A 67723-nucleotide genomic window follows, 5' to 3' on the forward strand; every position below is an offset into this window, starting at 1 on the left:
GTGCATGCTGCTGTAGTGCGCTGTCAGTTTCCGGTTTTTACATCACCATAGCAACAAATTCAGGCATTAGGAAACTTATTTTATTCTTTGGTTTTATATATATATCTCGTTCTGACAAAACTTCGTTACGATCAACATCTCTCTAGATGCACACAATTCTTGATAGTAATTAATACTTCTTCAACAAGATCTTTGCTGGTAGTTAATAACTTTCTGTTTGTATAACTTTTATATTTTTCCCTGTATAGTTTCTGTTCTCTAACAATTACAGCAATATTTACTTATTCTTTCACCATCACCAATCCTTTTGGCGTTATCCATGTCGGAGTACATTCTGTTCTCTAACAATTACAGCAATATGTACTTATTCTTTCACCATCACCAATCCATTTGGCGTTATCCACGTCGGAGTACATAGGTATCGGTGTCTTTCTACTAATTACAGGTAATCAAACTTGAACTTTTTTGGCATTGCAGGACATGCTGTTTTGTTTCTAAATCTCAGCAATAGCCTGTTCATAATAATTTTTCTAATTGTTCTGTTTCTAAAATAAATATATTTTTCTTTTATATTACTTTCTTTCTTTAGCTTTAAATGAAACATAGGAACTTGTTTTACCCCCTACACCGTCATCAGTGAATATCATTGATCAGGACTTGGAGGTCCGCATTGGAGGTATTATCAATATAATCAAAATTGTAACTGAGCTCATTCTCAGGTTGGCATCCAGTCCTTTCAATTATACATGAAGAGTGGTGGGATTTTACGAGACGGGCGGTGTCCATATTGTAACAATACATTATTAATGGTAGTTATCTTCCCAAACGTCAATGTATTAACTAGAGTCATTATACCGTTGAGATCGCTGCATCTGTCTGCGTGCAACCAGGGACCAGTCGAGTTCCAACAATATCCTGGTGTCAGTGTGTTAACCTTGTACCCACAGCAAGCTCATTACCCCTCCGTATACAACGGTAAAACGCCCGAGCGTGTGTTCTCTCGTACATTCTTCATGTCATGTTTTGTCCGCTTAATAGCTACCACCGATGTCACACACACACAGAGAGAGAGAGAGAGAGAGAGAGAGAGAGAGAGAGAGAGAGAGAGAGAGAGAGAGAGAGAGAGAGAGAGAGAGAGAGAGAGAGAGAGTTGGTCATACAAATATACATATATACAATTAAGAGCAATTTTCATAAAATACTTTCACGTTCATCTAAAATAGGTTTGCAGGCTTTGGCAGTAAAACATCGCAATCAGTGCTTGAAAAAATAAAACCTAACTTATCACAGTCATTTGCATTATTAAAATCTTGCCATAAAGAATTGCACTTTTCAAATATATATCATCCCTTCACATACAGGCAAAACGGAGGTTGCAGCATGTATTGTATCGTACGTCGAAGAACGTGTCCTAATTCTGAATTGTCATTGGTGGGGTGGTGGACTAATGGATGCAGCATCCGCTCGCCAAGTCTGGAGGTAATAGCCTTCTTTGGCCAAGCCTAATGGTTGCAGGCTCGTCAATAGCTCGCCAGTAGGTTTACACACTTAAGTCCACTCACTCATTTAAACCCGTTGAACCAGGTCACCTAAATCCGTTGGCCCTTACTTGGCTCAGGTTTTAATAACGACTGTTTTTAGTGAACAAGTCATGCTGATTGTAGTAAAGCGGATGGAGATTTTAACCTGCGTAAGATAAAGCCTTGATTTCCATTCCTTGAACGACGAACAACGGTACAGTCTTTGGAGGTACAAGAGAATGTACCCGATCAACAAAGAGGGTTCCGATCAACAAAGAGGTCGTAATGTTAAGAGCTAACGTAACTATATCGTTTATCCTAGGCTTACGAATGACGTAGCTATAGTGCTGCGAACAGCAGTAGCTCATCCCATGCGCGTAAGATGATATGTGAGAAACAAAGGAACATGCCTAATATTAACAACGACCTTGGCTGTTGTGTTGGAGGTCTTATCTTACTCCTGTTGCTCGTTAGGAGAAAGAGTTCGTAAAATATGGTAAAGATGTTGAATGCCCAAAATATGAAATGCTAGAAATATCAGCTTATATCTCTCGAAATATCAGCTTATATGTGGGAATCGAACCCGGGTCTTGAAACGCTTTAACCATATACCCCACCGCCCCTCTCTCGAAATATATATAGTGATAGTTTGTTTACACTCAGCAATATTCCAGCTATATGGCGGCGGTCCTTGGGAAAATCTGTAACATGAGATAACAATATTTCATGGCAATCTACAGATAAATGTAAGGGAATCTTCATTGAAATGAAGGCTCCAGATACGTAGTCGGAAGTCTTAAACCTGTTACAGCTTGCTTCAAAATATAGGAGGTGCCATAAAGACGTTCATAATATACACACAGAAAAATGTATCGCAACACCTGTGATGTTTAACCCCCATATAGTCATCGATATCAATGGAATTTGACGCTGTGGGAAAGGGTACACTTGACGGACGAAAGGCGATTTCCTTTGTTGATTGATGATTGACGAAGCAGAAACACTGCATGTGCACAATAGAATATGTTGGAGCAAGTACTGTTTGGCGGCGGTTCATTGATGGAGACCGTAAACCTGACATTGTGACGATCAGACAAAATCTGAATTGACCTGGGCAGGGTTGTTGTACCACATTCCAATGACCATCCTCTGAACCTCAACGCAAGACCGCCAAGAGACGGTAGCAACTGTACATTGGCCCGCCAGGAGTCCAGATCTCAGTCCCAGAGAGCATGTCTGGGACAGTTATGGTTGCAGAATACACAGACAGATCCTCCAGTACACACTCTTGATCTATTGGAACAAACCCTCCCTCAAGAGAGGTACGCGGATTCCGGAAAGTATTCAGGAACCTAATTTCACCAAAACTTTGATTTGGTTTGGCATTTTAGGTAAGAACCCATTAGATATATTTACACTTGCTCTTTGAAAAACATTTTTACTCCAAAAGTTGATATTTACTTAAAGATATTGAAAAACATATTCACCACTGAAAAGTTCATTTCAAGAAGAAATAATAATTTTGAAAGCTTCTCAACCAAATGGTTTCCTCTGATCCCAGTATTTATTCCTGAATAACTATTTAACCAAAACATAAAGCTGTTGATACTGATATCAAATGTATTATCTCTGTTGAGCCCACAAGCTGTTATGTACACATATTCTTCTGTATGCTTGCATTCAACGTATTGGGAACAATAAAAAAAAAAGGAAACAAAGAGTGGAACACAATACGACAAGGTCATATTCAACGTCTTGATACAGTCAAGGAGGACGAGGGTCAGGGGGTGTTATTGCAGTTGGCAGAGGTTCTACCAGATATTGACATTAAACTCGGTTATTGATACACATGCGATGTCATGAAGATTGTATGCCCAAATCGTGAAAATGACCACATCTGTTAACGTCATACGACCATAGTTATCAGCACTGCAAAAATGAGTCATATTAGGATAGGTTCTTCCACTAAGGATTATGGTAACAATGGCACTATGAAAAATACGGGTCTTGCGACACTTTTTTCCATGTGTATATGTGGTTCATAAGACAAGAGTATATTTTGACTGAGCTCCAGGAGAGTGCATGAATACCATTTAAAGAAGTACAAATGGAACTGAACTTTCAACACCCAGTTTCTAATTTAGAGCGGAGAAGCATTTCATTTCATTTCGATCACTGATAAAATACGCCGTGTAAGAGTCTGAAATAATCAAACAAGAATGTCTGCTGCAATGCTTAGATGTAATAAGTTAGACACTATCTTACCAAAGTACAGGCTGCAATATCTAAAATGAATATGCTAGTGATAACCTCCAAAACACGTAATGCCTTATAAAGTTTGGAGTGAATCGATCTGTATCCACCCAGCTGCTCTCAGTTCCAATCATTTTAATCTGTAGAACATAAAGATAAAAAGATGTTCATCCTCTATACCATGATCACATAAAACAGTTATGAGAGCTGAACAAAACCAAACAAATGAACAGCTAAATTACAGAAATAATAGATATGTTATATCTGAAGGCCATTTCTGTACCGCCAATGGTCACAATAACTTAATTACGTTTGTACTATTTAACAACGTTATTAAATCTGTTGAATTATATCTAAACAATGTGTTTAATGCCAGGTCCCACCCGTGGGCAAATTGTATTCTGTCGTGTAATTGTACAATAGGCCATGTGGCCAAAGTACTGAATAAATAAATGAATGAATAAATAAAATAAGTATAAATAATTTAGGATGTAGTACGCCTTTTATGGGAGGCGGCTTTCAGGCCATGATAACATTTTACAGTAATATCCAAGAGTACAAACAAGTGAGTTCCTGTACATAGTAAGGCGGCTACATTCGCCATGAGCCATAGCATAAGGTGTGCGTGGCCAAATCAAATAACGTAATAAATACCTCTAGGAGAGTAATGCATGTGTTTCCACTTTACGTCAGTATCTTACATATTTCCTTAGTTGTATATAATGGTGACACGCTCAAACCAACTATCTCTTTAAAATAGTAGAGATTTGTCGGGTAGTTCAATACTCTTAGCCTATAACCTTTGCACAAGTTTCTTTGGCGTGAACTGTCTATTTTCTCAAGGTACTTTTGTACTTGGTTGTCGATCTGCAAATTATTTTCGTCTTGTAACCCGTGAAGATCCGGGTTAGAATTGGTCTTCAGTAACCCTTGCTTGTCATAAGAGGTGACTAACGGGATCGGGTGGAAAGGCTCGCTGACTTGGCTGACAAATTTCATCGTATCCCAATTGCGTAGATCGATGCTCATTCTGTTGATCACTAGATTGTCTGGCCCAAACTAGATTATTTACATACCGCCCCCAAACAGCTGGAATATTGCTGAGTGTTGCGTTAAACAACAAACTAGCTAGAAGTTCCTTGAAATGTAATACTACAGGCATATGCTTACTCTCAATACGGTTGTCTCCCGTTATGTATTTGTGACTGCCAACACGTTCAAAAGGGGAAATGGAAGGTGAGGTGAGGTGAATTTGGGTTTAACGTCGTGCTTGACAATATTTCGCTCATGTGACGATGTGCATGCGTGTGTATGTGTATGTGCGACTGCTTGTACTAGCCCAGACTGAAGCTGTTTTTATAGTGCTAGCCCACTGAGATACCATGCCGCAGTGAAGCATGAATACCCCACTCAGACACATTATACTGACTCCGAGCCGACCAGTCCTTGTTGTACCCATTAATGCCGAGCGCCAGGCAGGGACCAACAAGTACCATATTTTAACGTCTTTTGGTATGACGCGGCCGGGGATCGAACCCGCGACCTTCCGCTCTTGGGCGTACGCCCTAACCACTACACCACGGAGGCGGTCCAGGAAATGGAAAGGGAAAAGGAGTTCTAAGTAGTGAAATTAATCGATGACATTGCATCCTTGTTCAGAGATGTAAGTGAACAAACCATCACTGTCTCCGGCAATACGCCCGTTGAATACTAGTATATACAATAACTAACAAAGGTCGAAGTAACTTTACAAGACTATTTATACATCGATGACTTGAATATCAGTTACTTACATGTACAGGCTAACCTTCCTGAAAAACATCTCGGAATATTTCATTATGTACGGAAACAAGGGGGTGATTATCTCGCATAATTACATGATTGCAAAGTAGCTAGGGCTATCATGTAACCACAGCCCTAACCCTTCTATGAACACTGGTTGTCATGTTGCACTATCATATCGACCAACAGGGAGAGGCATATGCGACTAACAGTACTGAAGAGATCTTTATCTGTATTCACAATGCACTCTGTACACCTTTGGCAAACCATATTTGAATATTAGAATATTTGAACACACACACACACACACACACACACACACACACACACACACACACACACACACACACACACACACACACACACACACACACACACACACACACACACACACACACACACAAGACAAAAGTCTGAAGAACCTTGGTACAGATATCATTCTTCAATTCTAACCGGTTTCACACTGTCAATGTGAAACAGTATATATATAGGACCACGCGTACAGTGGGACATAATGGGCTTCTGGACACAAACAAATATGTCAATCGAAAGTCGACCATGACAAGTTAGATATCATTACTGTAAAAGAATACAAAGTCATGTTGGATAGGTATAGCTAATACATCTGTCTTTAGGCATTTCTAATATAAAAGTAATGTCTTGGGACCTAATATAGTATAGTCAAGAAAATCAATGAAATATAGTTCACTTCCTAGACATACACACATATTGATGACAAAAGACTGACCGTATTCCAATTTGGATGCATCGCTCTGACATTTCTCACAACTCGATGGAGCGCTACATGTGGTAAATGCTAACCGGAACTAGAATTAAAAGAAGGCCAGTGAGACAACCTCATCTGTTTGACGTTCAGATTTTTGCATTAACTTTTTATCAAGTGACAAACGTATTCACAAAGCTTTAGGAAGAGAGGTGTATCTTCAACGTTTCAATGGTCAACACTTATTTCCGAGCAATATGCCAGCAGTTCAAGCATTTGGTGATGTCATGTCACACTGTTGAAGTACACTCGAATATGCTCTTTTACCAAGATTTATCAACCGTCATACGAACACTTCTAAAATGCTTTTATTATGGCTACAACATGTCAGGTATCTTTAACCTGTCAAATGTTTTATTGCATACGTGTGAAGGACATTTCAAAATTTAATGTGTCAGTTACAAAAATGATGTCCCATACAATTCCCTATTTCGACTTCTTTCATATGTTCCCGTGTATGTTCAGGTGAAAAACGTACTTGTGTTTGTATGTATTTGTGACGTATGCCTCTTTTGGGGCAGGATATGCTCACCAACTAGTATCATTTCTTTCTCATAGTTTTTCAGTAGCAGTTGCTCATGTTGTATTCGGAACAGTAAAATTGGGACTCGGAAAGGTTTTATGATGGAGCTTATTATGGAGATGGAATTGTGATGTACTTCGGGTACATCTCCCTATCTATAGGGAGTGATTAGCTACTCGTCTATTATTGCACCATCGTCCTTCATCTGATATGATTTGGCCATTGAGAGTCATTAAGACTACTTAAGAGTACTACAATAGTGTATGCTGAAATGCACAGCTAAAAACAAAGTATTTTTTCACTTCATTCTTTTCGATAATTTCTTATTTTTAGGAGTGGTCGGGAATCGTTGTTTGTATGCAGAATATGTTTTATCTCAGCTTCAGTATTTTTTCCCATGACATCCAGATGGCTGAGCGTACATTTCTGTTATACTTTTGTAAAACTCAAGGTTATATATTTTCCAGTATTCCAACTGAATGATTGATGTGTATACACATTGTTCTTGCACAAATCTGATAACACAGTACTGGTCCATTATTGTCATATATATTGTTGTTCCCGGGGGACATATGCCCTGCCTTTGAATGTGTTTGTTAAGGCTAACATCGGTTGGACAGGATACGCTCATATTTTAGCGAATAGTATAATCAGATACGTTCAGTAGACTATGATATTTGCAGAAATGTCTTATGAACATGGAAAGCACTTTGTCGCTTTATTATAGCAAAACATGTGGGAATGTTGGTTTTTTGTAGTATTTGAATATTGAAAGGGTTTTGCCATTACTATTGTTGTTAAAATGGAAAGTCTTTTGTTGCTTTTACATGAGTTCGTATTCAGGTGTGTTTTAAACCAGTCCTCTTTCCTACTTACGTCATGAACCCATGAAGATCCGGGTTAGAATTGGTCTTCAGCAACCCATGCTTGTCGTAAGAGGCGACTAACGGGATCGGGTGGTCAGGCTCGCTGACTGGGTTGACACATGTCATGGTATCCCAATTGCGTAGATCGATGTTCATGCTGTTGATCCCTGGATTGTCTGGTCCAGACTCGACTATGTACAGACTAACACCATATAGCTGGAATATTGCTGAATGCGGCGTAAAACTAAACATACTCACTCACTTACGTCATGAACATATTTCTTGATGTCAGGTGTGTTTTAAACCACTCACTATTCCTTCTTACGTGATGAACATATTTCTTGATGTCAGGTGTGTTTGGTATCAGTGCTAACGTGGTATCAGTGGTGATGTTTCTGACAGAGAAGAAGTTGCGCTCCTCCGTCGACATCCTATTGCTCAACCTCGCCATCGCCGACATCGGCATGACAGGCGTTTGCTTCCCCTTCACTGTGTCTTCAAACGTTGCCCAGGTAGGTCTCCGGCGTATTTAGGTGAGATAAACATGATATATACCCTCATGAAATAATAATTGATGACGTGTCATAAAACAATATTTCATCACATGCGATAAAACAATATTTCATCACAAACCATATTAAGATAATATCTCCTCACATTCCATGAGACAACATTTCCCTACATTCCATGAAACAATATTTCCTCACATGCCTTATCAATCCATAAAACTCTGAGTGTCATCAGAATACTGCCCTACACGGTGTACCATATTGTGTTGTGTCTCACCATTCAACCTTATATGTCGACTAAAATGAGAAATAGGTAGTGTGATAGCAGGTATCCCTGTCGACATCCTATTTCTAACATAAAACAAATGTGGAAGACGTCCATTAAGTTTATCACATGCTGTTCTACTGGCAGTAGAAACTTTATCCAATTTAGTATATTTGATCCAAATCGATATTTTCCAAAAAACTATTCTATACATCGTTTAGGGAAACTGTCAAAAGCTGTATTTTCAAAATCAGAAAATAAGGGTAATATCACAGAGTATTACCGTAAAAACAGTCAAACATCTTCAGGGATTAAAACTGTTTTATTACTTCGTCTGTAATGGCATTCAATGTTGATTTTAGTCTATTTGCAAAGTACATATAATTCTATAAAAGGGAATGACACAATGTAATTACCTTTTACATTGATAAATAAATGGACCCAACTTCATAAAATTCACTTAACCAATTCAGTGTACCCATTACTACTCTTCATTACCATTTAAGGTTATAATAAATAGCGGGGCGGTTGGGTAGCCCAGTGGTTAAAGCGTTGGCTCGTCACGCCGAAGACCCGGGTTCGAATCCCCACATGGGTACAATTTGTGAAGCCCATTTATGGTGTCCCCCGCCGTGATGTTGCTGGAATATCTCATGTACCGCCGTTGGCGGTTTGTAGAGCATAAAGAGTTTGAGTTTGAGTTTGAGTTTGAGTAGTAGTTTCTTGAAGAACTGTTATTTTTTTGCGCAAAGTTGATTCAGGAAGTGGTGACCATTAGGCGTCTTCATTAACAAGACTCGTTAAATCAAGATCAAAGGGTAAATGGTAGGCTTATGTTTAATGGTGGTCTTTAAACAGTGGTCCTTATCACGGCACGAAACTGAGATATTTCGCCGTGAGATAACAGAGTCGTGTCCCTTTAGTTGAAAGGATCTGAGGTTGAACATTTGCATGGCAGGACCTGGACGTGTAAGAACAAAACACGAATTAATACTTCGATTCAGGAAATCAGTTTCTAACCCTCTTACATTGTTAATTCGTTTCATTTTATCTATTTATATGAGCATGAAATTTTACGATATGATTTGTTGATTTGTTTCCACATCAACAGAAAGTCAATAATGATTATTTTCCCATTTATCCTGCAATTTGGCTATAGATGTGTGAATGACTCGCATCACAGTCTGTATTGATATGGTCCTATGCAATGGGCAGGTAACTCGGGTATGTTTCCGTTTCAGCAATGGCTGTATGGAGATGTTGGATGTACAATCTACGGCTTCCTCGGCTTCATTTTCGGCAACGCCACCATTTCTACGCTGTCTGCCGTCAGTCTTGAACGCTACTTCATCATCTGCAGGAAATCGCCCTGTAAATACTGCTACCGAATTTCTTCATGCTTATAATACATCAAGGATTATATATCAAGGAATCAATACATAATGTCTTTGAGAAAGTGGTCAAATGTAATTTTGTTATATTTGGGATGTTTCATTCCAGAGATGGTGTGTTGGGATCAATCTGCAGTGTACTGAGAAAGTGTAACCCTCAGTTTGACATATGTTACATATATCAAGAACACTGTCTTAATGATGCAAGAACGGTTTGTACTTTAACACCAGGTCTAGTTGTTAATTGCTACATTGGAATAATGCTTCTACGCTATAAATTATTTCAAACTATGTACTTTCGCAACGCTTCACTCACTCAGACACACACACACACACGTGTCGCAGTTCCATTGTTTTGGGTCACGTGTTAATCATGTTTTGTTCATTTGTCTAAACGGAAAAGACGACTTTTTTATACGTCAGTCCTCAGATAAAAATACTTATGATTGCTTATTTAGAAACAATATTGAAACCACAAGGACAGCTCAAAGAAGCTAAGAAGTCTTTAAGAACAGTAATGGCTTATGGCGTATCAACAAAACCTAATATAACAAAGTTAATGGTTTTCACTGGATTGATTCCTTAATAAAACGTGTTCTTCTTCAGACATAACGAGAAAACACGATTGGCGGTAGGCTGAAATAACCATCATGTCGTTGTATGCGTCAGGAATAGGGACTAGGCGTATCGGCTGCTAACAGCCAAGACCTTGTTGGTCACACCTGGCGGGGGTCATGTATTTCCCCGATAATTGATCTATTTGCCAGCTTGAAATAGACATGGGTGATTATCCTTCAGTTAGACCACGCACAGTAAATGGTTTGTTTGTTATTGAGAGTTGCGGATTTGTATAGATTAAACCCATAGCATAGTTACATAATTCATAGTGAGTTACGCCGCTTTTAGCAATATTCCAGCAATATCACGGCGGGGGACACCAGAAATGGACTTTACACATTGTACCCATGTTAGAACTCGAACCCGGTTCTTCTGCGGGACGAGCGAACTTTGCAACAACTAGGCTTCCAAACCGCCTATTGGTGAGTGAGTGAGTGAGTTTGGTTTTACGCCGTTCTTAGCAATATTCTAGCAATATCACGGCGGGGGACACCAGAAATGGGCTTCACACATTGTACCCATGTTAGAACTCGAACCCTGTTCTTCTGCGGGACGAGCGAACTTTGCAACAACTAGGCTACCAAACCGCCTATTGGTGAGTGAGAGTGAGTTTGGTTTCACGCCGCTTTTAGCAATATTCCAGCAATATCACGGCGGGGGACACCAGCAATGGGCATCACCTAATTCATATGAAGAGAGAAAGGCAACCGCTATTGTATTTTAGAAAAACACATAACTCAATGATTTATTTGGGTTTTTTTCGAATTGTTTGCTTTATATTGAAATCAACCCAGAGCATATTTACACACGTATTATAATATGAGAAAGGCAACTGAATGAAGATTAACTCCAGTTCATATTTAAGACCGCATTGTAAGCGTATCTTGTAGCAATGCTGTAGGGAGTAAATAAACTACTCAAAGTTTGATAAGGATCATATAGTTCTTACATTATAAAATCAATATATGAATTGATATGACACGCAAATTTCATCACAATGTTGGACTGACCCCTCTTGAGCCTCAAAACACAGGTTAGGTAGGGAAATGCATGCTGCAATGATCATGAGTAGCACGTGAAGCATGGTACCCACATTTTTCACATTTCTGAGTGCTTGTCGTTGATTTGAATTTGGGCATTGTCTTTACATCTGACATCGTTTAAGTCACTGTTACTCTATGAAAATGCCTCCACAACGTCAAAGACGTCGTTTGACTGTTGAAGAATTGGCCAGATGCATAGGAATGCTCGAAAATGGTGCAAGACAACGTCACGTTGCAGAGCTATTGGGTGTCAGTCAGAGCGTTGTTTGCAGAGCTTGGAACCGGTATCAATCTCATGGTTCAGCTTCTCATCGACATGGAGGCGGCAGAGAAAGGTCCACCACGCAGCAAGGTGACCGTTTTCTCTTGATTTCAGCACGACGTCATCGGTTTGCAACGGCGACTGCGCTTAGAAATGATCTTCTGAATGCAACTGGAGTTAACATTTCCACGCAAACTGTGCGTAATCGTCTTCATGAAGCTGGTCTTCGTTCCCGGAGAGCCTGTATTCGCATCCCTCTTACTCAGCGACACAGACAAGATCGTTTGAATTGGGCCAGGGCTCATGTGAATTGGAGGGTTGTTGATTGGGCCCCTGTACTTTTCACAGACGAGTCGAGGTTTTGTGTTGACTTCACAGATCGTCGTGCACGAGTGTGGAGAAGGGCAGGAGAACGATATCAGGACGCTAATGTTGCTGAACACGACAGATATGGTGGTGGGTCGTTGATGATTTGGGGAGGAATCAGTCGAGCTGGACGAACTGATCTCCATGTCCTAAGGCGAGGCACGATGACCGGAGTGCGCTACAGGGATGAAGTCCTGGATGTGTACGTGAGACCATATGCTGGTGCTGTTGGTCCTGACTTCATCCTCATGGACGATAATGCACGTCCACATCGTGCTAGGGTGGTGGACGAGTACCTGGAACGTGAGACAATTGTTCGTATGGACTGGCCAGCTCGTTCTCCAGACCTCAACCCTATCGAGCATGTCTGGAATATGCTTCAGGTAGCGATTTCACGTCGTCCTGTACAACCAACCACCCTCCAGGAACTTGAAAATGTTCTGATCCAAGAATGGAACAATCTCTCTCTTGCGTCCATTCAAAACCTCGTTGGAAGCATGAGACGACGTTGCCAAGCTGTCATTGGAGCTAACGGAGGCCATACCCGCTATTGACACTTGTTTGTGCAGTGTGAAATGGAATGTGCAGAGTTTAAACAATTTCGTGATCATGAAATTACCATGCTTTTTATGGTACTCTCCCTTTACCTTAGGAGTACGCGATGAAATGTCATGTTTGCCAAATTTTTCTGTCACAATTTCTTGAAGTAAACATTTCTGAACATAAATCACTCTGTGTTGGTTGTCATTCACCTTTGTTGACAGTTTTACTAGTGCTGAAAAATATGATCCTTATCAAACTTTGAGTAGTATATTATCGCGATATGTAACATCTACTTATGTTTACGTCACACAGCAGGCGCGTAGCAAGCCATTTTGTTTTCCGTGTCAGCCCGATAGGTTGCAAAGTTTTATATTTAGATAGTATTGAGGGCTTGCCCACCCTTTTAGCAACAATCATGTGTAAGCCCGGGCTTTTTCTTATAATGGTAGCTACGCCCCTGCACAGTACAATACATCCTCTATTATCTTGAGCATTACACCTAGGCACCCACTCATGGTATTGTTGTTTTCGTTTCTTAGACCTAATAAGGATGATGCGATATCTACCTTTCCAGCCACTCTTCTTCAGAGACGAAGTTTTCTGGTGAAAATGCTGATAGGAATCTGGATGTACGCGGTTTTTTGGGCGGTGATGCCCTTGCTTATTGGCGTCGATTATAGTGAGGAACCGTTTGGGGTACGTCAAAAATAATTCTTTACCCATGTGAAAATGTGATGGGGCCACCCCCTTCTCAACAAAATCTCGGATGCCATAAGTTTTGTCACCGGAGCGCCATTGCATATTCTGAATAACAAATAATATTTTACATCAGCTGAAAGCATTGAAAAATTGGAGTTGAAGTTAAATTACTGACACAAATATCGAAAAATTACAATATTTGTAGGCCTTTTTTAATTTACCATGATTTGTTTATTGATAAATCAGAATACCGCATTGATTATTTTGCATTCCCCGTACCACACTGCGGAGTTGCGAATGTCCTGTACGTTCGTAGACCCCGCTACTAATAATGAGGTTAGCAGCCGCAGAGAGCTTCTCGGGGCGGTGGGGTAGTCTAGTGGTTAAAGCGTTGGCCCGTCACGCCGAAGACGGGTTCGAATCCCCACATGGGTACAATGAGTGAAGCCCATTTCTGGTGTCCCCCGCCGTGATGTTGCTGGAATATTGCTAAAAGCGGCGTAAAACCAAACTCAGTCAGTCAGAGAGCTTCTCACAGAGAACCTTTACTTGGTCCAGGAGGGCAGATGAACTCGGGTTAAACGTTACGTTCAAGAATTGCACGTGTGTTTGTATGTGTGGCTGCTTTTACCAGTGCCACTTTGAAAGTGATAGGTCCTTGTCTACTGAAATACAGCGTTGTAGTTTAACATTAACATTAATACCCACGCCATTAACCACTCCGAGCCGACCATTCCATGTTTCATCTCATTAATGTCGAGCTGACGATCGTTTTCTTGGCGGCGCGACAAATTAATGGCAGCATAGGCCAGTCAGTATAGGTCTGCAGGTGGCAGGCATCTCAGGAAGTATGGACATGTTGTTTACCAATTAAAACAAATAAAAATACACCCACGATAACACATGTGATATATTTATATTCTTGCGGAGAAAGATGCCGTGAAATCGGTACAATTTTTTCTCGATATTTCATTACCTTGTTTATATCCCTTATAAACTTTAAATGAAGGCTACAGAAATATGTTTTCGGTTCTTACAGATATAATTGCACGTTCTCAAAATGAATGAATGAGTGAGAGAAAATCAGATGGATGTCAACTATTCGGTGTGTTTTTTCCTGCTCCTAGACATCGTGTACCGTGAATTGGGCAGGAGATCGGATCACAGACAAAATATTCATCGCATCCCTCGTCCTGCTCGTCGTCATACTTAACATCATCATCATGACCTACTGCTACATCAACATCCTTCGGGTGAAAAGAGGGACATGCAGATTCGACGTGATCGACAGGAGACCAACCTCACTAAGGTACGATTAAAGTCCATATCACCAGGATATCTCCTCTGTAAGCGTAATTAACATCAAGGTACCCTCTCACAACGGTAACAGTCGGGGTAACAACATCATCGGGTCACCTCCTCACCTTGCCAGCATTTGTATCATCAGGGTACCTCCTATAAGCTAACAGTAATGCCAGTATCATCAGGGTATCTCCTTACTTTGTTAGAGCAAAACCCGTACCATCAGGTTACCTCATCAATACAGTTACAGCACAGGTCCAATAGGATACATCCTGATTGAGGTATCAGAAATGTCTTTATTATCACTGTACCTCCGGAGAAAGATAACAGCAGCTTTAGGAAAAACATCCGACATATTCCTAATTGTTTGTAGAAATACGGGACACCATTATTCACATTTAGTGACACGGACAGGCGATACTCCATTTTGATAAAATATCATTTGGCAAATTGTGCAAGAAACAATACACATGTCGTCTAGAGTAGCGTCCCTTGGACACACAAGAACATATAATTGCTTCGAAGTGTCCCGTTATGTATCTAAATCTGCAGGACCAAACCCGTGCTATTGGGTTTCACGAAATACGGTAATGACAAAACCTGCATCACTGGCTTTACTTCCACATTTAGCTGACACGTGGTGATATAACTCGAATACTCGAATTAAGTTGATGTAACCTCTCTACGTGTCAAAGGCCCTGACAAATAAACTCACAACTGCTTTTCTTTCCAGATGTGTTTCACTCTGGTGTTGGTGTTCTTGATTTGCTGGCTGCCTTACGCCATCATGTCGCTGTTGGCGACGTTCGGACAGGCGGAGTCCATACCTATCTGGCTGACTGTGATCCCCGTCATGTCCGCCAAACTCTCCTCGTGCCTCAACCCCCTCATATACGTCGTGGTCAGCAACAAGTTCCGACAACGATATTTGGCATTGTTAAAATGCCCCCCAACTAACAGAGTGAATAACAGTGGAGTCAGCGTTATTCCTATGCCCGAGAGGTATTTATTTGTTGCATGGTTCATGTGGTTACTCACTTACTTACCGTTTCATTGTTATAATGTATTTTTATCTCGAAGTAGAGGAAAATGGATTAGATGGGATGGATGGGTGAATATTTCATGCACTGACTTTCCTCATTTTTTAAAGTATTAATATGTTTCCTTTATCTCAGAATATGAATGGCTTGGAAAGACGTACATTCACGAAGATATTATTATTAAAAGTTATCATTCCCCACGTCCTATGAATCCATGAAGATCTGGGTTACAATTGATCCTCAGCAACCCATGCTTGTCGTAAGAGGCGACTAACGGGATCAGGTGGTCAGACTCGCTGACTTGGTTGACACGTTTTATTGTATCCAAGTTGCATAGCTCTATGCTCATGCTGTTGATCACTGGATGGTTTTGTCTAAAACATATATATATATATATATATATACTGAACAACATTAGAAACGCACCACGCTAAAATGCACCAACGATGCTCAGATATCATGGGTACATTTCAGTCTGACGGGGATATTTCGTATTATATGGGTGGTGCGTTTCTAATGTTGTTCAGTATATATTTATGCTACCATTATTGTTGAGTGCGGTGTTAAAAACAAACCCAAAGTCCTATGCCTGTCTTTAGAGGCGACTTAAAGGGTCGGGTGATCACAATTTCAATAATATCTTATCTGTCACAGGACCGACTATTCCCCTATTACTGAAGTGTCCGACATGAAAATATGAGCAGAAACCAGACGTCTCCACAACCGCCAGGCGATACAACGAGGAGGACAGCCGTTCCGATGTCTAAAATTCTACTAACGAAGACATGGCAGACATGTTTTCAGAGTGCGTTAGCACAGGTTATGAATATAGTACATACCAAAGGACCAAATATCAGAGGGATATGTATGGCCTTGTACTCAATCTTCCACTGTGCCACTGTGTACGACTACATCGTGTATAGTATCTCACGCAACAATCTACAACATCCACAACATCGTGTAAAGTATCTCACTCAACAAATTACAGCATCTCACAACACCATATACAATATCTCTCCTCCTCAAATAGAATATCTCACCACATTATATACAATATCTCACCACATCATATGCAATATCTCTGCACATAATATATCCAATATCTCACCACATCATACAAAATATCTCTCCACATACACAATATCTCACCACATCATATGACGCTATCTACACAACTTGATGAAGCCAACTTCCTCTGCCCATGTACATAATGCCACTTCACTTCACATTGACTGACATTACTCCATGATGCCATCTTCAATAATCTATGATGCCTCCTCAAATATTCCATTCTTCAATAGTCCATGATGTCATCTTCAATAATCTATGATGCCTCCTCAAATATTCCATGATGCCATTCTTCAATAGTCCATGATGTCATCTTCAATAATCTATGATGCCTCCTCAAATATTCCATTCTTCAATAGTCCATCCTTCATGATGCCTCATCTGATGCCATTCTTCAATAGTCCATGATGTCATCTTCAATAATCTATGATGCCTCCTCAAATATTCCATGATGCCATTCTTCAATAGTCCATGATGTCATCTTCAATAATCTATGATGCCTCCTCAAATATTCCATGATGCCATTCTTCAATAGTCCATGATGCCATTCTTCAATACTCCGTGCTGTCATCTTCAATATTCCATGATGCCATTCTTCAATAGTCCATGATGCCATCTTCAATATTCCATGAAGCCATTATTTACTTGTGCATGATGACACCTTCACTTACCCATGCAGCCCCTTGGAATATCCGATTTACCATCTTTATCATAACATAATACCTCAATATCCGGAGAAAACTGAAGAAGACTACAGTTTCCCACAACGACGTCCAAGTTAATTTACAAAACGCCATGTTTCAGATGTACACATGGAATCCTTCGAATGAGTTTTTCGTGTATGCCTGAGTCCGTCCATTTCCTACATCGGTATACCTTGTCCACTTGGTAACCTAGTGCCTTCTTTTAAAACACACTTCGGTTTTTCATTTTGCCTATGAACAGTAAAAGTGAGAACAAGATTAGGCTATATTGAAAGGCAATTTTAGCGATACAGTCATGGAGGATTTATGTTAAAGTGTGGGTGTTGTGCTAGTGGTAGCTCTAAGATATGTTTAGCATGTTGGTCCTGGATAGTGACATCATCTGCATGTTAAGTGCCCAATGGTGCTGATTCTGTTACTATTGTAACGGTGGAGAGAATATGTTATATTTGCCTTAGCTCTCTTCAAAGCTCATGATTCCAATATCTGAAGAAGATAAATGTTTCATGGTGATAACTCCAATGTTTAAAACCCTTGAGAACGCCCTAAGCAGTTTGTTAAGTCAAGCATGTGAAAAGGAATAATGTAATTGTTATTAACTATGTACATGTGATTATTTAATACCACCAGTTGCAATGAATATTATTGACAAGATAGTGTTCAGTTTGTTTTCTGTTGTGTTTCTGTTGCGAATCAAACTCCAGCTTGGCATGAAGGAGTGAGTGAGTGAGTGAGTTTTATACCGCTTTTAGCAATATTCCAGCAATATCACGGCGAGTGACACCGGAAATGGGCTTCACACATTGTACCCATGTGGGCAATCGAACCCGGGTCTTTGGTGTCACGAGCGAACGCTTTAACCACTAGGCTACCCCACCGCCTTATTGGCATGAAGGAAGAGACAAATAGTCTCCATATGACCAAATGAAATGTTTAAGAGGAAGGCTGAACCATTGCTCTCCACAGACAATGACATGACACTTCCCTTACACCTATCGCTGTTTGTGTCCATGGTAACGGGTGATCCAGTCCATTTAGGTGGCACTACGAGGTGATGACGTAATAGCATACGGTCGCCGTGGGGTAACAAAAGGCATAGTTATGTCCCAAACCTTGACAAGGTATTACATCGCAAAATGAAATCGTTTATATCACGTTAAGGATACATAATTAATATTCATTTGGATACATGTATACGTTGAACATTCATGACGGGTAAAAGAAACGACATCAGAATAACTCGGCTTCATAATATGGATTATCACCTGAGTAGACACTTTCATTTCGGAAATATTAAATACTCATTAAAAGAAGAAGATCAAGAAGACAGCATGTTAAAATGATTACAAATCATAATACGTGATCTGTTTAAGCCGTTTGAGAGCCCATCTATATAACACCATATTGTACAAAACTGCCTTTTGAAGGGATACATACATGATGTTGGGGCCAAAAACTGATGAAAATGTATCATCAACTTCAAGCACATCCTTTCTTAGGTTTTGTTTTACGTCATTATGCCAAGGGCATTTGAGAAGAAATTGCAACGACCACATTTGGAACAATTACAAGTATTGTTAGTAATTGTTAGTAAACTTACCTCTGGATTATGGTTGCCTTATGCCCGTGGTTACCACAGACACATACAGAAAAAGGGAAAAACAACGATCCCCAAATCATAGTTCCCCTGGTGGTATGCCCTCACCCCGTGCAGTTATCTCCCCTAAACTCGTGACGTCAGAGCGCGCCCTTTGAAACCTCACATTGTTTATGAATAACAGAATCTTCTGCCATGATTAGCGGGGAGGATAAGAAGAAAGGGAGGGAGCTAAACCCCATAATCTAGAGGTTACTAACAATTACTAACAAAACATGACATTGTTCCTAATTATACATTCCCTCTTGATTATGGTTGCCTGAATTCCACATAAGGAAAGGAGGGCATGAGCAAAAGCTTAACTTAGGGCATACTCCACGAATACTAAAAAAAAATTATACTCAGATAGCGTTGGAACTATGACAATTTATATAAGGAAAATGTCTTTATGACTGTAAGTTATAAGACTACTGGCCTAGGATCATTCACTCTAAAGTTAATAGATTAACCCGTAACCAAGGGAAGGACCCAACCGTGAGGGATAAGGGTAAAATGGGCCAACGGGATTCCGGTGACATGACGACACTTCCGGTACCTGACGTCATATTCTCCCTTCAGGTTACGTAATCGGTGTGAACAACTAACGTTAGTGGTATACCAATCCACTGAATAACACGTGACCCAAAAACTAGGTTTTATTGCAGCGTTAGATCGAACTCTACCTCAGCGACCACAAAAGTGGTGTTTGTGGCCTAGAAGCATTCGTAAAGATACATGCAGGAGACGTCTCTTTGTTCATGTTCGTTGTGAGTGAATGGGTGACTGATTTGTAAGGATTTTGATTGTCAGGGAGTTGACCAGCTGGCAGGAACTGTTTAATCGTTTGCTATTGCATGAAGTGATCAAATACCTGCAGAAAGAGGGCTCAACACCAAAAGCTATCCTTGAACATGAGTCCAACAGTTGGGAAGGATGCTCAGGAGTGCCTTGTAGACAGTCCAATCACTGAAAGGCCTGTCAGTCAACAACACTTGGAATTATCCAGAGAATGAACGATGTGCGAACGACTGAGACCTCATGTTGGCAGTTGTGTGAGCAATCTCCAGGAGAGAGTGCATTCCATTCCAAAATATACTTTATAAATGACGAATATATCAGCTAGGAGAGTTCCGAGGCTGATATTTGTTAAAAATAACGCGCCAGACATAAAACGTCTCGTGATAATCGAGCTGTTTGAAGCTGGTCAAGAAAGTGAGTGAGTGAGTTTAGTTTTACGCCGCTTTTAGCAATATTCCAGCAATATCACGGTAGGGGGACACCAGAAATGTACATTGTACCCATGTGGGGAATCGAACCCGGGTCTTCGGCGTGACGAACGAACGCTTTAACCACTAGGCTACCCCAAGAGATACTACGAAATTTCATTCTCTCTGTATCAGTGTGGAAGGGGAAAATGTTGGAAAATATATGTCTTTACGTCCACCTAGGTGAGGTTCGGGACTTATCAGTGACCCCTAGCACACCACTGTCAGTAACATTACAAAACCAAAGGAACACAACGAATACTTACATGGGGAACTGAACCTTTCGTTGCGACGATCAGATGATTTAAACCATCAGCCTACCCCATCGCAGACGACATTTCATTCTGGACCTCCTCCACGTCTGTAAAAAAATAATCAGTAAAACCCCAACTATGCTAAGTCATATCCAAAAATGGGCTCAAAAATGGGGTTTCCATACTAACGTAAAAAAACGAGGGCATTCTATTAAACACAGCGAATGCAAAATTATACCCCCAAACTGCACCTAAATAACCAAGAAATTGAATTCAAAGAGGAAGCTAAGTTCTTAAGACTAACTTTCGACCACAACATGACATGGACACACCACATTCATAATTTGGTCAACTCATGCCAAAAGGATTTAAACTTACAGAGCGGCGACATCGGATTAATGGGCTACATTGATTGTGTTGGACACTTGCTCGGAGTATGGTGATCGTGAAAACGTGTCAATGAAATAATGTTTCATTGTATTGAATGCAAATATAGATAAAATGTCCTTGTATATATTTCTTCGTATGGATGCATTTTATTTAATGCATCGGTTTCAATTTTGTACAAAAGTACAAAAATAAAGAGAGTCAAAACATATATTTAATGCATCAATTTCTCATTGTATCGACTGAGTAATCAAAGTTAAGTACATACGTACAAAAATAAAGAGAGTCAAACCATCCAACTTCCCTTGCGTCTTTTTTTTTGTATGATCCAATGTTTTGATAACTAATTAATAGCTAAGATCACAGTGCTCATCTGTCGAATGCAGTTTACTACTCTGAAATCAGAAATTCGACGGATCGGTACGCGACCGTCCATAATTTATCAAAGACTTCAATGAGATACGTAACCTCGCCGATATTATTGATCAAAGATCCTTTATATTTGTGTCGTTCAAATCGTCGTTTATATCACCTTTTACTGCCACTTCAGATACATGCAATTGCCTTCGATTTTATAATGCTCCTTTATTTGGTTGTTTAACGCACACGCAGAAATATTTTACCTATATGACGGTGGTCTGTAAACAAACGAGTCAGGACTTTAACCTCCCAAAACCCCTACATCCCATAAACCCCTATAGCTTATAACAACAAAGTTCACAGTCCAGTGCACTGCTAATCTCCTGCCTGTTACCTATTTCATACAATGACCAGCCCAAACACTTATGGGATGTAAGGGTTTACTGAAAGAGCTTGTTTTGGAGACACTACCCACCCCCTTTCAGATAACGTAATCATAAGGATATAACTTATTCTCATGTTTTCACTTATTCATACATAGGGGTGGGTATTGCAGAGAATTTTCATATTGCAATATATTACGATGCGAAAGCATATATTGCGACATGTATTGCAATATATTGCAAGATGTTTTTTTAACAAAAAACTACATATAATCGAGTTAATCCTTGATTAATAAAGCAAAATCACAACAAAATCACTGTGCTTGATTAACCTTGACAAAATCTTTTAATCATGACAAAGTAAAAATGTAAATAATATTTGGCACAAATGAAACAAGGAAAAGGACTAGACGATCAGGACTAGACGATCAGGACTAGACGATCCAGTAACTGGCATCATGAGCATCCACCTGAAAACATCTCATTACATCAGTTCATGCCAATTACGTGAAAACCTAATTTGATTTTTCACCAAAAGGGATGTTTTTACCAAACCTTAGAGTCAAAGGACATGAATGATATTAAACTAAAACTGCATACACATCTACAACAGAAACTTCAACACGATTCACAGAGAGGTCACATGCAAATAATGATTTCGAGTTGTCCCCATTTGCGGAAATGTCCCCCAAGCTTTGTTGTTTTTTTAGTATGGTTTTATGCCGCTTTTAATAATATTGCAGCAATATCACAACGGGGACACCAAAAATGGGCTTCACACATTGTACCCATGATGGAAATCTAACTGTTTGATGTGAGAACTCTTTAAGTAATTGCGCTACCCCACTGCCGTTGTTGTTTTATAGCAGCAGTCATCAATGACTTAACACGGTAGTATAGAATGACATACAATGGTAATTATTAGGTAAGGCTACTCTCTGGATCAGTGTTCTTCAGGGTCTAAATACATGATAAGGGTAAATGTGACTCGCACTAATCGACTGTAGGTCATCATGTCCTGAGCCAATAGATCTTTTGGAACTTGTGTTGTTGTCATACCAACTTCATTCATACCAAGCCTTAGATTATGAGTTAGTAGTGAAGGGATTGGGGGTTCTGGACCACCCCGGCCTGGACAAGGACCAGATCCTTGTAATGCTTCACTGGACGTCTTGTTTTCATCACAGTTTTCCAATCTGGCTATGTCTACTCCTTGATACTCCAGGAGCTAACATTTGTTGTCATGTTTTGCATTTATTGATACCTTAAACACTGAACAGTCCATAGTCTGCATTAAAACCATGCATGTTGTTTATACCACATGCTCAGAAAGTCATGCTCTGGTCCCAAAACGATTCCTGGAATGTATCAAAACATGCTGCTTTGTGACTTGTGTCTCTTGAGGTGTTTTTGTTTCTAACTAAAGAGGGAATGAAACTGTTGTGGTGATTGAGTTTAGTTGTGGTGAAGTGTGTGCCTTTACAAGTTTACTGGCTTGCACTTGTCCTGAATAATGAATTTTTATAGACAAACAGAAGTAGTTTATTAATTACTGGTAATAAGTCAAACATTTACATAAGCAAGACATTATAAAAAAGTAAAATATGTTTCACAACCAGCCACATTTTGCTTTACTTTTTACATATATACCATCCATAAAAAGAAAAATATAATTTTCTGAATAAAATTGATATTTTATACTTATCCTGACTCATGCTATTTGCTTGTCTTCTTCTTGCGAACACAGTGGAACACTTGTATCTCCCAATTGAAGTTCCCCTTCAATGTAAAATCACTAATTAGTACTCACCACGAGTTATCTTTCCCCTCGCAAGCGTGGGAACGAGGGCGCCACCTCCCACCATGTGCCTCACTCTCTCCTTTTATAGCGAGCCCAACACTTGAACTTACAGGGAAATCCAAAGTGTTATGTGGGGAGGACGGGAGGGCTTACCTCATGAGTCAGGATAAGTATAAAATATCAATTCTATTTGCTTGTAGAATCCGACGGCTATGGAGGTGGGAATATATAATACTTTGGATTTGGATAATTAGTGATTTTGAACTGTAATGACTGTAATAACCCTATGGGAACTTCATAAAGGCACTGAACTGATGAATTCCTGCTGCTAACTTATCAGCTGCCATATATGGGTTATTACAATATAAATATTATGATAAAAGTATATACAACATTAATACAAAGCTTAAGACTAGTAGACTTAAGTTGCTAATATGATAGCATAAACTCCTTTGAGTTTATTAGCTAATATACTTTTATGAAGTAACCAAAGTACTAAGCTTAAGATATGAATAAACTTAAGCTATATGAGTATAGTACTGTGCTTAAGATATAATTTAACTTAAGCTATATAATAGCAAAAACTCCGTAGAGTTTGTTAGCTAATACATTTTAAAATGTGACCATAATATTGAGCTTAAGATATGATGAAACTTAAGCTAAATATATATAATAGCAAAACTCCTTAGAGTTGTTAGCTAATATACTGTATGACATAACAACCATAGTACTGAGCTTAAGATAATAAAATGAACTTAAGCAAAATATATATATGGCATGTAGCTATTTAGTACTGATATAAGATAAGTATAAAATCTGTAAGATTGACTTATCTTTTCCGAGCAACTGTCAACTGTTGAGCGAAAATGGTGGATACCTGGGACGTCCTCGGTGGTGATATCTCTCAGATAGTGGTTGGCAAACACCATCTCGGATCTCCAGAAACAACCCTCCATTATGGTATTCAAAGAGCAGTTGCCGTGTAGAGCAAGTGTAGATGCTAGCGCTCTAATTTCATGAGGATTAGATGCTCTTGGAGCGTCGAGTCCTGCAGCCTTGTAGGCACGTAGTATGACAGTTCTGATCCAAATGGAGATAGTAGCACGTGAGACTTCTTCCGTCTGCGTAGCTGTAGATAGAGGGATAAATAATCTCTTGAATTTTGCTCTCCTCTGTTTGGATCGGTGGAGATATATTTTCAGTGCTCTTACTGGGCATAGTGATAGATCCATCGTGATCATGAGGTCCAAGTATAGATGAGAGAGCTGGGGCGTGGAATAATCTGTCTGGTTGACCTGGCAATTGGTTCTTAGCTATAAAATCCCAGCGTAGTCCCAGATGAACGATGTTATGAATATCATCAAAGCGTGTTCTCTCGTAATCCAATGCGTGAATCTCTGACATCCTGGCAGCCGTAGCTAGTGATAACAGGAACAAAGTTTTCTGAGTCAGTGATTCAAACGATGTAGATTCTAATGGTTCATAAGCCTCACTTGTGAGGTGTTGGAGCACTATATTTAGATCCCAAGCTGGAGCGTGAAACTTCCGTTTTTGATCCTCCAATCGGAATGCTCGTAGCAAAGCGAGTAACTCTGGGTTTTTTGTTAACTTGACGCCCGTTCTCATAGTTATGACAGAGCTTATTGCAGCAAGATAAGTGGACAAAGTTGAGCCTTTCAGATTCTTAGTCTGATGTGATAACATAAGTAGTCCGCCACTTGAGGATGAGTAGCATATCTGGCTGTAAATCCTTTCTTTGCAGCATAATTGACAAAACTGTGCCATTTGTCATCGTATAAGTTGCGAGTTGAGTCAGCAGGGCAAGCGTGACTGCTTTTGCCGCTCTGGCTGAATAACCTCTCTTATTCAGACATGCCTTGATACAATCCATACGTGAAGTTGGAATACTTCTGGTTTTCCGTGCGCTAGTTTGGTGTGCGGATGTATCAACAGATTCGAGCATTCTGGAAGTTGTAGAATTGGTTGTCCGATTTCTTGAATAAGAGTTGGAAACCTCTTTCTCGCTGGCCAGTAGGGTGCGACTAAAATCAGATGGACGCTCTGCGTTTGACTGATTTTCCGCAAGACTTGTGGGATTAACGCTGGTGGTGGGAAAGCGTACACGTTGAGTCCCTCCCACGATATGCTTAGTGCGTCCGTTGCCCATGCTAGTGGGTCTGGAACTGGCCATACGAACGTTGTCAGTTGTTTGTTGAATCGAATGGCGAATAGGTCTACTAGAGGAGATCCTATTTCCTTGATTATTTGAGTGAATATCTCTGTGCGGAGCATCCATTCTGTCGGCGAAGGTAGGTGTGGCCGAGAGAGAGCGTCTGCTAATACATTCTTTGCTCCTGGAATGTGGCAAGCTCTGACATGTATGTTTAGATTGTCGATTAGATCGAATAATCGGAAACATAGAGACAGTAGGTTCGGTGACCTTGTTGAGCCTTGTTTGTGCACATAAAACGCCACTGTCGAATTGTCTGTGTGAATCATCAACTGAGCGTTCTGTAGTAGGTTGCTCCAGTGACTTATGGCGTTTATGACTGCTTGCATCTCTAGCAGATTTATGTGTAACTTGCTCTCTTGATTGCTCCATAGGCCTCACGCTGTCCTGTTGGCAAGGTGGGCTCCCCAACCTTGTAGTGACGCGCCTACGAGATGTGTTTCTGATTCGCTCTATTAAGGAGGCGCTTCGCAAACATTCAATCTCTTGGTCCACCAAAGTAGATGAGGTTTGACGTGATCTGGTAGACTGAACGGTAGAGGGTCTTCGAGATGCGCATTGATGAGGACTTGTAACGGACGTAATTGAAGTCTGCCTCTGACTGTCAAGTCTTGAGCTGATGTGAGTAGTCCCAATAGGATCTGGCACTGTCGTAGTGGTAGCGAGAGAGTAAGGCTTGTGGGATTAACTGTTGGATCTTGATCCATCTGTCCTCCCCGACTACTATCACGATTCTGGGCTGTTAGAAATGCGTATACCTAGAAATTGCAGATCTTATGTTGGTTCTAGGTCTGACTTGAGTAGATTTACTAACCATCCTAGTTGAGTTAGTAACTTGATTATAAAGTTCAGCTGTAGTCTGAGACGCTGTGGATCTGGATCCACTTGTATCCCGTCCAGTCTAGGTAAAACGCTGGCGAAGACCTTGGACGATGTAGGTATGAGACAATAGGTTTAAATCACTCTTGTGAATACCCAAGGGGCGATGAGATTCCAAAGGAAGTACTTTCCATTGGTAATGTTTTCCGCCTAGGATAAATCTTAGATATTTCCTTGAATTTGGATGAATCGAATGTGTAGATATGCATCTTGCAAATCTATGCTGGCCATGTAATCTTTGGGACCAATTAAGTGCGGTTATGGTAAGTGTATCATGCTGGCTTGCTGGCGGTTTGCTTAGATAGTCTCTGTTGAAGATGCTCATGTTGTATATGAGCCAAACTTTTCCTTGGAATTTTTCTTGGGCACTAGGAAAACTGGGGAGTAGAAACCTGGTACGATGTTTCATTGATCCAGAACTTCTAAGGCCTGTTTGTTTAGAAGAGTAGCTACTGTTTCTCTTAACATTGGTAGTTGTGCCGGATGGAAGCTCGAACCTTGAGGGATGACTGTCAACGGAGGTATGGCCTTGAGTAGTATTTGATATCCGTGCTGTAGGATGTTGGATACATAAGGATCTTGTAGGAATCCCCAGTTTTCCCAGTGCAGCTGAAGGCCCACCCACTTGAGAAAGTTGTACTGGAACGGCTGGGGTGGAAGACTCCAGTCGTTCCGAACCTGTATTTCATCGTCTAAACGCTGGGAACCTCTGGATGATCTGCCTCTTGCTGATCCTCCTCTGAAATTGCTCTATGGGCTTAATGAAAAGATTCCTTGGGACCTTTTGCTGTAGCCAATTTCTTGTCCCGTGCTTTCTGTAGTCCAGAGAATTTAGACTTGCCAGAGTATCTCAAGGATGATTGCTTAATGACATTAGCTAAGCGTATCCATGGACTTGATCATAAGCACCTCTCTAGAGTCCTTAGACACCTCTTTGGAGACCTTGTCTATGTTACCACCAAAGAGCAAGGCGATGCATGACCACGGGCAGCGTTGAGGATTCCGTAAATTGATTACCCCAATTGCAGGAGGCTAGTAGACCCTGACGACGAGCCATGGTAGTAGCTGCAGTAAGCGCTGACAAGTGATCTGTAAGGAACTGTTGGTCTCTTTTCTGCATGAGTAGAGCCGAGTAGATCATCCTATCTTCTTCCTCTGTAGAATCTTTGAACTTGGTGATGAGGGTTTCATTGACAGTTCTAGATCTATTCAATCCAAAAAACATTCTCCTAGAAATGGTATCCAACTGGGCTAGTTTGCGATCGTCTATTCTGTAATTCCTGGACTTGGCATCGCTGATTAACTTAAAGTTGTCATCAATCTCTTGAGCCTTGAAAAAGGAGTCCATATTGTGACCTGCAAATTTCTTAGCGTTGAAAACCGGGAAATGTGTTGACTGAAACTTCGAAGATTTGGTAAAGGTTGTATCCAGATTAGCTGGAACCGCTGCTATCGGGTCAATAGGAGGTAAGGAGATAGTGTCCGCATCATCTTCCTTCATCAAATAAGTATGAGCTGAGTTCTCGTTCTAGAGCGAAGAAACGCGTTCCAATCCATTCACCATCCAGTATCTAATTTCTGCATCCGAGAATACGATACCTTCTTCCTCTTCTGACGTAGGATCACATATAATAGAGTGAGGTGGAGTCCTAGATCTGTATGAAGATCGACGAGAAGATTGTGGTGAATGGACTGACGAAAGTGGCTAGTATGGGGAGACCTTGGAGGAGACTTCCTCGGCGACGCTGGTGGCTTCGGAAGCTCTCAATGAATCCCTTCTAGATCTTCTGGGTGAAGATGACTTGGAGCCACTTAACCTTCGCCATGGAAGGTATCGAGTCAGAGTCCTAATCATTATATAGGAGCTTGCTAACGACCTCTGTGTTCTTCAGGGTCTGAGCTCGGTGAAGCACTCCTCTTCCGTGAAGCCCCTCCGACTGGTGAGGATCTGGATCCTTCGGTGGATGCGCCTGGGCGTTCTTCGCGAAGGCTCTCGATACGGGCTGGGTTGCCCTTACGTGGAGGCGTTTATGGGCTCTGGGGCCCTCACGCCGAAGTCATAGCGGGCTCTGGGGCCCTACATGACTTTTATGGGTTGGGCTCTGGGCCTCGCTCTGAGGCCTCTGTAAACCGTGTATCGGTCTTCCATCAACATCATGATCTGGGTGACCAGGTCGCCTGGGACGGTCTCGCGCTGGCGTTGAGGCTGCCTTCTGTGGTAGCGGCATCGACCCTCAGTTAGAATCTCAGGCGCCAGCGTAGGCATCTCTGGTTGCATGTTGATCTGCGCTGAAGTGACGGTAGCCGATACTGGTCGCTTCTTATGCCGTACATCTGGAATGATAATCGGAATGTCATCATCCTTAGACTGTGATGTTGGAACGTCCTGGGATGCAGGTAAACTATAGCGGATATAGCGGACCGTCCACTTCTCCCCCGAAGGTAACTCAGGCGGAACACCAGACGGTAGAGGGTCATCCGCCAACAGTTGACAGGGTATATCTGACTCTGATCTATCAGCCATGACTGAAGATTGTTTCCGAGATCTATCTGCTGCACGTCTCAAGACGCAATATAAATATTTATCAAAGGTAGAATTAGACAATTTAATACATAAATTGCAGCGTGAAACAATAGAGCATGGCATTGTACAACTAGGGCATACTAAATGCGGATCGGCAGCAGAGTAACGTAATTTACAAACAGTGCAGATTTTCATTAACGCAGTCTGCTGAGCAAACACGGCGGACCGTGAATAAAGCAGCAGAAACACGAATAAATATCAATGCATGTTGAATAAGGATACTAGTTACACCTCTATAGATGAATATAAGATGTAACAAACTAAATATAAATAAAGGATATAGTGTGTAGGGAGACACAGGCGCTCTCACGTCCTGGTCACTGGGCGAAGAAGGAGAGAGTGAGGCACATGGTGGGAGGTGGCGCCCTCGTTCCCGCGCTTACGAGGGGAAAGATAACTCGTGGTGAGTACTAATTAGTTATTTGACATTGAAGGGAACTTCAATTGGGAGATACAAGTGTTCCACTGTGTTCGCAAGAAGAAGACAAGCAAATAGCATGAGTCAGGATAAGGAAAAATATATTGAATTAAGGAATAAAGGATAAAGAAAACCATGATAAAACTATTAGGTAAATAATGTCTTAAAATATAATGTTTGCTGTTAAAGTCATATATGACGCTGTAGACCACTAAGATACCTTAGATACCCCATTGAGAGATCACTAAATCCCTGCCACTCGGAGGAACCTTCTATTCTCTGGGCAGACCCCTTCTGTTCACTAGATCATGAGGATGGTGTAGGACTTCATAGATCATGGGCATGTGAAAAATAGAAAGTTTGTCCAGCCTTTGAGGCAATTTATCACAATTAAACTACATAGGCGACACATTTACAAAAATGTGACAAGATAATTATTTGCATTTTACCATTACACATTATTGCAAGTTAAATATGAAATAAGACATGATTGTTCGAGGATTTTTTTAATCTGGACATGAAAAAAAGACATAATACCCAAGTTCCCATGTGATTGTATTTACATACAAATAAATTATGAATATTGACACTGTATGTACATCCAGCTCTGTTGGCGACTGGTCATGACCACATTATTTCTTGTCGAAGATGTTCATCGGTCAGTATGGTGTCTTTCACTGGATATCCTCAGCAATGACAGGTGCACCATCGTCTGTGCTGCAGGATCTGTCATCACTGTCGTCATCATCCAGTTGGCACAGAAGGTTGTCATTCTCGTAGGTAGGAAAGTAGTACCTGAACAAAAGTAAATCATAATAGATAAACTGCTGGTGTTGCCATTGCATTGGATTTCTTCTTGTTGAATGTAAACCTAAATATCAGGACACACACAGTAGAGCACAATGCATTACCATACTGCACATGTATCGTGCCATGACGTTCACTTATATCCAACTGTTCAGTGGTGTTTATGGAAAGATATGAAAAATACAGTTATAATAATAATATTGGACATTTATAAAGTGCCTGTACCTACATACTTGTGCATGCTCAAAGCACTAAGACATTATTACCCCAGTTAAACCAAGCTGCCTGTGAGGTGCTAGAAGTTTAACTGTCGTACGACTTATCCCACCGGGTTGGAAAGTCAGTCATCATGTGTAAGGTGAAAATTTGAATTTAGACAACATCTTTGTAGTAATCAAGGAGTCCGCTTGTTTTGGTTCAAGTGGAACAGAGTTCTAGAGCTTTGGACCAGCAACAGAGAGAAAATCATTCTGTCAACTTTGTTTCTTTGTCTGGAATGAAGAGTCACTGTCTTGTGCACTTGTGTTGATCTCAAAGCTCATGCTGGTGGATAAGTTACAATCTTATCCATATATCCATGTCCACATGTGGGTCAAAGATATCTGCACCTGTACCAAACTGTTACGTTGAAATAATAGTGATAGTGGAGAACCTATGTGTTCGTAGTGTAATACTGTACTCAGAATATTTCACATATTTGACAGTAGCCTGTTAATAATTTAATCTGGACCAATCAATCCAGTGACTGATCTTGGGAATAACCATCCAGGCTGTCGGGGTGCAATGACCATCCAGTCCATTAAGATGTCTTATGACAAGCATATGGAGGGCCACTCAAAACCAGAACCCAGAGAGGAAATTGAGAACGTACTGAGGCTGGTCCCACACCCGCATGTCGGGGATGTCATTGACGTGTCTCATGGAGTGCATGTGTTCCAGGAGGTCATGCTTGGTGTTCCATGTTCCCTGACATCCGTAACACGTGTACTGGTGAATCTGGAACAGTCACAGCGGCATGCAAGAAACAGCAGTTCACAAATACACAGAATTTGAAGTACTTCAATGCATTGTACTTGAATATTCATCTGAAACAATTATTTCATATAGTCGAAACTCTTTTGATTCATCTTAAAGTCTTTGGTCTTGGACAGAAAGAATTCAGATGCAAGATTCGTGGCGACACCTACTGTAATGGTGATACCTAGGAGAGTAAAGACACACCGACTTACGCATACACTATGTGATACTTCAAAACTCAACACCTGACAATTTGAGTGAAAAATTCCATCAACAAAGGAAATTAATTGTGTGTGTGTGTGTGTGTGTCTTTGTTACTCCACACTGCCCTACAGCAATATTCCAGCAATGTGTCTGGACTAGACAATGCAGTGAAACAACCTGCTGACAGCGAAGATGTTGTCTGTTCCTGTACACATACCTGTCTGCGGATGAAGTTGATGAGTTTGACCTTCTGGTAGAAGTTCAGGGTCAACTTTAGCTTCAGTTCATGTAGGTCAAAGTCATGCAGCTCCTTGGTGACAAATATGGAAAACATTGAGTGAGTGAATGCAAGTATCATGCCATATAGCTGTCTTGGCAGAGTGACTTTAGTTTTACGCCGCTTTTAGCAATATTCCAGCAATATCACGACGGGAGACACCAGAAATAGTACCCATTTGTGCCCAAATGTTCTTATTCTTCATATATTGATATTAACTACATATTATGAATTACAGTTTCATAAAACCTGTGGAAATCAATCAATAATCAGTGATAGGTGAGGTCAATGGAATCAATATTATCCAGTTCTCTTTATGCTGTATAATAGACCGAAAGCATGGATTGAGAACACAAGTCGTGTGAGGTGAACAGGTTGCAGCTGGAGAAGACCTACCACCATGTGTGCTTGCAGTCTGTCGGGGATGCTGGAGGAGAACTCACAGAACAAACACAAGGCTTGGGATCCAGCCTCCTCTAGCCATCCAGACCACTCACTGAAACACAGACAACCTGCTCTCACTCACTGCATGCACCCTCTCAGGAATATCATAAAGTCAGTCAATAATAAGGATGGCACCACCACAGTTCCGTGTGTGTGATACAGATTTTGATTGATAGGTAGGTCGTCGACAGATTTGGAACATGCTCAAAGGCAAAAGTTATTGTGACACACAAAAGAATCATTGTTAACCTGTTACTGAAACGAATGACAAATGTTTCAAGGTATGGCAACGATCAACAGTACATAAGAACAGCATGCCTGGTATATGCATATTAGCCACAATACAAGAGAGGGTTCACAAGTTCACATGGTAAGGAGCGAGTATGTCCACCTTGTGCCTTGATGCGGATCTGGCAATTTCGCCTCACTGAATGAGTGAGTTGGGTTTCATGACGATTTGAGCAATATTCTAGCAATATCATCGCAGGGGACACCAGAAATGGGCTTCACACATTGTACCCATGTGGGGAATCGAACCCAGACCTTCAGCGTGACGAGCGAACGCTTTAACTACCAGGCTACCCCACCACCCCTTTCGCCTCACTGAAGCCACCAAGCATCGATGTAAGTCCCAGAGCAAGAACAACGGTTCTTGCCATGTTGTTGGAAGACTTGGATGATGGCGTAAACATCATTCCATTTTATTCTCGACATATCCAATGGGTGACAGATCAGGGGATCTTGCAGACCAGGGCCCTGTTTCACAAAGCTACGACTTTCGTAAGTCTATGCTACATTATAGGAGATACGATTACTACGATAAAAGTTACGAGATTTTAGGCTAACAAGAGCTTTGTGAAACAGGGCTCAAGGTTACACATTAACATTCTTCTGATTATTAAGATATTGCTGTATAATTCAAGCAACATGTAGTATATTGTGTTGAAATGTCATTTGTTGGCCTTTTATTTCTTCGACCATTTTAACACTCTTTCTTGGTTTCAAATTAAAATAATTCATTCACAAGATTACCAATGATACATTCCATGTCACAATAACTTTTACCTCTGAGTATACATTGCCTAATTTCACTGTGTGACCTATTTACTCATCTTTAAGTTTGGATCGTAAGGTAATAAACAAATCAAACGTAAATGATGATTTATGTTGGAAATGTTTGTTTTAGCATATGAAAAAATGCCTCACTCCTCCTCATCAGTCTCCGTCTCGGCAACGTCATCAGCGGCAGTGTCTGCCTCAGACTGGATGGTCTCCCAGCTCCGACCCATCTCCTGCATGTACAAGGTAAACACTGACATTTCTCAGGGTCAAGGTCACCCTAGACAGGGAAATATTATCCCATCTGACACATGCAGTGATGCAACATAATGAACATATGTTATAATATAGTTATACTTTCTGGAAGTACTTTACTGTATGACTTTCATGTTTGTGGAAGCTAGGGTGGCTGAGTGGGTTAGATGGCTGACTTTGTGTGCTGGAGATTAGGACCCAGACCCTGAGAACATGGGTTCCAATCCCGGATGGGACTCAACCCAAAAAATACTAGAGTCTGTATTTTACTGAGAACGAATAATAAAAAATATAGCACATATTGCATTTGAACACTCTAAAAGGCATTGTGTACTCACAAACAGTTATGTACAATTTATAGCCACATACAACAAAATAATTTGTTCTTCAGACTTATTTTGGTTCTAAAATGACTGCTTCTAGGAATGCAAGCGTTTTCATTCCTACAATATCAATTTGTGTACCAATCTGAAGAAAACAAACATTACAAGTATCTGATTTTAATGTCCAACTTCGGAAACTACCAGATGATCTGTGTTTCAGTATTATGTTCTAGTTTATTTTACTTGAACATGTGGTTGAGTGGATACTGTGAGTGACGAGTAAGCATGGTTTTATGCCACTTTTGCCAATATTCTAGCAATATCACTTCGGGGGACACCAGAAATGGGTTTCAAACATTGTACCTATCTGAGACAGGAACTTTGGTCTTTGGCATGACAAAAGCTTTAAGATACATCATTGGATACATAAGATAAAGGCTGGTACCTGATAGTTGATGATGTAAAACTTGTCATATTTCTTGTTTTTTGGATTGATTTTCCGATGTTGTTTTTTCCTCATATGTTCTTTCAGGGTGGGTCGGTCCCTAAATGTCTTCTCACAGTAGAGACACAGGAACCTCAAGGTGGAAAAGAAACAAAAATGTAATTTTCTGACTAAAATTGATATTTTATACTTATTCTGACTCATGTATTATTGCTTGTCTCCTTCCTTTCCCGAATGTTAGTGGAACACTTGTATCTCCTTTTTGAAGCTCCCTTCAATAAAGCAGACGTAAAATCACTACTCACTACGAGCTGTCTCCCTCTCGGTTTTGGCGGGAAAACGGCGTCCACCGCTTCACTCTCTCCGAATTGCTAGCCCGACACTTCGATTTACAGGGAAATCCAAAGTGCCTAGCGGGGAGGTTGGGAGTCAGGATAAGTATAAAATATCAATTTTACTCAGAAAATTACATATTTTTCCTTATCCTGACTCATGTATTATTGGTTGTAGAATCCGACGGATCTGGTGGTGGGTCAAGCCACTTCTGGATTCCAATTAGTGATTTACGTCTTGCATACCCCCCTATGGGAACTTCCTGGTAGCACTTCAATTTACTGCTAGGCTCTGCTGCTGCTGTAACCCTTTACTTCCAGCTTTCTGATGGGGGACCACAATTGTTAACTTTGGTCCTCGCTTCTGTTAACATTTTATGTGGATTTTGCAACTCCATCTCTTGATGCAAGCATCAAGTGGAGAAGTTAATTCTTCTTATGTATGAGTACAAGTACTGGGTCTTATCACTTATGCTAGTCTGTCTTTGACGTGCATATGGACTCTAAAGCTGTAACTCTCCTGAGTGTTGGCTTTTTTGCAAGTCATGTGATAAAAGGGCGAGACTCTGTCTCAGCCTCTGTGGAACTGTCAATTGTTGTGCTAGAACAAGTGGGCGAAATGGTGAATGCCAGAGCCTTCAGTGGCGCAGGGCTCCCTCATGTCTCTCAAACACCATGTCCGATTTCCAAAAGCAGCCCTCCATTATCCTTTGTGATAGTGCAGTTTCCATGTAGAGCGAAATGTTGACGCCAGAGCTCTAATTTCATGTGGATTGAGGCTCTTGGAGGATCAAGTCCTGCTGCTTTGTAGGCCCGTGAATGACAGTTCTCATCCATATTGATATCATAGTCTACGAGAGATCTCAGTCTGTGTCTCTGCCGATATAGGGATGAAAAGACGCTTGAATTTTCGATTCCTGGTCCTAGACCTTTGTAGGTAGACTTTCAATGCTCTTACTGGGCACAAGGATAGGTCCTGTGTATCCTGTGGCCCAAGGACTGATGATAGTGCTGGGATGTGGAATTGTCTGTCCGGTTGACCTGGCAGTTGATTCTTTGCTATAAAGTACCATCTCAGTCCCATATGCACGATGTTTCGATTTTCATCAAATCGTGTCCTTTCAGAGTCTGGAGCATGTATTTCCGACCTCCTTGCTGCTGTTGCTAAGGCAATCATGAACAGAGTTTTCTGTGTCAAGAACTCAAAAGATGTCCTATCTAATGGTTCATAAGCGTCACTGGTGAGATGCCGTAGAACTATGTTGAGGTCCCAAGCCGGAGCTTTAAATCTCTGTTGTTGGTCCTCCAGTTTAAAAGAGTGTAGTAAGGCCAGTAACTCTGGTACCTTAGTCAGTTTTACAATTGTCCTCATAGTGATAACTGAGCTCAATGCCGCTAGGTATGTTGAGAGTGTTGACACTTTTAACCGCTTCATTTGTCTAGGTGACAAAGATAGTACGCCACTTGAGCGTGTGTTGCTTTCATGGCCGTGAAGCCTGTTTTCAAAGCGTAGGTCTCAAAGCTTCGCCACTTGTCATCGTACAAGTTGCATGTTGACTTGCGTAAAGCTAGCGTGACCCCTTTAGCTGCCCTGGCGGAATATCCTCTCTTATTCAAGCACGTCTTGATACGGTCTATGTGTGTAGGCGGAACACCTTGGGGCTGCTGTGTGCTTACTTTGTGTGTGGATGTACTAGCAAGTTCGTCCACTCTGGTAGTTGCAGTTGAGGCGGTCCTAGTTCTTGTATGAGAATGGGGAACCATATTCTCGCTGGCCAATAAGGTGCGATCAAAATCAGTTGCAGGTTCCTCGTCTGCATGATTTACAGTATTAGAGCTGGTGGCGGGAACGCGTAAGCGTTTAGTCCTTCCCAAGAGATGCTTAGAGCATCTGTTGCCCATGCTCGTGGATCTGGTATTGGAGAGACAATTGTTACCAGTTGATTGTTGAATCTTGCGGCAAACAAGTTTATTGGTGGCGCTCCTATCTCTTGTATGATCTGTTTGAAGATTTCTGGATGTAGCATCCATTCTGTTGGGGATGGCTGAGTTGGATGAGATAGTGCGTCTGCTATCACATTCTTGGCTCCTGGAATGTGGCATGCTTTATGTGGATGTTCAGATTGTCTGTTCATTTCTAGCATGTTGATATGTAGATCTTTCTCTTGTAACGTCCATTTCCCAGCTGACACTTCGTTGTCGAGGTGTGCTCCCCATCCTTGGAGAGATGCGTCCACATAGAGATGCGTTTTGCACTCCGGCTCTGCTAAGTAGGTGCCTCCGCAAACATTCGATCTCTGAGTCCACCTTAGTAGATATGGTTTTAGTCTGTCTGTGGGTCCGAATCGTCCAGATGTGCAATTACGAAGACCTGTAGTGGGCGTAGTTGTAACCTCCCTCTGCGCATCATATCTTGTGCTGACGTGAGGAGACCCAACAGACTCTGCCACTGTCAAAGTGGCCACGGAGAGAGTAGAGCTTGCGATACCATCTGTTGTATCTTTAGCCAATGGTCCTCTGGTACTGTTATGCGGTTTTCTGTTGTGATGAGCTGAATTGCTAGGAACTGCAGGTCCTGTGTAGGCTCTAGTTCCGACTTGAGGACTGAGTAGGCTCTGCCAACTTCGTAGTAATAGCGGAGAGAGTAGTGCTTGAGATACAATGGCTTGTATCTAGATCCAACGATCGTGAAACCCTTGCCATGTCCGTAAGGGAAACGAAGCAATGTCCGACTCTGTGACTGCCATCGTTGTGAAGTCTATATAAAGTCTATATAAAGTAGACTGGCTGATGTCACCAAAAGTCTGTCAAACGTATGTTGCTGCAATTTGCCTGATGAATCGTCTTCAATGCTGACAGGAAAGGTCTCTAACCCCGTGAAGACAGCCGAATCACGTAGTTCCCGTCTAACTGGACTGTAATTGGGACCTTCCTCCCTCGTTGAAAGGTTGTTGTCACTTGTAAACAATTCCCTGACATGTGAACTACGTCCGACTTCTGCGCAGGGCGTTGTCTTTTCATGGACCAATCAAAATGAAGCATTTGGATTCCTTTAGCTTCCCGCGATGTGACGTCACCGGTGTAGCAGAAAAAAAGTCCTTGTAGAATCTTGTGCAGTCGTTGATATCTTATCAACACTCGGTCTTGTCCGTAGCCTTCCGGAGTTATACCAGTGACCATGTGTATAGAGGGTTGCATGGTAAACGCGCAAAAAGAATTCGCCGCGTAATACCGATGTAGGTAGGCTGTTTTCCTGGCTGCTGTGACTGTTACTTCAGACCTGAAGATAATGCAGTCGTCCTTTTATACAGATGATCAGCTGAAGTCTACACCTCCTCAGCGCTGCTACTTGTAGACTGTATTCATCGATCTCAATGAAGCGTCGTAAATTACCCTCTTTGTGTTGAAACACACAGGTCCTTGTAGAGTTGATGCTCAACTTTGTTGTAAGTTCTACAAAGGGAGTCGTTGATGATTTTGTAGTTTACATCAATCTCTGGAGCCGTTATGCAGGGTCCCATGTAAAGTAGCGGGAATTCCCAGACTTGAACGTTGGGAATATGTTGACTTTGTAACTTCATAGCCTTAGCAAGGCTGCTGCTGAGGAACGCCAATGTGAATACGTGAAGATCTGTACGCAAGTGAAGATCTCTACATGAGATCCCATGAATCCCGTTATTATCTTCTGATGTAGATATATCTATCTAAAAATTTTCAACGATGTGAATCCCGTCCTGGATTCAGTCTGAAGATCTGCGCAGGTGATGAATTCGGACCAGAGTACCCCTCTTGAACTTCAACGCGTGTCCCTCAGTCTTTGCGCCGACGAAGATCTCTTCCTTCAAGGGTGACGCTAGGTCCAGTCCATTAGCCATCCAATATTTTATCTCTGAGTCCGAAAATATGATACAGCCATCGTCCTCTGTATCATGTCCACTGGTATATGATCGTTGAATATCCTTGGAGATCTGCGTGGCGATCTGTGTGGCGATCTACGTGGCGATCTGCGTGGCGATCTACGTGGCGATCTACGTGGCGATCTGCGTGGCGATCTACGTGGATCTATGTGGGGATGAGCATGTTGAACTACGAGTAGTTCTAAGAGGCCATCTGTATGGCGACCTGCGTGTAGGTGAGCGTCTTCTGGGCCGGGATTGCCTTCCTGGCAATGAATTCCTAAGTGTTGAATCCCATGACCATCTGTGAGGTGTTGTTGACGCCCTTGAAGATAATTCAGATTTTGTTGAGGGTCTGAGTCCAGAGACGTCTCTCTAGACCTTCTAGGTGATGTAGGTTTCTTTCTCTGTGAAGTGAGTAGCCTGCGTGAAGGTTCTTCATTAGCCTCATCATCTGATGACGATCTCATTGGTTCTGAAGAGCGTGCCGTCCTGCCCGCAGGTTTGCTGACATAATGTAGCGTAGATCTGCTCTTAGTCCTAGAGCTAGATGACGATCTATTTGGTCGGATGAATGTCCCTTCCTTCGCGCAGGTTCGTTGACGTCGTGCAGGGTAGGTCTGCTCTTAGTCCTAGAGCTAGAACCTCTTGTAGATTTCTCAGATGCACCACCGGTGCGGGGTCCTTCGTGCAGCACTGGTCCTGACTTGAGCATGAGAGGCGGCTGCCTGACCATCATGCAAGGTGCTTTCCTGCGCGAAACGCTTCTCCATCAGGTCCATCATATGTTGGGAGAATTGCTGCATGAAGGTCCCGGGGTTGAATGTCTGCGACGACTGTAGAGATGATGCATCTGAGAGGGTAGCGATATGGTCCAGGGATCGCTGTACCTCATGGGTCCCTGCTGCCAGTGTAGAAGGTAACTCAGACTGTCCTGACGTTACCGTTGCTGAGGCCTGTGTCTTCTTCTTATGCAGTATCTCTGGGATGAGGATAGGCGGTTCTTCGTACAAGCCTATTTCTTCCATCGGGACGATCTCAGCAGAGAAGGTCCTTGTAGTCTGTGAAGAGCTCCCAGTAGATCTCGTTGAGAGCCTTAGGGGTGTAAGGCTTCTTCTCGAATGAAGATGGCCTCTTCTTCTTTGTATGGGTTGAGGAGTTGTCCGATGTAGAAGATCTTATCTTTGACGAATGGCGAATTCATCCCACCCATCTTCTGAAAGATTCCGGCAGGTCACTGGATGGAAGTATGTCGTCAGACAACGACATACAGCTCTTAAGGGACTCAGCCGGTTTAGCCATGACTTGTAACAGCCGCCTGGATTTATCCTTAGCACGCTTCTAAGTACAGAGAAATAATAATTATTAAATTCAATTTTTGTTAGTTGCTGACATAATTTACAGAGAGAGCTGGAAGTACATATTGTTGTGCAACTAGGGCACAAATGCGGGTCTGCAGCAGAGAACCTAAACCTACAACGAAAACAGGTTTTCATGAAATGTAAACAAACTGAACAATCAATGAAAACCGTGAATAAACAGTCAAATTTGCTAATAAATTTCAAACCATATTGTAGAAGGATACACCCTGAAAACCTTATAAAGGTAACTTATAGGTAATAACTAAGTTAGCAAAGGATATAGTGCCGTGTTGGCGACACAGGTGCTCTCCCAACCGTCCACTAGGGCGAAGAAGGAGAGAGTGAAGCGTGGGAAGACGGGTGGCGCCGTTTTCCCGCCAAAACTGAGAGGGAGACAACTCGTGGTGAATAGTGATTTTATGTCTGCTTTATTGAAGGGAGCTTCAAAAGAGAGATACAAGTGTTCCACTAACGTTCAGGAAAGGAAGGAGACAAGCAATAATACATGAGTCAGGATAAAGAAAAATAAACAAATGTAACACATATAAGTTCTGTATGTTTATATTTTTGTTTGTTAGTCTGTTTAAAAAACACAGAAACATAAATGGATCAAAGACCAGTGAAATAGGTGAAATCAGAGCAACAACTGCTGGCATTTGACCCACATTCAGGGTGAGAAGTGATGTGTTTCCATGTATTGCAAGGGCCACTAGAAATTGGCTTCATGCATTGTACTCATTGGGATCTGAACCACAACGGGCGGAAGCAAACAAATAACTGCGCACATATGAAACTTACTTCTCTAGTTTCCCTTGAAGGATATCTAGGAATTCATCTGTGAACACTGAAATAATACAACCATAACAAGAAAAAGGGCAGAATCAACCATTTTCATCCAAGGTCAAAATGTCTATCTGAAATCATTTCATATATCATTTATTACCATATACCAATCAAAAAATTGATTGGAAAACAAATACTTTGACAGCAATATTTTTAGTAGCCATGACAGAGCTTTTGACATACTGAATTAAATTTTGCATGCCATGACTTGGTAATAGTGAGTGAGTGAGTGAGTTTAGTTTTATGCCGCACTCAGCAATATTCCAGCTATATGTCGGCAGCCTGTAAATAATCGAGTCTGGACCAGACAATCCAGTAATCACCATCATGAGCATCGATCTACACAAATGGGAACTGATGACATGTGTCAACCAAGTCAGCGAGCCTGACCACCCGATCCTGTTAGTCGCCTCTTACGACAAGCATGGGTTACTGAAGATCAATATTCTAACCCGGACCTTCACGGGTACTTGATTTGGAATATGTTCAACAACAATGAATCATTCCTGGTAATATTCCTTAATTGCTCATTTTTGCACTGAATTAGTTGAGATGATTTTAAGTATCCTAGTATCCTTGAATCACTCAAGTGAATTACACAAGACCAGTATTACTTCTCTAGCCCTGAATGGTGTTAGTTGACCAGAATTACTTTTCTAACCCCGAATTATGTCGGTGGCCCTGAATTACTTTTCTAACCCTACTTTTTGGCAGTGGTCATAAATCATTTGGCCAGCAGCCCTGAATTACCCTAGACTTACTTTTTACTGGAATTAAATTTTGCCAGTAGCCCTGAATTATGTGGTGGCCCTGAATTAAGCCAGTTGCCCTGGATCACATTTCTAGCCCTGAATTACGGAGTGGCCCTGAATTATACCGTGATCCGAGCTCTGGCTGCTGATCAAGCCATATGACCAGGAAACTAACAGAATAGACAGACTGCCAATATGCCTCACCCAAGTTATCTGGCTGTCCGACATTAAATGCGTGGTCCTGCACCATGTGATTGAACATCTCGGCCCTGGAACAAATATAGCTTAGAAATAACTTCAATACCTTTTCAGTTCTTGAGGTATTTAGGACTGCTATGTGACAGATCGCAAAGAGCAATGAAGAACAAGGTGAAGTATAATCCATGAGAACACAATGCTCTTTCACAATGTCACTTCAGGATATGGGGTGGTGGGGTAGCCTAATGGTTAAAGTGTTCGCTCTTCATGCTGAAGACCCGGGTTCGATTCCCCACATGGGTACAATGTGTGAAGCCCATTTCTGGTGTCACCCTTGAGGAGGGTATAAATAATATTCATATCTTACATAAAAAAACAACTCACTTTCATTGTTTATCACACAATAAAACACAAAAGGGAGAATAAACCACTCAGGGTTAGTCAGGGTTAGACCCTCATGGTTTATTATTCCAGAAGCCTTTCATTTTTAACATGAACTTGGATAAAGCGTGGATAGTAATTGTTGATAAATATTTCACCTGCCACCTGGCATTTTACAGTTAAGGATGAATCTAACATTTTATACAATTGAACAGAAATACCCTATGTCTAGAATTCCACCATCTGTGCCAGACTGTCCTTCAACAAAGGGAGATAATCTGTTGATCAAGCCACCTGACCTGACCGACCTGTAGAGGAAGGAGCCTCACCTGTTTCCCTGGAAGTGTTGTGAGCAGAAGAGGCAGCTTCGTGAGAACTGGGTGTCCTCTCTCTCCTTCTGCTGCACCATGAGGATCTCCTCCTGCCACGACAACAACAGGAACAACATGTAGTCACACAAGTTAGATTGACCAATCTACACATGGTTTTCTTTATTAAAGACATCCTTGAAATTCAGTATATATCTCCATTCTGTTGAAATTAAAATTCTGTAAAAATACCTTGCATCTATTGTCTATCACAGCATAATGATGGAGACAGTTATTAATTAACACAATATAAGGCCATACAATCCAATAAAACCCATGAAGATCCGGGTTAGAACTGGTTTTCAGCAACCCATTCTTGTTGTAAGAGGCGGCTGATGGGATCGGGTGGTCAGGCTCACTGACTTGGTTGATGTAAGTCATTGTATCCCAATTACATAGATACTGACTGAGTTTGGTTTTACGCCGCTTTTAGCAATATTCCAGCAACATCACGGCGGGGGACACCAGAAACAATTTCATAGATAGATGCTCATGACACCAAACACTGGATTGTGTGGTCCAGATTATTTACAACAGGCTGTCGTCATATAGCAGGAAAATTCCTTAGTGCTGATGTAAACAACAAACAAACAAACCAAATCAATCCTATCGCATCACACTCATTGGAACAGGAAATTCTGAGGATGGGCAGTGATCATGGTGATCTTCTTTCCTGACATAAGCAATGGTGGTGAATGATCAAGGGTGCTGATCACAACAAGATCGAGGTATAACACACGGTATAACTTATGATGCATCACGGCAGTTTGGGTCAAAGTTTTGTGAGTATCCAGGGCTAATATTTTTTTGTACAACATAGTCTATTACAAGCTAAGTTCATTTGATAATTAAATTACAAGACTTAGGCTTTGGACAAGTTTCTATATTTGCAGACTTTCAAAGAGTCAGTGAGTCAATATTCCAGCAATATCACGTCAGGGGACATCAGAAATAGGTTTCACACATTGTATACCCATGTGGGTGAGTGAGAGAGTGAGGTTAGTTTTACACCGGACCGAGCAATATTCCAGCTATATGGCGACGGTCTGTAAATAATCAAGTCTGGACCAGACACTCCAGTGATCAACAGCATGAGCATCGATCATGGGAACCAATGATCGGTGTCAACCAAGTCAGCGAGCCTGACCACCCGATCCCATTAGTCTCCTCTTGCGACAAGCATGGGTTACTGAAGATCAATATTCTAACCCGGACCTTCACGGGTGTATCCATGTGGGGATTTGAACCTGGGGTGTTTGGTGTGACAAGCAAACACTTCAACCACTAGGCTGCCCCACCGCCCCAGTCTGGCAGATAATACTCAGTATAAAATACACTAGATGGAGAGCACCTTGCTGGTAACATTAGACATTTTGACAATATCCTAACACATGTCATTACGATGAGGTGGTGGGGAAACCTTGAGATAGGTACTATGTCCATTATCACCAGAAAAAGCTTTCTGCTTGAGATGCGAGAGGGCTACTGTTCCTGTCTGCCACTGTACCTGAGCTGGAACATGCACTGACTTACAACAGTAAGAGGACATGAGGTGAGGTGAAATTGGGTTTAACGTCATGCTTGAGAATATGTCGCTCATATGACGACGTGCATGCGTGTGTATGTGTATGTTGCGGTTGCTTGTACTAGCCCAGACTGAAGCTGGTTTTATACTGCTAGCCCACTGAGTCACCATGCCGCAGTGAAGCATGAATACCCCACTCAGACACATTATACTGACTCCGAGCCGACCAGTCCTTGTTGTACCCATTAATGCCGCGCGCCAGGCAGGGCCCAACAAGTACCATATTTTAACGTCTTTTGGTATGGCGCGGTCGGGAATCGAACCCGCGACCTTCTGCTCTCCGGGCAGACGCTCTAACCACTACACCACGGAGGCGGTCGTAAGAGGACATGAATCAGTACCAGCTGTTTTTTCTGCAGAAACTCCCGCAGCTGCTTGTCTTCAGGGAGGACATCACTCAACATGAGGAACTCCTCTCGGGGGGCTGCAACATCACAACAATCACAGAACATTCACAGAATAATCACTACAAAATTTGAACAATCACAGAACAATCAGGATATCACACAATAATCACATAACATTCAAAGAACAATACTGAAACAATTGCTGAAAAAAATCACAAATTGCTGGGAAAAAAAATCAGAAAACAATCACAGAATACCCAGTTATCTTAGAAAAATCAGTACAATCACAAAACAATCAGAATAATCAATGAACAATCAAAACAATTACAGAATACTAACAGGACGACCATGGAACCAGTTCAGAAGCTTTTCAGTGAGTGTGTTTGTAGGACGGACTTTGTGTGAATGCATTAGGAGGATGAGTGTGAAGATGGGTGTAAGGGTGATTGGGGTGGAAAGTCAGTATGATATTACCTGGCTTGCAGCATTATTCCAGACCTATGGTATTATTACAGATGGGGGGCATTAAGATTGGGTTTCGCTGTACCATGCAAAATTGAGAACATCTTGTAAAGGCAACATGGCCATTCAATTGCCAACTGCAAACACCAAAACACTGTCTGATGCAAACTGTTATCCGCAGCAGTAAGGACAAGTTCACACAACAAATCTTCAAATTTCAGAAACCCCCATGGATGCAAAAACAGCTCCACACCGAGCTAGTCAAGGGGAGACAACCGTAAATATACTTTGTTATTCTAACCACTTGAGGTTATCTGCACTCAGCAATATTCCAGTTGAGTGACCACAGGGAGCAAATACTCTAGCCTGGACCTGACAATCCAGTGATTGACATTGTGAGCAACAAGCCTTGTTAGTTTGGTATGCTGAAACAGCATCACATCACAAGCCTGACCATGTGACCCCATAAATCTCTTAAAACCAGCATTTACTGCTGCGAACCTATACTAACCTGTATTCCCCACAAATTCCCTGCAGTTACCACTACCTGTCACACAAACAACCTGTGGCTGACCATGAGCACTGATCAGTGTCACAGGATTCTCAATCTTATTACAAAGTATATTCCCCAATATAACATATGTCATCTGACCACTTGTAACAGGCATTGTGGTTCATACTTATTACAATGGTTGGCATGCTGGGACTCATCTTGGCAGTCTAGGGCTGATATTCGGGGCAAACATTACCAAACTGGGACAAACCATTACAAGTCCTGTTAGTTTAACACTAATAATGGTTATACTTGCTAATTGTAGGGCTGGCTAAATAGATCATTAACCTGAAATATCCTCGATGGGGGAAATTATTAATGATTATCAATATGAAAACTGTCATCGATAATATCGTACATAAACCTTGCGATGAAGTAAAGTTGCAGTTTCCTCACACAATGCTCAAAGTTAGGTCTTTATTCGTGTGCTGCTCTTAACTTATCGTGAAGATGTTGTATTGTTAGTAATTCATGCAAAACTATGTCATCACTCACAAGTCATGTGAAACATGTTGATTTCTTTCAGGCATTTTTGCTGAAAGTTACATTTGCAATATTTATCGATAATTGATCAATATCTATTTAATGATAACCAATGTTTATGATCTATATCAATAGCCAGTGCTAATTTGATAAGTGTTTCACTTACAACTTGACTGTAGAAGTGAGTGAGTGAGTGAGTGAGGTGAGGTGAGGTGAGGTGAGGTGAGGTGAAATTGGGTTTAACGTCGTGCTTGAGAATATTTCGCTCATATGACGAGTGAGTGAGTGGGGCATCAAACCCAGGTCTTTCGCATGATGAATGCACACTTTAACCACTAGGCTACCCCATCGCCCCTGACTGATGAAGAGAAAATTGTGTAATACTTGTTTCTACATGATCCTGATTATTGCCAGTGTATGAAATAAGGCCTGTCTGAATGCCCGAGTCGGGCGTGATTTCTGACGGACGATCTAATTTACAGCTTGCCAGCCTGATGGTCTGTTAATTGTTTTATATGTTCCTTACTTCTGAGCAAATCCACCATATCTTGGTGTCTGGTCTGGTTAAATCCATTTTTGGCTGGTAACATTTTGAAGTTTTGGTGGCTGGGTTTTTGGCATATTTCATACACTGTAATAACATTGAAAGTAGTGTTAAAATATCACAGGCAGCGCTCACAACAAGGATTACCTCTGTCTGTCGTTCCTGTGTTTGTGACAATTGTGGTACAGAAGTCTTTCAGAGGCTCCTCTTTAAATCTCTTCTTCCAATACAGTATATACCTTCACAAAATAAAAATGAAGTTAATCTAGAGGTACACATATTTCAAAATGATATGTAAATGCAAATTTCTGAATATCATTTAGCAATTTAATTGGGCATCTAAATGATTTAATATTGTTTAAACTAAAATAATTTGTTTTAACATTTGGAAGACAAAAATTAGAGGTATAGTTTCTACTACATTGAAATCAGGACAATAATAACTGTCTCATATGTATTTCCAATTATCAGATTTTGATGTTTTACAATGTTTGGGTTTTTTTGTTTGTTTTTTTATTCATTTCAGATAGGTATACAAAGACAGGGAGTACACAACTCCATGTTAGGGCTGGTTACATATTGGCAATAAAGAGTTACAAATTTTCAAAGTAAGAAAATATAGTTACTAGTATACAAAGTCAGGGAGTGCACGACTCCAGCAGCAAACTCCATGGGTTACAGGCATGTTCTAGCTAGTTATACATCAGCAACAGAGATTTACCAATTTCGAAGTGTGGAAACATAGGTACACAATGTCAGGGAGTGCACCACTCCAGCAACAGACTCTCTGGGTTACAGGCATGTAAGAGCTGGTTATACATCAGCAACAAAGAGTTCAAATTTTCAAAGTGTGATAATATAAGTATACAAAATCAGGGAGTACACTACTCCAGTTGCAAACTCCATGTGTAAGGCACTTGGAGCTGGTTATACATTGGCATCAACAAGTTACAAATTTTCAGAGTGTGAAAGTATAGGTACAAAAGTCGGGGAGGACATGACTCCAGCGACGAACTCATGGGTTACCTGCATGTTGAGTAATTAATATTATTATCATTATTCTTCTTCTTATTATTATTCTCGTTATTATTACTATTATTATAGGATATTTATATGATGTGAAAACCTGGTTATCATTGACAACAGAGTTACTAATTTCAAAGTTTGCAAGGATGGGTATAGAAAGACAAAGTGCAAACCTCCAGCAGCAAACTCATGGGTCGTAGGCATGTTGGAGCTGATTATTTATTGGCCCAGAGACTTGCAGATTTTCAAAGTTGGAAATAAAGCTATTAGGCCATTTTTGTGAAATTTGTTACTCCAGTTGTTTTTCTTAGCTATGTATTTTTTGACAAAAATACAATATTCTGTATTATTTTCAGAAATCCTGACATTTGCAGCCGTCGGTTGTTTATATATAAAGTGTTTTTAATAAAAATCCTTAGCTCACTCCAGAACATCTGTACATATGTTCACACGATACAAAAACATGGATAATATCTTCTGGTTCTGATTTGCAAAATGTACAAATATTTTTGTCAATCAATTTCATTTTCAACAATTCTTTTTTAGTATATATAATCTTGTGAATGAATCTAAATTGGAAATCAATAACTTAACATCCCGAGTACACTTTTTATAGTTTGTAAAAACAATACTCCAAGGCAATGTAATCTGAGTCATACTTTCCCCCTTGTTACACACATCAGGTAGCTCACATGTTTTAATCAATTTGTCATAGAACCTTCTACAACCTTTTGAAGGTATAATAAGTTCATACACTATGTCATTAATACCCAGATTTTGAGTTTCATTAATAGAATTATTGACTGTATGTCTCGATGAGACAGGGATATTTTTCAAAAGTTTATTGTAGTCTTGAAATGTTCCTCTAACTGGATACCTATTCTTGAACTCATTAAAAGAAAGTAGACCGACAGATTTACAGAGGTCTTTAACTTCAGTGATTCCATACTCAAACCAACTTTTAAGAAAAAAGGATGAATCAACAAACTGGTGATTAAACCAGAGGGACTCAGAGAGTATTTTAGACAGATCAATCTCATCAGTTATGAATAGGCTTCTGTATCTCTTCCATGATAGAAGAACATCTTTCCAATATGGGTTGTCCACAGTGCAGAATTGATCAATGTTTGAGCTCATCTGAGCAAGTTGATGAATAGGAACATTGCAAGGGTTATTAGAGTCACTGTTAAATACCTCTTTAATAGTGGCTATAGTTTCAATGCAGCAATAAAAGATTTTAAATCAATCATCCTATTTCCTCCTTCCCTGTAATCCTTTTTCATATTCCTCCTCTTAATCTTATCAGGTTTACCACTCCAGATAAAAGTGAAAAACATTTTCTCAATATCATCCATGAAACATTTAGGAGGATTAGGGAGTGATGTAAAAATGTGTACTAAAGTAGATACAGCCATGGTTTTAATTACAGTTATCTTCCTAGTAATAGTCAACTTCCTTTTTCGCCAATTCCCAAGAATGTTTGATATAACTCCCACAGGTTTAGAATGTTTCTTAAACAAAATAACTGTGAAAATTTATTATTTCAAAGAAATAATCAGTATTAATTGTGCTCAAGGATTCATATACAGTACTACAAAATATCTTTGAAAGTAGACAGCTTTGTAGAAAAAGCAAAAGTTAAGATCTAATCTTAATGAGATTGAGAACTACAGAAATGCACTCCATGTATTTGTCTGTGGACAAGTATGTCCTTGCTGGCCACTGCACTGAAGCCACAAAAATTCACCATGCTCATTACTGATGGCAACTAGACACTTGCAACACTATGAATACACAATGCCATTGTGGAAGCTGGCAGGGTTGCAGGGTTGCAGGGTTGCAGGGTTGCAGGGTGGGTGGGTGGGTTAGATATCCCACTCTGTGTGCTGATGATTAGGTGCCTCACTCTGAGAGTGTGGGTTTGAATCCGGATGGGACTCAACCTAATACAAGTACTAGAATATGTACTTTACTGAGAAGACCGCCTGATTAGAGCGTGCCGAGAGCTGAAGGTCTGGTTCGATCCCCGACCGCCATCATACCAAAAAGAGTGGTACTTGTTGGTCCCTGCCTGGCGCTCGGCTTTAATGGGTACAACAAGGACTGGTCGGCTCGAAGTCAGTATAATGAGTCTGAGTGGGGTATTCATGCTTCACTGCGGCATGGTATCTCAGTGGGCTAGCACTATAAAACCAGCTTCAGTCTGGGCTAGTACAAGCAGCCGCACATACACATACACACGCATGCACGTCGTCATATGAGCGAAATATTCTCAAGCACGACGTAAAACCCAATTTCACCTCACCTCACCTTTACTGAGAAATGTAATCCCAAATATAACACACGTTACACTCACACAACATTGACAATACAGTGACTCATACACACTGACAGTATGACTGAATAAAATCAATTTGATATTTACATCACTTAATTTTTAACAACAATCTATTCCGACATCATCGGGTATTTTCCTTTTCTGCTGAAAGCAACATTTGTTCTTTTAATATTTTTAATGCCCGACAGTGCTACCAGCACTATTACAATAGTGCTATGCATTAGTCATCTATCGTACTTATCCCTACTGATTTTGGCCAGTGTATATTTCTCTCAATACATGATTGCGATGTGTACGCTATGTAAAATACACAACCATAATTTCGTTACTAAAGACCCCTTCATCACATGCACCGTCATCATAATATTGTACGCAAGCATATTCTTCTGACAAGTAGATACCTCTTAAACTGTGCAATCAGGTTTACGTCTGCAATTACAAATTTATGAGCCATGATCATATGTGCAAGCAGATGGTCTTTTTTGTCGTCTATATTGAAGGTGTCGTCGCACAGAGCACAAGGACAAGACAGAGTTGCCTCCCGTTGAGCAGGTTTGTCATCTCGATCCGCCGTTTCAACAACATCACTGAACGTCGACAGATTTAGAGTTTCTAGAACAGGCTTGTCACTAGAACCTGAAACGAAAAGAAGAATTTGGGCGGTTAAAGAATCTTTAACCACATTTCTATCTTACAAGCAGTGATATATCTTTGACAGTTGATGTTATACCTTCCATGGAAGCCGCCATATTTGATCAATAGATTATTAAAATCCGGAGAGTAGGTATTTTACACGTAAATGTTGACTTGTGTTTTGCAGCAGTTTCATTTTTTGAAAGCATCCAAGCTACATGACCTAACCTAGTACAGGTGAACCTCCCTTCGTGGACATTCATAAACGTGATTCAAACGGCGGTGCAAGGAGGCAAAATGCAAATCGAATATGTCATAAACGGGCACATACATACATTGTTTGTTCTTGGATCACCTGCTAGAGTTGCCTCATGTACGTTGCAGACGTGGGGTGGGAACATAGGAGGAACTCTCCTCACTCTCCATCTTGTTGTGAACACTAATTATTCTTTGATTCATTCAGCTAAAATCGCTTTATAATTGTCGAGTTCTTTGGTTCATTCAGCTAAAATCACATTATATTTTGACAAACAGTACTCAAGCTAAATCCTGGATTAGATCTGCTCAGGTAAAATATCATTGTTTTTGGTTAACTCAATTTTTTTAATCCATGTCTTTTATAGGGGGCGGTGGGGTAGCCTAGTGGTTAAAGCGTTGTCTCGTCACGCTGAATACCCGGGTTCGATTCTCCACATGGGTACAATGTGTGAAGCCCATTCTGGTGTTCCCCCGCCGTAATATTGCTAAAAGCGGCGTAAAACTAAACTCACTGATTTCTTTTATTGTCATTATACACAATCACTTTGTTTTCTTTACAATAACTTTGATGTCAACATCAGTTTAATCTGTTTTCACAATAAATATGACGTTTTTCTGGAGGATTTTTTTCTGGTACTTTTTAACTCAGGACATTTTTTCCGAGGACTTTTTTCCTATAATCAACAAGAAAGGGAGCGGAATACCCAGCTTGGCGGGTATGGGCTTCATTGAATCAGGAAATCCAGAAATCCTTCATGTAACTAGTCTTCTAACTTATCACATATAACTTGCACAGATCCCAGATGTTTATGAACATTTGGTTGAACGTGTGTTTATGATTTCTGTGCACTTAAGACCATTGTGCGTTTAAGGGCACAACAAACGTATGCTATACATTTGACCACTTCCTAAAAGGCATTGTGTGTTCACATCTTATTCAAAATTAACGCTATCCAACTGATCGATTATAAACATCAGTTTTGGAGAAATGGATTTGTTCAAGCATTAATCAGCTAGCAGGCGTTTGAGCAGCAATGTTTTCTGAATGGGATAAGGCGCGTAACCGAATTTGTTTTAAAATTTTTTGTTTCATTATTTTTCTTTGGAAGTACATAAACCTGAAACGTCCTTGCAGCCGTGTTATAAACTGTGATCTAAGACAAAATGAGTGTGTGAATATTTTAAGGTTTTCCTAATTCCATTTTCATTCCTACTGTTCACTATACTGTAAACTACGTGTATAATGAACGCTCGTATAACGATGGCAGATATAACGAACTATGGTTGTCACCACCACTTGTGTATTTTAGCAGTCTGTCTATATGTAATCGTTGACCTCAACATGCTGAATATATTAACATAACATGTTCCTGAAAATCATGTTTGGTTTGTTAATGACATTTGATCCCAATCTTCGCCGCAATACAGTGTGACACTATGTGTATGTCTTATACACCCGCCTGTCCCCTTCGTAACAGCAATGAACCGCATCCGTGGTGTAGTGGTTAGAGCCTCCGCCCGGAGAGCGGAAGGTTGCGGGTTCGATCCCAGGCCGCTTCATACCAGAAGACGTTAACATATGGTACTTGTTGCTCCCTGCCTAGCGCTCGGGATTAATGGGTACAAGGACTGGTCGGCTCGGAGTCAGTATAATGTGTCTGAGTGGGATATGGGTACAACAAGGACTGGTCGGCTCGGAGTCAGTATAATGTGTCTGAGTGGGATATGGGTACAACAAGGACTGGTCGGCTCGGAGTCAGTATAATGTGTCTGAGTGGGGTATTCGTGCTTCACTGTGGCAGCCACACATACACAAGCATGTACATCGTCATATGAGCGAAATATTCTCAAGTGCGACGTAAAACCCCATTTCACTTCACTTCACCTCGTAGCAGCAATGAGTAATCCCATTGTATTGTATGTATTATCCTACCTGAAAACATAAACGTCAGACAATCATCAGCATCGACTGTACCAATTTGTTGAATCGAACCCAGGTCTTCTACGTAACCATTAGGCTACCCAACCGCCCCAGCTATAGACAGAAAGACGCTGTACAAGTGAGTGACATGCAACACACTAACACTATAAACGTCAGAATCGTAACTTGCCATATTCGACTCCTGTATTAAGTCTATAAAATTATGGGCATCAAACCGTAAACAGAATGCGCATCCAGATACAGGTAAAGGACCGCGATACATCGAGCACCCCCCTTAACCTCCTAGAACTACCCAACGCCCACAGCTTCGTCTCTTGAGATTACAAGGGTCAAATCAAAACAAAAATATTGTATCTTTCATGCAGGTGTTCTTCTGTCGCGTGTTGTCATGGTTACGAGTTTAGCCAATCGGCACACAGTTCCGTTGCACGAAATTTTCATGCTCTTTCCTCAGGCTCTAGTAGAAGCAGACGTGAGGAAATTTATCAAATGACACGGTGCTTGTCAAAACAAATCCAACAAGGTGTCTAAAATTTAGTTTTGAAATCGAAGTTACGATGCGCTTAGATTTTTCGCGTTTCTTACATTTTTTACGAGCTGCGGTTAACTTTGCGTGTACGTTTTTGGTTTGAGTTCTGCATTATGAAGACTATCAACGTGATTTCCTGCCCTACCATATTGGATTTGTTTGGAGAGAATGCTGAAGACAACGAAAAGGTAAGTACTAAGTGTATGTTCATATGAACATATGATATGCAACATATTACAAAATATTTTAATATTTCTTTACAAAAGGTATAGTGAGTGTGTGCATTTAGTTTTACGCCGCCTTTTAGCAATATTCCAGCAATATCACGGCGGGGGACACCAGAAATGGGCTTCACACATTGTACCCATGTGGGGAATCGAACCCGGGTCATCGGCGTGACGACTGACTGACTGAGTTTGGTTTTACGCCGCTTTTAGCAATATTCCAGCAACATCACGGCGGGGGACACCAGAAATGGGCTTCACACATTGTCGGCTTGACGAGCGAACGCTTTAACCACTAGGCTCCCCTAAGGTATAGGAATAATCTAATGTGAAACGTGTTGTTATGAGAGCCAACCTATCAATGGCCAGTTTTACTGCTCAGATTTCTCAGACCGTGTGAAGTAGAAAATGAAGGTAACTAGAAAAATCCGAATTTGACAGGTTTTGTAATAAACCAGCTGCGTGCAATTAAATGAATCGTCTACCTTGTATGTATTGTTACCCATTGGTGGTTGACACAAAAATAACCAGAACTGACATATGAAATAATGATAAATTATGTAGTGGGCGTGTCGGCACCAAAGGAAAGTGTTTTTTTCACTCAGACACTTTCTACTTGTATATTTATTGTCTGCAGTTATTCCCCAAAGGATAAATTGTGTGCATGTAATATCTCACAAATGACTTTGGCAATTATTTCTTTGCTACAAGTGATGCATTTAAAGAAATTTAAACTCTAAAATGATAAGGATTTCTGCGTTTTGCACTTTGTTTCAGTCTGTAACACTGTCGCCAAAGCGATATAAACCAACACATAATAATAATAATTCTAACAATATTATATTCGTTAGCATTGTTAGAGGTGGCTAAGTGACCAACGGAAGAAAGTATTATGAAAATCAGAGAATTAAAAACAAAAACAAACTATGAACCAAGATATTTTTGTATTTTTAATATAAATTTCCTCTTTCAAAGATGATTACGGATTTCTAAAATCTAATTCACCTCCTAACACACTAACTCTGTCATCCTAATTGCAGAAATTGAAATGGTTAGTAACAGCTGATGTCACTATCATTGACTAAACTAATTTGGAAAGACAACATGTGTACTAAATGCCAGAAAAGGTTGGGATTTTTATGCTACGTTTTTGTCAACATCAAGTTGATCAAAACCTCATGCGCCTGTTTTTTACAAAACATTAATTCAAATGTATTGACTTTTTATTTTATCTGTTGGTTTCGCAACCAGTCTGTTCAGGAAAAAAACTAAAAAATATTGTAAACACAGCCCGTAAAATCACTGGTATTCCAGACAATCACTCGTATGTGCTTATTTATGAGCAGCAAATTGTTAAAAGGTAAAAGCATTCATCTAATTAAACGACAGTTCCTATTTTCTTTTCAACGAATTTGACCTTTTACCTTCCAGATGCCGCCTGCGTATGCAGATATCTATAGCAAACAGGTTTGGCCATTTATCTATCTCAGCCAGTGTCAGAGAATTTAGCAAAAACTAATTAATTTTTGTAAACAATTCTGTCTGATCGTATTCATGTTTTTTTCTGGCAACGATACCGTCTACCAGTTTAGTGTCACACTTTTCCATGCAAAATTATTAACTTACCAATCTTTTATCCTTGCCACCATCCCAGGTTTATATTTTTAGTTGCTTCAATAATTGTGTCCTATGCAATTAGAAGTTTTAGACTATTACTGGTACTTTTTTACACCATGGCATTCTTAGCGCTGTAAACAACCTCCCATACTTAGCTTTATTTGGCGTGTATTTTATGAATATGTATTAAACGTGAAAAAAACCATAACGAAAACAGTGAATAATTGTGTTCAATTGCTAGGAAGCATTGAATTAAGGTAGGATTAAAATATATACGTTTAGTTTCATTGATATAACATAGTAGAGCGCCACATAGCTGGAATATTGCTGAGTGGTGTGTTAAACCAGGGGATACTCTACAACACCCCCTTATAGAGTCTCCCTGGTTAAACAAACCAACAAACAAAACATAGTAGACCTGGGAAAGAAATAAAGGTGTCTTTAAAAAACGTATGGAGGAGGAGGGTTAAAGCGGCTGATTTGCAGTAGCGTAGGAAGTGAATGGCCACCAGTGGTTTTGTTGGTCGGATAAACGGCTGTTTTGTCCACGGATGTCGGGAAGGACAATACGCGGCTGTCTTTGATTGTATGATCTTTTTAATATTTTACCTGTAACTGAGGCACATCACTCCCTAAAATGACTTCATGTTTAGCGTTTTTGCCCTATTAGAGCCGCACCAGTTCCTGTTGAACCGACCATGCACCATCTTTGTAAAATGGGTTGATCTTCTACTGTTTTAGTTCCAGACGAAGAGCACCGCTTTTTTGGTATAACGAGTTGATTATTGAATGTTTTAGCCAGTTGAGCTTCGCCTGCATGTGTCTGTTGTGAATTCGTCATTTAACATTTCAGTTGATATCCATAACGTCCTAGATAATAGGTCTCTTCATGTTTCCCCTCCAATATTTAGCTTGTCTTTTCATGCTTTAGCAGCTGCTCAAGTTGAGATTCAACGCCTCTTGTAAATATGGGGGCGGTGGGGTAGCCTAGTGGTTAAAGCGTTGGCTCGTCACGCCGAAGACCCCGGTTCGAATCCCCACATGGGTACAATATGTGAAGCCCATTTCTGGTTTCCTCCGCCGTGATATTGCTGGAGTATTGCTAAAAGTGGCGTAAAACCTAACTCAGTCAGTCAGTCAGTCTTGTAAATATGTGTTTGTATCTTAATAGCTGAAGTTGAGATGCGTCACTGAAACTATGAACATACATGTTCCTAACATAATGAGCTCCTCTTTCTTTCAATTTGTAGCGGACGTTGAAGCTCAACACTCAGAATAATACATGTGATATATTTCTTAAATGTTTTAGCACCAGCTACTTCGTAGTATAGTGAATTCATATTTCAGTGTTTTACCTTCAGTTGATAGGCCCCCAGAGACGATGTAGACGCATGTTCCAAGTATAATAGTTTTTTACTATTATGGTTTAAACTTACCGACACATAACCTACATGTAGTTTTGATAGTCACGGTGACTTTGCTTGAGTGTAAACTACTACTTCGGTTGTCTGGACATGGAGTACACGCTGCAACTGTCCCTGGTCGCGTGGGCTCCATTCCGAGAAAGCCGTGTTATGCTGGACTTTCCCTGTGAAGAACGTGGTCAGTACATATAGGGGGTGTATTTTGCTGGTCAGAATATTCCGAGTAGCCGGAGAAGTATAACCGTCCGCATGCATGGTGAAGTGTACGAATGAGTTACGGGTGCTGTCCACACCCAATGATCCCTAGGAAGGCAGTTGTAGTGTCAGCTGAGGTCCTCAGGAAGTGATGTCTGGATATCATGTGTTCATTCATATATTGGTTTATGTCGACATAACTACCTGCATATCAATACTAAGGTAGTACATGTATGGCCAAAACAAAAATAAGACTCTTTGCCATAATGAGTTCATTTTTTATGTTTGAAATGTAGTTGAGACACCTCAAACCTTATCTATAATGTTTTACCCTATCAGTTGGTATCTATAATGTTTTACTTTCAGATCCGATGCGCCACCTCCTAGTATAATGAGGTGATTTTTTAATGGTTTACAGATGGAGACTTATCAAATCCTATATTGAGCTTGTCTTTTAATGTTTTAGCTAAGCTGAGACGCGCTACTTCCTGTAGTTAATTTGTGGTTTAATGTTTTAGATCTTGTTGATACGTGTCACCTCCTCTAATGATATAGTTGTTCAAATGTTTCAGCTACAGCCGAGCTTCAACTCATTGTATGACTAGTTTGAGTTTTCTGGTTTTAGTTTACGGTGAGAATCGCCCCTTCCTATGTAGTTTATTATATAGTTTACATTAGCTCCAACTAAACCGGGGCGGTGGGGTAGCCTAGTGGTTAAAGCGTTGGCTCGTCACGCCGAAGGCCCCGGTTCGATTCCCCACATGGGCACAATGTGTTAGGCCCATTTCTGGTGTCCCCCGCCGTGATATTGCTGGAATATTGCTAAAAGCGGCGTAAAACTAAAACTCAGTCAGTCAGTCCAACTAAACCAATCATTGTAATTCATTAATGAGTTTGCCATAATGTTTTGGCTCTAGTTAAGCTGCGCCACTTCCTAGTATGCTGAGTTGGTCCTTTAATTTCATTTAGCTACTGCTGAGATACGCCACTGCCTTTCAAGCACCAACTTAGCCTCCTCACTTCCTTGTGTAATGAAATTGTCTGTTACTGTTTTATATCCAGCAGTGACACTACTTTCAAGTATTATGACTTGGTCTTTTAATGTTTTAGCTCCAGCTCTGGTGCGTCACATGCTTGTTTGTCCTTCCATGCTTTAGTTCATATTTCAGTATTTTAGCTGAATTTAATAGACTTTAGCTCCAGTTGAGCAGCGCCAGTTCCTTTGAAGCACCCACCATCTTTATAAAATGAGTCGATCATTTTGTGTTTTAGCTCCAGAGGAGAAACCCTATTACTGCTTTCTGTACAATTTGTAAATCGTTAATGTTTTAGCACCAGTTGAGCCACGCCAGTTTCTATGATGAATATGTCGTTTAACATTTTAGACGCAGACAATGCGTCAGTCTCTTAATGTTTCACCTCCAGTTCAACTGCGCCACATATTAATAATTGGTCTTTTTAATATTTTAGCCGCAGTTGAACCATAATCCCTTGATGAGTTTGTCTTTAAATGTTTTTGTTCTAGTTGAGACGTGCGACTTCCTCTAATGAGTAATGACATAGTCTTTCAAATGTTTCAGCTACAGCCGAGCATCGCCTCAGCTTATGATGAGTTCTACTTTTCATGTGTAAGTTCCACTTGAGCCTCGCCTCTTACAATAAAATGTTTGCTTTTAAATATTTTAGCCCCAGGTGAACCAAGTATACTATCCCAAAAAAGAAACGCATATAGGAATTTCAACTGTATTTTTATGTTTATTTTGAAACATCTTGTAGGCTTTATGAGTCAATGAAATATAGCGAAATTGCACACTGGGAATGCAGACTTATCCGTCTTTGGCACCAACTCGAGGAAAGTCAGTTTGAGTGTCACATGGAGACGTGTGGTGGCGCTGAAGTCAATACCTCGTGTGACCACCGTGGGCATCCAGAACTTCACGGCATCGCCTCGGCATCGAACGAATAAGTCTCAGAATCTCGTGTTGCCCAATCGCAGCCCACTTTGCCTGTAGTGCCTGTGCGAGTTGCTGAAGTGTCTGGGGCTGAGGGTTACGGCGTCGCACCCGTCTGTCCAGGGCATCACACAGATGTTCGATCGGGTTTAAGTCCGGTGATCTTGAGGGCCAGGGGAGCACATTGATGTTGTGGTTCCGGAGGAAGTCTCTAGTGTGACGTGTTGTGCGGGGCTGACATTGTCCTGTTGAAACAACTCCCTCTAGCCATCAATGATTGGAAGGAGGTGTGGGTGTAGGATTTCGTCACAGTACCGTTGAGCTGTCAGGTTGCCCTGGATCATCACCAAATCGCTTCTACTACGGCAAGTGATCGACCCCCACATCATAACACCGTCCCGGCCGAATCTGTCCACCCGGGGAACGCAAGCTTCGGCGAAACGTTCACGTCGACATCTGTACACCCGCATTCTTCCATTGCGTCGTTAAATAGAAATCGTGATTCATCACTGAACCAGATTCTACGCCATTTCGGTAGGTACCAGGCCTGAACGTTGGTGCACCATTGAACTCGATGTCGACGATGTTGTTGTCGAAGCACAGGGCCAAAATAAGGTCTTCTGGCACGTAAACCAGCCTCTCTCAACCTGTTCCTGATGGTCTGTGCAGAAAGCCTCCTCAATCCGTGTATTTGTCGAGCGGTACTGGTCGCCGTAGCTGTTCGATGATGCAGGTGATGTACTCGGATGTAGCGATCCTGCGCCGTAGTGGTCGCTCAAGGTCGCCCACTACGAGGGGCATCTGCTACCGCATTCTGCCGGCGATATCTCTCCCAGAGCCTCGAAATAGTGCTTTGGTGAACATTCACATGCGTCGGGCAACTGCACGTTGAGACTGGCCAGCTTCAAGCAAACCAATGGCGATATGACGGTTGGCTTCACTTAGACGTGGCATTTTGCGTTCGTCAACAATATTCCAAATACAGTGAGTAATCGACAGACAGCGATCAACCTTTTATACCAATCATTGAGACTATCTGATCCCCAACTTTCACGTGCATTGCATGTGAATTGTGTATTCTGTGACACTACACGCCGAAATTAAAATCATGCTGTTAAATACGGGTATTTTACGGATGGTGCGTTTTGTTGTGATGTTTCAAAACACCATAGGACTCATAAACAAAGCAAAACCTTTTGTAAAATGAATCACGTTTTAATTCATTGCTACATGAAATTGCTATTTTCATGATGCGTTTCCTTTTTGGGAGAGTATATTATACTTCCTTAATGAGTTTGTCTTTAAATGTTTTAGCTCCAGCTGAGACGCGCTTCTTTATAATTCGTCGTTTATTGTTTTAGCTCTGGTTGAGCCGTAGCACCTCCAATGATGACTTTGTGGTTTCATCTTTTAGCTCTAATTGAGACGTGTCACTTCCTCTAATGACATAGTCGTTCAAATGTTTCAACTACAGCCTCGCCTTGCCTCATCTTATAATGGGTTTCATGTTTTAGTTCCAGTTGAGCCTCGCCTCGAACCAAATATTATACTTCCTTAATGAGTTTGCCTTTTAATGTTTTAGCTCTAGCTGAGGCGCGCCACTCCCTTGTATATTTGGGCTGATTTTTAAATAGTTTAGCTCTGGCTGAAACAGATGCAAATCCCATTTGTCTTTGTGGTTGAGATGACTCTAGTTGACCTGCGCCACGTCCTAGTATGATTAGTTGGTCTTTTTCTGTTTAAGACGCGCCAGTTTCCAGTGCTTTAAGATTAATTTAGCAATGTAATGAGATTGTCTTTTAATGTTTAACTCCAGTTGTGACACTCTACTTCCAAGTCGCTAATTAATAATCGTCTAGCAATATTTCATTTACGACACGGATCAATTTGTCCTTTCATGCTGACCAGTGAAATTTCGGGTTAGTATTGGTCTTCAGCAACCCATGCTTGTTGTGAAAGGCAGTTAACGGCATCTGGTGTTCATGCTCGCTGACTTGGTTGACACATATCATCTTATCCCAATTGCGTAGATCGATGCTCATGCTGTTGATCACTGGACTGTCTGGTCCAGACTCGATTATTTACTGACCGCCACCATATAACTGTAGTATTGCTGAGTGCGGCATTATACAACCAACCAACCTTTCACGCTGACGTTCCAGTTGTGTGGTCAGATTATGACAGTTTTCGTTTTCATTGCAATATTTTTGTTGGTCGTGCTTTGGTTGGATTCACTTACGAATTTAAATTTTTTGCTTTAGATTATTAGTCATACGTCTGATCTTTTTTTCATATTCATTCGTCGCTTTGTAGACACAGTGCATTGCCATAAGTATTCGCAATTCGGTTTTTGTGACGTCATGCACACGGAAGGAAGCGGCAAATTCAAAAGTATATCGAAGTCGTACCTTACTATTTTGTCAGGTGACCCTTCATTTAAATACCTTCTCACACACGGTTAGGCAGCGTGCGATACTAAATAGAGAATACTAAACGAGGCCTCATGACATAATTATACGAAAGCGAGTGTCCTTTCTATGGTATCTGATCGATCGAAAGCGAGGTCAGAAACCATAGGAAGGTCACGAGTTTCGTATAATTGGTATGTAATGAGACCGAGTGTGTATTTTATTTATTACCCACGTCTTACATGCATTAAATTGACAAAATAGCGTATTTTTGTTATTTTTATGGTTTCAAACTGAAACCGGTTTCATAAAAAGGTTGCGGAAGAATTTTGTTCTGTAGTACACTTTTTGCATGACGTCACACTGTATTGACGTCACTACGCCATTTTCGTCTGCCCCCTTGGTAACCAACGTCACGATGCATGTCAGTTGTCACATACCTGTCAACTCTCACGCATTTGGCGTGAGTCTCACGCTTTATTGACAAATGTCACGCTCTCACGCCTCCAAATAATAATCTCACGCATATCTGGTAGCCAAAAATAATTTCAAAATTAATACGCATTTTCGTTCGTTTTTGAGTAAAGTTTAACATTGAAAGAACGCCTGAATGAACGAAGTACTAAAACGATGTTTATGCGAATGATTCGGCTTATTATTATTTATTAGCATGCATCTTTTAGTGTCAGTCTAAGTAAACTTAGTCTCAGTGCTATTCGTTACACTCCTCTACTCAGTATAGTAAGGTAACGAATAATACTGAGGCTAAGTTTACTTAGACTGCTTTTAGTGTCAAAATAATGCCACCAGAAGGCTCCAAATGCTCCTGAAAATCACTAAACTTCATTTTCGGGGGCGGGGGGCTTGGCCCCCCAGAGACCTCCCACCAGGGCGTCGCCCTCGACATGACCCCGGCTTATTTTTTTCAGTCTCACTCCAAACCATCTTTAGGGGGTTGACAGCTCTGTTGTCATCGCCTCGTACTGCCTCCTACATTAAACTACTCCGTAGCGCCCTGTTTCTTGGTTTGCAGTTGCTTCGCTCGGCTTACATCACTGGTGGCAACTTTGCGTTTATGTTTTTCGACGGATGTAATGTCTCAGTTCGACTCACAATTAAACAGCGATAGGGCAACGTTCGCAATGTTTACATACCCACAATGCATATAATATAAGTTGTAGAATGAATGAATTCACGTGTTTGGTATGAATAAAAAGTAGTTCCGTCTCAACGTGACTTAATTGAGAGGTCATCGGTTATCCAATCCAATCGTTACAATCTCAAGTAAAGTCGTTACGACACAGATCAACGCGATACGACACTCGTGTGACGTACGAGATTAGTATGCAACTACCCATACGTTGACCACGTGGGTAATAAAGGTATCTACAATATACGAAAGTGAGGTTTTCCCTCACAGTCGACTTTCCGCGTAAAGTTCCCCTTTCCTCAAAGCGATCGTAGCACTACGACTGTCGTAAGTCTATGTTAAAGTGTGGGAATTACGATCATCTTAGCTCTACAATCGCTCTGAGGAACGGGGCCATGGTGTGTTGGTGCGATGACGTTCTTAACAATTCCGGCTCGATGTACGGGAACATTGTCGTCCATGAATATGTATGGTTCTGGTAAAATGACGTGAGAAAACTGGCCAAAGATTTTTTTTCAAGGATTACTGAAAACTCTTGACGTCATCATGGATATTACCAGTTACATCAGTATGGGTTCGAGTCCCGTTGAATATGACACAGCCCCACATCACCAATGACACTGTATGGTGCGAGGGAAAGGAACAACTCGTCGTTATAAGATAAGTGGTATCTGACAGACACCCGTGTAGTAATTTCTGTATTTCCAACAAAGTCGCGCTACTTTCTTGAAGTATGAATTGTGCTTTTTAAGTCTTTTCAGCTGAAACTCCTCTCTGAACGTTTTTTTAATTATTTTTATGACCCGCCATATATGGCTGGGGGCATATAGGGTTACCCTCCGTGTCCGTCCGTACGTACGAAACAGGGGAATGTACTCTATCCACTTCTCCACAAAAAACGCTCTGTGGAACTCAATGACCTTATACATGGGCTTTCTTGGGACTCTAATGGTGATCATCTCATATTTTGTTTTTGTATTTTATTGTTGTTTTTTTTAGTTTAGAAACATTTGAACTTAGGTACATTTTGCTCAATTTCTCTATGATGATAGTGTAATAGGGGATGAAGTCTATCCACTTCTCCACAAAAACTGCTGAACAGAATTGAATGAACTTCTACATGTCTTTCGTAGGGACTCTAAAGGTGTGCACTTCATAATTTTTTATGCAATTTCTTAATTGTGTCACTTTTACAGATGTTTGAATTTAGTTGAATTTAGTTCTATTCAGCCTGTTCGTTCCATCCAATAGAAGGGGTGTACGTTATCCCCTTCTCAAAAACTACTTTATGGAATTCATTTAGCTTACATATGTCTTTTATAGAGACTCTAAAGGTGTGTATCTCATATTTTGTTTTTGTATTCATAGTTTTTTTTGTATGTTTAGAGACATTTGAACTTAGTCAATTTTGTTGAATTTCTCTCTGATGATAGTGAAATAGGGGATTAAGTCTATCCACTTCTCCACAAAAACTGGTCAACAGAATTGATTAAGCTTATACATGTGTTTCATTGGGACTCGAAAGGTGTGCATCTCATAGTTGCATAGATGTTTATTGAACTTGTTCGTGAATTTTGTTCAATTATTGATCTTTATATGATAATAGGTTGTGTTATCTAACCCCTCAACACATTGTTTTTAGTGTTTTCAAGTACTTCAGTGGCACCATGAATGTGTGATAATTTATTTATGGTTCCATTCATGTATACAATTTTCGAGACTTTGTCTGAAATGAAGGAATGTATATGAGCTTCTTTTGTGTTTTCTCTCTTGATTTTTTTCCTGATTCCTCTGCCTCAGTGTAGGGAACTCTTCCTACAGCAGCGGGGGGCATCCGTGTCCATGGACACAATTTTTTCTTGTTTTGTTTTGTTTGTCTTTTCATATTTCAGCTCATGTTGACACCCCACGTCCTTTAATGAGCTTGTCTTTTCGTGTTTCATCTCCAATTAACCTGCGCCTCTCTCTGGTAGAGAGTTGCTCTGTATAGGGTTGAGATGCACCACTTCCTACTGTAATTAGGAGATAAACCTACTGTATGGGAAAATCAGAGGTATATAACGAAATTATAATAGCTCTAAATTTCATTTAAAACCGAACGCGTAGCGTGAGGTTTTAAATGAACAATTTAGAGCTATTATAATTTCGTTATATACCTCTGATTTTCCAACACAGTAGGTTTATCTCCATTCTACCATGACAATTTTATGAACAATTTCAGGTGGAGCTCTTTCTTTGGTTACGAGTCAATACGTGAAGCGGCCTCGCATTCCAATCTCAAGTGGTATCGCCCGAAACGGGGTGTTTGGTGGCAAACCGTCAATGACTAACAAACTCCAGATTCAGTAATAACAAATCACGTTTTGTTTTTCAATGCATCAATCACCAATCATTAACTGATAAGTTGGAAAACATATATCAAATAAGTTTAAAAAGCTTGGTTCACATTTGAAAATTCCACCGTAGACCCTTTCCCCACCAGAAAAGTGGCAGCAACCTCATGGCCTTGACCTTTGCTCGAAGTCATTGTTTACATTTACGTGCAAATTTGGAAAGATGCGACAGGAGAGCCTCTGACAGTTTGCGCAAGGTTAACCTGATTGTATGACTGAGATAGTCTTTGATATCTAATTACTGGTACTGGTACAAAATTTAAGAGTAGGGGCGCTTTTGCTGTAACGAGAAGTCCGTGTTGTACCGAATTTAGATACTGTTGAATTTTGCGCCCTGTCAACTTGACGATTTCACGCACCTCTACGTCTGCGTGCGACAGCTGTGGTGACTCTTACACACTCATGTGTGTACTTTGTGCTCAAATTCGATTCTACGGATATTATTTTCTACATTTTGGAAAGTGTTTTGTGACCTAGTGGCTTCAAAGTGTAGTGAATTCAAATTGAATCGGATTCGCTGGCATGTTCGCGAGTCTGTTGACAAAGAGCCAGATTTGTGGTGATATTTCCGAAAGGATGGATCAGGACACGAGGGTGTACCTCTGGCATAAACACGGTAAGGTAATTAATTATACTTTAATAGACTATTTTAGATCAAGCAGTGTAATGGATAAGAGGGATCATGACTAAGCTAAATAACTTTTTGAACGATATTATACATTTAGAAAAAAATATGTTGGGCTAAACAGAACGGTTTGCAGATTCTGTAGATCTAATTGTGTTTTACTACCGCTAAATTTGAAACAGTACAAATTTCAAAATATCATTTTGTTTGAATTGATAACCCAACTGTTTATTTATGTGGACGGAAGGCATTGAAATTTCTTCGGGTTCGATGTTAATGCATCCTCCGTTACCGGATCAAGATCAGTGGCGATATCGTTGACGAAAGCTGATAATAAATTTAACACGGGAATTTTGTAGCAGTCTATTGCTGGATCTATTCTGACATAACATAGAATCAACGTAAACAAATTTGTTTTTGCTGAATTTTTATTCGGAAAGCAGACGATGTTTTCATCTTGTTCGACTGAATATTTATTTCCATGCTTTCGAAGTACTTTTGTATGTATAAACACATATTGCTGTGATTTACGCAAGTAGTGAGTCGAGCCCGTCATCGCTAAATCCATCTTTAAAGATATATGTGTAATTTCCGACAGTAAAATCGCCGTAATTTATCGATGCATCGGTAGGTTGTTTGTCCGCCATGTTAGTCCGCCATGTTAGTGGGCAGAGACCTGTATAAAAATAGTGCATAACCAATACCGTAAACCATGTATGATTGCGCACGGAAAACAGAGACCTGTATAACGTGATTATATACCTCTGAATGAGGTCTTTAATTAACCAATCACAATCCAGTGTTTACTGAAGTCATGGTGGTATCTCAGTGGGCTAGCGCACTATAAAACCAGCAGTCTGGGCTAATACAAGCAGCCGCACATACACACACACACGCATGCACGTCGTCATATGAGCGAAATATTCTCAAGCACGACGTTAAACCCAATTTCACCTCACCTCACCTCTGAGTGAGGCAGATAATCGTCAGCCCACACAAAGTCATCGATAACCCACGCGGCTTTCGAATAATGCCATGGACATGCTTGCAATGATTGTTCAAGATAGTTTGTTGAATTCATGACCTCAGTCATGGTACATGGACAAATATAATTAACTTTGACACCAACAATGTTTTTTTCTGTAATAATAGACATCTGAAAATATGAATGTTGCAATTTAGTGAGTGAATTATCTGTCGACTAGAGTCTGAAAACCGCAGAAGGTGTGGCGAACATGCATTTGTAATGAATCAGGAAATCTCGCGTGGGTGAAGTACAGAAAACTCTGTGATTCTTTGCTATTGAAAATCTCCATCCATCATTGAATTTTATTCTTTTTCTACCCAGTCTTCGACTATGGTGTTTTACATTCCAAGTTAGGCAGATGTTTGTATTGCTTGTAATTGGCTTCGAAATTACCTGTAAGCATAACATCTTCCAGTTTTATACAGTATCTCGACAAAACAATACCCGTGGAAGCCGCGGTGGCTGAGCGGTCGAGGCGTCTGACTTTGTGTGCTGGCGATTAGGTGCTTGACTCTGACTCTGGGTTCGAATCCCGGATGGGACTCAGCCCAAAAGTACTAGAATCTGTACTTTACTAAGAAAGTGTAATCCAAATATAACATGTTAGAATACCCGTGAAGATCCGGGTTAGAATTGTCAGCAATCATGCTTGTCGTAAGACAAGCGACTAACGGGATCGGGTGGTCAGGCTCGCTTGACTTGGTTGACACGTGTCATCGTATCCCATTTGCGTAGAACGATGTTTATGATGTTGAACACTGGATTGTCAGGTCTAGACAATTAGCAAATCGGACATAGATCGATGCTCATGATGTTGATTACTGGATTGTCTGGTCCAGACTCCACTAATTACATCCGCCGCCATATGACTGGAATATTTCTGAGTGTGGCGTTAAAATATATGGTGAGCCCAAAAGGTCAAAATAGCCGTACAAACATACTAACAAACAAACAGAATTATAATATATGGGTGTTGCGATACATTTTTCCATGTGTTGATATGCCATTGATAATGGCGATTACGGGACCGATTGCTCGCACAAAACAAAATACGACCTTATTAAGGTTTTTAATATAAACCTTGATGTTGATGTTGTCAACGTCGACTGAGGGGACATTGTTTGCGGTCCTTGTGATATGAATGGTTTGGGACATAGTGTTTATGTATTTGATACTGGACCTACAGGAGAAGGTCTTGCTAATCTGATCTACAAGGTACAGGAATCCGAGGAGTTTGTATCTATTCGGGAATTATCTCTGGGGGAGAGGGTCGACGTGATCGGCTTCGAGTAAGTACATACAGAATACAAC

General features: G+C 40.8%; 3 protein-coding genes and 1 long non-coding RNA gene across 4 annotated transcripts; 3 read left to right on the forward strand and 1 right to left on the reverse strand.

The window, feature by feature from the left end:
• Positions 1-8072: 8072 nt before the first annotated feature.
• On the forward strand, positions 8073-12284 carry LOC124258585 (visual pigment-like receptor peropsin). The gene is made up of 4 exons (XM_046692650.1): positions 8073-8240; positions 9744-9830; positions 11793-11906; positions 12165-12284. Exons 1-4 carry the CDS (start codon positions 8073-8075, stop codon positions 12282-12284), a joined length of 489 nt encoding a protein of 162 aa, XP_046548606.1.
• A 62-nt stretch (positions 12285-12346) lies between these two features.
• LOC124258586 (visual pigment-like receptor peropsin) lies at positions 12347-20187 on the forward strand. The gene is made up of 4 exons (XM_046692651.1): positions 12347-12565; positions 14552-14677; positions 15460-15728; positions 20052-20187. Exons 1-4 carry the CDS (start codon positions 12347-12349, stop codon positions 20185-20187), a joined length of 750 nt encoding a protein of 249 aa, XP_046548607.1.
• A 2099-nt stretch (positions 20188-22286) lies between these two features.
• On the forward strand, positions 22287-41242 carry LOC124258683. The gene is made up of 3 exons (XR_006893648.1): positions 22287-22384; positions 32320-32324; positions 41217-41242. It is a non-coding gene; the product is annotated as an uncharacterized LOC124258683 (long non-coding RNA).
• On the reverse strand, positions 30226-50803 carry LOC124258681 (zinc finger protein 277-like). The gene is given in 14 exon segments (XM_046692752.1): positions 30226-30418; positions 30421-30530; positions 31414-31538; positions 31981-32073; positions 32437-32536; positions 33691-33776; positions 34567-34699; positions 40954-40999; positions 41955-42019; positions 42659-42750; positions 44624-44706; positions 46819-46910; positions 50437-50671; positions 50766-50803. Coding segments are annotated over 14 exon segments (1341 nt in total). The 5' UTR covers positions 50785-50803; the 3' UTR covers positions 30226-30356.
• Positions 50804-67723: the final 16920 nt, after the last annotated feature.

Source organism: Haliotis rubra, unplaced genomic scaffold (assembly GCF_003918875.1).
Source record: "Haliotis rubra isolate DU_JTF1 unplaced genomic scaffold, ASM391887v1 Scf7, whole genome shotgun sequence".
In the NCBI taxonomy this organism is placed as follows: Eukaryota; Metazoa; Mollusca; class Gastropoda; order Lepetellida; family Haliotidae; genus Haliotis; species Haliotis rubra.

Coding starts and splice junctions, on each gene's coding strand:
- LOC124258585 (XM_046692650.1), top strand. CDS start 8,073: ATGTCAGGTGTGTTTGGTATCAGTGCTAACGTGGTATCAGTGGTGATG. Junction 8,241..9,743: donor TGTCTTCAAACGTTGCCCAG/GTAGGTCTCCGG, acceptor TTTCCGTTTCAG/CAATGGCTGTATGGAGATGT. Junction 9,831..11,792: donor CCATTTCTACGCTGTCTGCC/GTCAGTCTTGAA, acceptor GTCACGTTGCAG/AGCTATTGGGTGTCAGTCAG.
- LOC124258586 (XM_046692651.1), top strand. CDS start 12,347: ATGACCGGAGTGCGCTACAGGGATGAAGTCCTGGATGTGTACGTGAGA. Junction 12,566..14,551: donor ATGTCTGGAATATGCTTCAG/GTAGCGATTTCA, acceptor TCCTGCTCCTAG/ACATCGTGTACCGTGAATTG. Junction 14,678..15,459: donor GCTACATCAACATCCTTCGG/GTGAAAAGAGGG, acceptor TTTTCTTTCCAG/ATGTGTTTCACTCTGGTGTT.